General features: G+C 41.0%; 3 protein-coding genes across 3 annotated transcripts; 2 read left to right on the plus strand and 1 right to left on the minus strand.

Annotated features, from left to right (window-relative positions):
• Positions 1 to 35,964: 35,964 nt before the first annotated feature.
• LOC120295776 lies at positions 35,965 to 40,485 on the plus strand. Its single transcript, XM_039317341.1, has 4 exons — positions 35,965 to 35,995; positions 37,636 to 37,807; positions 39,083 to 39,130; positions 39,801 to 40,485. Exons 1-4 carry the CDS (start codon positions 35,965 to 35,967, stop codon positions 39,919 to 39,921), a joined length of 372 nt encoding a protein of 123 aa, XP_039173275.1. The 3' UTR covers positions 39,922 to 40,485.
• A 6,780-nt stretch (positions 40,486 to 47,265) lies between these two features.
• LOC104452533 (L-type lectin-domain containing receptor kinase IV.1) lies at positions 47,266 to 49,481 on the plus strand. Its single transcript, XM_018876912.2, has one exon. It carries the CDS (start codon positions 47,266 to 47,268, stop codon positions 49,267 to 49,269), a length of 2,004 nt encoding a protein of 667 aa, XP_018732457.2. The 3' UTR covers positions 49,270 to 49,481.
• A 386-nt stretch (positions 49,482 to 49,867) lies between these two features.
• On the minus strand, positions 49,868 to 53,795 carry LOC120296345 (tropinone reductase 1-like). The gene is made up of 5 exons (XM_039318212.1): positions 53,758 to 53,795; positions 51,289 to 51,413; positions 50,962 to 51,169; positions 50,095 to 50,311; positions 49,868 to 50,007 (listed from the first exon to the last, which is right to left on the minus strand). The coding sequence occupies exons 2-5, from the start codon at positions 51,375 to 51,377 to the stop codon at positions 49,889 to 49,891; spliced, it is 633 nt and encodes a 210-aa protein (XP_039174146.1). The 5' UTR covers positions 51,378 to 51,413; positions 53,758 to 53,795; the 3' UTR covers positions 49,868 to 49,888.
• Between the last annotated feature and the right edge of the window lie 18,294 nt (positions 53,796 to 72,089).

Raw genomic sequence — 72,089 nt, forward strand, 5'->3', positions numbered from 1 at the left:
TCAAGACTCAAAGTCTATCCTCATTGACATTCTCTAATCCGTTGAAGAAAGGTTATCCAGAACTGGATGTTTCATCAAGGATATGACCTTATCAACCGGAGAAGATCTCTTGGCTTGAAAAGACACAACGGAATCCTTTGCTTGATCGAGATTGACTCGAAGATTAAGGAACCGATGATTGCCTAAATATTCTTGGAAGGTTCTACTTATGGAAACCGAGATCCTGATTGTATGGGCGAACATGATTGATGGGCTATCGACACGTTCCTTTAATAGCTCGAATAATCTTCCTAATTGATTCCGTCCAACGGGTAGATTGGAGGAATTCCTTTGGTAAGTGCCAACGGGTATGATGGCATAAAGGAGTATATAAGGAAGACGTTCTAAGTTATTCGTGGAGTGGGCGATAGAAGAATTCCAAAGTCTGAAGCTTTATGTTGTTTAGACAATTCCTTTGAGCGAAACTTTGTATACAAAAGAGAGTCTATATTTGTGAGAAACCTTGAGGAGGTGTGGTAGATCATCTACACTGTGGAATCAAGGAAAAGCTGTGCTGTAAATTCTCTTTTGTTCATAGTGAAATCCAGCCGGTGGGCTGTCAGTGCGGAAGAGTGGACGTAGGCTTAGAATAAGCCGAACCACTATAAACCTTGTGTTTAATTTTCTCTTCCTTACTCTCTTTACTTTGATCGTACTTCATTTTGCTAATCAATAGAGAACCTCCTTTCTATCGGTTGCCTAGAATTGCTTCCGTATCTCGATAAATTGTTTGTACACCTATTCACCCCCCTCTAGGTGCTTATACTAGCTATCTCACCTTGCAGACTAGCATGGTCGATTAGTCAATTCCCGATCGAATTCTCAAGTCTATTGCATTAAAATCCCTTAACAGCTTCCTTTGATAAGGTAGTTATCTCGTGAGTGGCCAACTCAGAGAAAAGAACTATAGGCCCGTCGATGAAAAGCCCAACTTATCCAATCAAAAACAGAACTTGAAAATTATGATGTCACATATACATTCCATGCCACTACATTGCTCATGTTTGCCAGATAATTAAACAAAATGAATGCATCTCTTGGCCTCCCACCACTTGAGTATCTCTAATAACAATTCTAGTGACCTTAAAAACTCATTTCTGAATAGGATTCTTCTATTACTACAAACAAGTTTGCCTTTGTCTTGGATATCAGCATCCTGCATAGAGATGCTTTTGACTTCAGAGGAAGATTCTGAGGCTACGGCATTAATTGCTGCATGACAGATGTTCTCACTGTCAAGAGTCCTTATGTCATCCTCGGCTGTTGATTCTAGTTTCTCCAATAACAGAAGACTTGGGTTATTGGTTTTCTTGCTTTCCTCTCTTAAAAAAAGAAGAAGAAGCTAGTTTGTCATCCTCTTCGCCTAGAGAGAAAGCCGAAGTGGTGGAAGCTATTTGTTCATTTAGTGGGAGAGCTTCTGGCACCATTGTAACTCTCGTTGCCAATTACTCATAATTCATAGTAACATCTAATCCTCCAAAAGCAAGATCTCCAGGAGAAACTTCATTATGTGGAGGATTTCCATCTTTACCACTAACCTGACCTAGGACATTCGGAAAGACATTTTCCTTGCTCGTTGTTATATCAGCCCTTTGCCCTACGAAGCCACAATAATCCTCTGGCTCCCCATATCTTGAGCCTTCAATTTCAAGATTTATATGCAAGACATGCACATCAGCCTCAGCATTCACATCAACCATGGGATCAACATTTTCTGATGCATATTTCGACCCTACACCACATATAGGAGAGGGTTTCCTTTCTATGAAATTGTAGTCAGCACATTTAAGACTTAACCCTCTGTGTGGAGGTCAAACTAGCTCAGATAAGAGATTCGCAGCCACAAATGTCATGCACCAACTTGATCCTGCATTTGCACCTGCAGTTGGATCATTGTTTGATGTTCACTGATTGCACTGACCTGAATAATCCAAAGCAAGTCTTAACTCGATCATAGGTTCTATCTTTTGGTTTTCTAAATTCATCTTTTACTTGATAATCCCTTAATTTGACACTAAAACCATACAAGGAAGATCTTCCTCTTTCTTCATACTACATGTTTCTATTTCATATTACAAGCTCTTCAGTAAAAACTTCACCATTAGTAAGAGTCGCAAGATCCTGTAAACCTTTTTTCCTGCTCCCTCCAAAACCAAGGGCCTTAATAGTGCAAACCTTGATTCTAGTGCAAAGCTTATTTACTATATTGTTAGACATAATTTTCAACGTCCTTAGCAACAATGAGTGTGATATCCTAAAATTTCAGTTTTGCTTTCAATTGAATAAATCGGGCATTTCATTAACACGCCTATAGTGCTATTCTCAGAGCTGATCACTCGTGAGCTAACTAGACTATCTGGAGAAGTCATTAAGAGATTTTAAGGTAATAAACTTAAGGATTCAACCAGGAATCGGCTACTCGACCGTGCTCATATGCAGAGATCATTACGGCATAGTTAAAAATCGATTAAAGATCAGAGATAGGTCGGTTCGATCAAGATATGTGGTTAAACGTGGGTGATTCCACTAAATTACAAAATTCTCATTGATCGACACTAGATTGATTTTTCTATTTTTTTGGTACCTTGTGTCCATATTTGAAACCTTGAGATTTTCATGACCACCGAGAGTCGTCAATGTGTCAAAGAGGTTCATTGTAGCTCGTAGAAAATCAACCACGGGTCATTTGCACTAAATTTTTTTGAAAGCTACCCAATAGCCTATGTCACGCTAAAATCACACCGGATTGAAATTAACCGCGAATTTAAATCTGATTTCAAAAATTGAAAGTTTTGTCATGTCATAGGTCATTTTAGGAATGTCGACTCAGTCTCTAAAGATTTTTCTACAAACCGAGATTTTTTGGGAAAAAGTCGAGGTAGGGTCGCTTTTTGTTTAGAAAATGCTAGGAACCGTTTTGATCGTGAAATTGGGAAGCAAGTAGGTTCAATTGGTGAGGAAAAATACCAATTTGATCGAGGGTTCGACAATTGAATTTTTAGAACCCAAATTGGATGGATTCAAAGAGGAATTAAAGTCCAATTGAGGGGAAATCTTGTACAAATTCGTATGCCCCAACTACCTATGACTTATGGACCATTTATAAGACTTCTAGAAAGGCCTTGGTGGCTGAATTATGGCCATGGAACCCAGCTGGTGGAGGGCATTGGTCAAGGGGACCAAAAAAGGATAAGTGAAACCAAGTGGCCCCCTTTTTCCCTCCTTCCTCTCTCCCCCTCAGCCATCGACATCCCACTTTCCCCCTCCCTTTGTTCGCTACTTGACGCCCAGCAAGCCGGAGGAGTCGCCGGAGCAGCCAGCAGTCAGTCAAACCATCGCCACACACACCAGAGCCACCGTTCGCCCGTCGTGTCCCTCTGCCGCTGCTCACGCCTCGCCGCACGCCACCGTCGCTATCTTCTCTTCCAGCAGGTTGCTGAGGTCACCTAAGCTGTTGTGGCTCATTGCCAGAGCTGTTTGGAAGCCTGAGGTTGCCCGCCTAGGCCCAGTTCAACCTTCTCGATCCATCTTAACCCATTGTCGCCTCAACCCGCTCTTGTTTCAACCTTTCTCGGCCCTGGACAACAGCTGAAGAAGTGGGTCTCAAAGTGGCTGTTGGGCCCATTTTGAAGGTGTTCTCGACCCCGAAAGCCGGCCCCCTTTGGAGTTTCTTGTCCCCCGTCGCGCCCTTATCGTTTCGATCCAACCGGATCATTAAACAAGTGAGTTTAACTCACTAATTCTAACTTAGTAAGTTAATGATACTTAAGGGTTGATTAGTCTAGACTAAGTATGGATTAAGTAGATAGTTAGATTAGATTAGTAATTTAATTAATTGTCAATGTATGTTAGGTGGATAGTTTAGTGCGATTAGAGCCTAAACAAGCTCTAGTATTTATCTAGAGTAGTTTGGAAATTTTCCGAGCTCATCTCGGCTTCCAAATAGGCTTTTACAGGCCTAAGTTTGCTTAATTGTTATTTATTGGTATTTATTTATTAATTTCTGAATTTTTTAATTAATTAATTATTTTTCGAAAATTAGACCGGGATAGCCAGTGATCGGAATTTCATGCTGATTGCAGTGGTGCATTCTGTTTATTTAATTGAGTACTAAATTATATAATTTGAGTGTGATTAGTGACTTGGGTAATTATCCCAAAAATTGATAATGTTGGTAATTAATTGGAAAATTATTGGACATTAGTTTACAGCGCCAAAAATCTATTTTGGGACTAATGAAAATGGTGGGAAGTTCAAAAGTAAAATTATTGTATTTTGGCTATGGCTGACCGTGTATCTACACACGAGTATTTTTTCGGGTATGATAAAAATGATGAACTAATTGTATGGTTCGAATGGTATACTATATCAACCAGCGGGTGACATGTCAGCTTAGATTGAGAGTAGTATACTAGTATACTATATTAGCTTACGGGCGATATGTCAGCTTAGATTGCAAGCAGCATACCTTATCAGCTTAGCACGAGCTATATTATCTATCAACTTAGAGAGAGCATTATTAGTATACTATATCAACCTACGAGCTCTAATATATCAGCATAGATTGTGAGCAGTATACTATTTATCATTTTAACGTAAGCTATACTATCTATATATCAACTTAGAGCGAGTAGTCTTATGATGGTCGAACTTATTAGATAGTATTGAATGAGCTGACCAAGAGAAGGTCGTGATGACATGTAATCGACTGGGTCGATTGATCGATGATTTGATCTGAATGCTGGTTTTGATTTATGATTGTATGAATTGATTTGACTTGCAGGAAGGAACTGAGGCCAAAGTAAGTCCTCTGACACATGATTGTGCTTAGGTAGCTCTTAGGACGTATTTTCTTCCTAATCAGGTCATAGGGGATTAAACTTCCTGAGACGTCGTCTCACCCCATTGTGGGATAACAATTTCAGGCCCTTAGGTGGTAGCTCCTCCAAAGCATTTTGGACAACCAAGGAAGATCAAATAAAAGAAGAACTACATTAAGATCCATGGGCATCCCAAGGGACTACAGTACAAACTGGTGAGAACCATAGTCTAGGTTGATGCGGGTTTACCCAAAAAGGTGCTCCATCAATATAGGGCATGGTATCGCCTGTATCGTAATGGGCAGAGAGAGGGCCCCGTGCCGGAATGTGAAGTACTTCTGTATGTGATGGAGGTTGCATTTAAAAAGGGTACTGTTGATCCTCCAGGTGGTTCGATGACAGACCTAGTGGACCCTGCTCTTGAAGAACCAGACTCCTCGGTGTACTCAGCAGTAAGCTCTAGTTGGAGTGTGGAGAAAGGCGAAATAGAGACGAGGATCCGTAGATTTGTGAAGCCACCCCTCCCCCGGTTTGAGAACCTACCTATGTATACATATATATAAGGCTTGGTTTGTATTGTATATGCATGACTGCTTATGTTATATATATAAATGTGGTTGTTATGTTATGGTTTTAAAGTTGGCCCTGCTTTCCTATCACATTGTGTGATTGTCTGGGGATTATTATTCGCTTCTGCATGCGCATTAAAATGAAAGGGTTGGCAATGCGTCCCGGGACATCGCTAGTATATCGACCAAGCAGGGATAGGCACGGGCTCGGAGGATCGGAACGTGACATCCCCATTTAGTGGTATCAAAGCATGGTTGTTAGAGATTGGAGTGATAAGGTGCGATGGATATGGGATAGATAGTAGGATTGGCCTTTAAATTCATGACTGGTGCATGTTTGTGATAGTTAATTGGTAGAGTTGTTTGTTGCATGGATCACTCAACTTCTAATCCAGTGTGGATTTGGAAGACAACTTTCAGTATAAAGCTGAGCCATGAGCGATTAGGAGCAAAGGACTCATAGGAAGAGTATCGTTAGGCCTGCAACTCAGGGTAGAACATCGACGAGGATCGGTACCCAAGAAGGCCATGGTAGAGCGCCAGTGCAGGCTAGTGTGAGTGGAGTAGCACCACCTCCAGTTGGTGCTGCGGTAACAACCCCAGGTGATCCAAGAATGGAAGGGATCATGCAGGCACTAGAAGCTATGAGAGATTTGATAGGGCAGCAAGCCCAGAACTAAGCCACCATTGCTATAGCCACTGCTACTATTGCCGTTGCCACCGTCGCTGAGGCCGCACCGCTGCCATACCTGTTGCTGCACCTGCCAAAGCTCAACCTGAGAATGTGGTAGTGCAGAGGGAGAGACCAATCCACAAGTTGGTGGAGCAGTTCTTGAAGTTGAACCCGCTGAGGTTCATTTGTTAAGGAGATCCGAAAGCTGCGTTGCTCTGGATCCAAGACCTCGAGAAGGCGATTGCACTTCTGGTGTGTAATGAAGAGGAGAAAGTAGTTCTGGCAGTGTATCAACCTCAAGGTAATGCGAATATCTGGTGGAGAGCCGCTAAAGAGACAGTATTTCTGGAAGGCATGGTTCCGATGTGGGTCGCCTTCTTAGGAGCCTTTAATGATCAGTACTTTTTGGAAAGTGCCCGAGAACAAAAGATGGAGGAATTTCAGTGCCTCCGTCAAGGATCGATGTCCGTTGACCAGTATGGGGTCAAATTCACAAAGCTTTCTTAGTATGCTTCGAGGTTGATTAAGGATCCAAAAGAAAAAGCTCGAAGGTTTAGGAATGGCCTTCAGCACGAGTTGAAGCAAGCATTAATACCGTTGGATCTGACAGACTATCGAGAAGTTTACCGTTGAGCCTAGATGTTAGAGAGAAGTTTGAATGAGCAAGTCGCCTTATCTGGGTCGAGGTTTAGCTCACACCGAGAAGGGATCTGTCATGGAAAGAAGCCCATGACTAGAGGTAGATTTCAAGTTCCGCCCAACTGGAAGGGTGGAGTTGGCAAGTCTGGGCTAGGTCGGATCGATGTGTGTCACGCTTGTGGAAGGCAACATGGTGCGAACCATCACCCGCGAAGGACGGGCGCCTGTTTTGAATGTGGCCAGCAGGGTCACATGGCCAAAGATTGTCCTAGAAGGCCAATAGGACAACCACAGTTGTCGCTGCCGCCACCTTTGGCCACCTTTAGGTTAGATCAGAGGATTTGTGCCTCAGAATGCACCACAGGGTGGACAGCTTAGACCCCTGGCTCAAGGAACAGTGTATGCCATCACCAGAGGTCAAGTTGAGGATGTGCTTGACGTGATCATAGGTATGGTTTCACTGGACAACCATCCTGCTTATGCTTTATTCGACCCAGGAGCAACTCATTCCTTTATTGTCGAGCAATTTGTTAGGTTGATAAGATTAAGTCCTGAATTGCTGCAATCTATTGGTAGCATATCTACACCATTGAAGGATAAGGTGTTATCTACATTAGGTTGTTCTAGTTACAAATTAGCAATTGGTGAGTGAGAGGGGAAAATAGATCTGTTAGTCTGTGGCACCCCGAACCACCTTAGGTCACCACAGGCACCTAATGGAACACTAGTTACATCTCTTAGTAGAAGCGTCGTAGTTCATAGAGTTTTTTTTTTTTTTGAAAACGGTCCCAGCGCGACTCATTAGCGGAAGCAAAATTTAATATCGCCATCTCTCCCTCCAACAATCATGATACAATGCACACCACTAAGTACCATAGCAAAAGATAAAGCCATGCCACTTTTATTTACATATTTTCGTGATGGATTTTTCGCGGGTCGATACAACAAAAGAAAGCCAAGATTTTCAGCTACATTTGGCCACATCCCAAAAAGATACTACGACCCCTAAAGTAATCACATGACGTCCTCCATCTAATAGCGGCAGCTACTCCCAAAAAGTTTCGGCTCCTACTTCTCACGCACAGGCCCTCACACCCATCCCGGTGCATCAGGCGGTGGCGGCAGCAACATCCCACGCATCACTCCGTTCCGACGAACATGAACGGATATGAACTCCTGAATGACAGGGCCCTCAGCCAGGCCCACGTCATACATCACTAAGGCGCATACTCGAATGAATGTCAAACCAGGAATGGTGGGACAGTCGATCTCCGCACACTCGACCTCTACATCCGAAGGAAGGCTGTAAAAGACGCCCCGCGTGACAGCAGGGAGCGGCATCCTGCTAATTTGAAATGTTGGTCCCCGAAGGGGTGAGTACAACTACTCAGCAGGTAAAGGACCAATAAACCACTCAATGCAACATGCATCACACAGTCATCACAATCATAGCATCACATGTCATTAAAGCATCCATGCACAATTACATTGGTATCATGCACATGTCACCATACCTTATGTACATACATCATCATATAGTCATCACCATCATGTCATACACTTACCATCATCATGCATCCATGCACTCATCATCATCATATCACATGTACCATCATCATTACCATGCATTCATCATCATCATCTCACATGTACCATCATCATTACCATGCATCCATGCACTCATCATCATCATATCACATGTACCATCATGATTACCATGCATTCATCATCATCATCTCATATGTACCATCATCATTACCATGCATCCATGCACTCATCATCATCATATCACATGTACCATCATTATTACCATGCATTCATCATCATCATCTCACATGTACCATCATCATTACCATGCATCCATGCACATATCATCATCATGTCATGCATATACCATCATGCATAATTCAATTTCAATTTCATCCTTTCAATTTGGACTGCCACATTTCTCTTTCCCGGGACCAATGTTTGCATCCCATATTCATCACTTGCACCCAATCCTAGCATCGCGAGAACCCTTCGGCACAATACCCGCCGGGCATCCAGCACCCCCACGCTCTGGGCATCTCGTACCCCAACTGGCATCACAAGGACCCTCCGGCACAATACCTGCCGGGCAACCAGCAAACACCCTTCTAGCCAGGCATCTCGCACCCCAACTAGCATCGCGAGGCATCCCTCGGCTCAATACCAGCCGAGCTTCCGGCTCCCCCACTCTCCGGGCATCTCGAAACTCCCGAGGACCCTCTGGCATCAGGCCATTTCAGGCCACCGGGCAACCGGCAGTACCCTTCGAGCCAGGCATCCCGACACTCCCGGGGCATCGTCGGCTCACACCTCCGACGGCCTTCTCACTTATCTCAATTCACATCTTCAATTATAGTTCAATTTTAACATGGCATGTGATGTGATGGCAATCAAGATCATTTTCATCCTTTGAATTCATACATGCATCTCCAATCATCATCATACATGCAGCAAGACATAATCATTCATAAAAATACAATTCATGGAGTCCATACCAATTAGAATAGTCCATTTATAATGCCTTTTTGAAGTTTACAAAATTCCAGCTTGTACCATTTTAGAAAACATTTAAATTAAATATCCATATGATTCTCAAAAATCATGAAATCAGAACATGTGATAGACAAGATCATAAGATAACAATTTCATGAAGAACACATGCCCAAAATATTTTCACACAAGAAGATATAACTCGCACGAATACAGCATGCAATTTCGGATAGAAACAGATTGCGCAGTTTTTGAAATAATTCGATTAAAATACCCGAATAACCTCCGAAAATTATGAAATTTTACCAGGTTATATTCAAGACACTAAAGTAGATTTTTCATGCCGACATCTAGGCCAGATTCGTTCTAGATAATTTTCTACAGGCGTCCGAAGCTCCTGTTTCTAACACCGAAACGTCCAGTATAGCTATCTCCGAAATATCGATTTTTCGCCTACTTATTCTTCTTCGTTTCCTCTGAAATTTGGATATGTTGTGCCCCAAGAGGTTCCCTACAACTTTCATCAAGGGATCTAAGTGAAATTTCCAAATAATAGTCACCATCTGGGTCCAAGAAGTCTCGGGTGTCCAGTACCGTGTTTCCAGATTTACCATCTTCAAGAGTAAGTCGATTCACTAGGCTACACCTGCTCATTTTACCTCAAATTTGAGTATGTTAGTATTTAGGATGTTCTGTACAAGTTTCATGAAGAAGTCGAAGGAAGATTCTCGGTAAAAAGTGACATGCAGCACACAAAACCATCAAGAGGTCGACGAAACCGTTCCAGATCTAGCCTTTTCGTAGAGGATGGGTTTCACCCCTTAAAACTCAGAATTTTTGTCTCAAATTTTATTATGTTACACTTTGAGATGTTTTCTACAACTTTCATGAAGGAGTCGAAGTCAAAATCGAACTCGAAACATGCATGCAAGCCTCCACAAGTTTCTGGGTCAGGCGGTTTACACGAAATCAGCAAGCTTTTACAAGAACAAGTCACACTCTAGCGTCGGTTTTGCCTACCCTAAACATCCGAGATCTACCACCAACCAATCACACATGCAAGACACACATGCAAGAGTAGAAATCGATCCTAACTTGCCTCTAAGATCAAGCGGATGGCGGCACACGGACGGCACACGGACGGCGAACGGGCGGCGACGGGCGGATGGCTCCTTCTCCTCCTCGGTTCCTCTCCCTCTCTCGGCGATTCTCTCTCTCTCTCACTTGGCTTGGCCGAAAACCCCCAACCGGCCACTCTCTCTCCCCCTTTTATTTCCCTTAAGCCACAATCATTAGTAATGATTAGTAGCCACCCTTGATAGCCAATGCATGAAGCCCTCCTCTTGCCACTTGGCATGACACATGCAAGATGGGCTTGGGCTTGGGCTTGGAAGAAGTGGGCCGGCCACTCTTCCCCTCCTTGGTCGACGGTCACCTCTTCATGGGCCTCAATGGGCCGGCCATTTGGCCCACCAAGAGTCCAAGCTATTGGGCCTAAGGCCCAACCTAATTAAACCCACAATTTCACTTTCAATTATTCATCTTTAGTTCTTTCTTTTATAGATTCCAAACTTTAAATTTCACATGGCCAAAATCTTGTAACATTTTATCCATAGGAATTTAGTCTATGAGGTGCATGGCCAAGAATAAATCATTCTCATTAATTTATCCTCTACTACTAATTTAAAAACTCATGAACACAAGCCTATATCACTTAGTCTTAAGAGGAGACTAATGGCTAAAGCATAAACCATAGGTAATTCCATTACCTAATTATGGGCTTTAATACACCTTAGAGCTTGTCTTGAATTTTTGGGATGCCACATAGTCCTAGCAATGTATGACTTTGATTTGATAATTGTAATGGACTGGCTCGCCAAGCAACAAGCTAAAATGGACTGCTATCGCAAGGCGATATAGTTTAACACTTTAAAGGGTAAGAGCTTCAAGTGTCGCGCCCCGATCCTCGAGCACGCACTTATCCCTCATTTGGTCGATTAAATAGCGACGTCCTAAGATGTATCGCCGACCCTTTCATTTTAATAAGCATGCGGAAGCATATAAAGTAATCCTCAAACAATAAAACAATGGGATAGAAAAGTAGGACTAAAAACTCAAATCTAAAAACCAACATACTTATATATATAACAACTCAGTTATATATATAAACATATACAAGCCACACTAAAAAGTCGATTTCTACTCAAACAGGTTCAATAGCAACAAGTCAACAAATAGGAGTGGGGGTCTCAATCCTCATCAAGATCATACTCCGGATCCTCCTCGAGGTTGTCCTTCGGTTCCTCTTCAGGTTCTTCTTTAGGCTCTTCTTCCCATTCCTCATCCTGTTCGATGATCTCTCATTCTTCTTCACTCCAGTTAGCGCCCTCAGTTGAGTACACTGGAGAGTCAGAATCATCCTCGAGGTTAGGATCATTTGCATCCACCACCGATCCATCTTTAGGGTCTGCTGTACCCTTTCCAAAAGCAACTTCCAAAATGAACCGAGGTACATCAGATTTCGGCATAGGACCCTCTCTTCGCCCATCATGATAGTGGTGATACCATGACCAGTACCTATGAGGCACCTTATCGGGCTCATTCACGTCAACCCAAACGGTTGACTAGCACATATTCTAATCCTTCAAGGTGGGGGTGTATCGGAAAATGATAACCTATCTCTGTAATCTCATCCGGTATACCAAAATGCGCAGGAGGAGGTGGGGGTGTTGCCATATGTGGACCTGAAATGTTGTCCCACAATGGGGTGAGACTACGTCTCAGCAAGTTCTACCCCACTAAGACTCGATTAGGAAGCCAATACGCCCTAAGGGCTGCCTAAGCACAACACGGGTCAGAGGACTTACCTTGGCATCAATTCCACCCTGCAAATTAATATCATTTACAGATACCTAAAATCACAACAATTCATAACATCATATCAAATCATTGATCAATCAACCTAGTCGATTACATGTCACCACGACCTTCTTCTGGTCGGCCCATTCAATATTATCTATAAGTCCACTATAATAGGACTACTCGCTCTAAGTTGATATGTAGATAGTATAGCTCACGTTAAGTTGATAAATAGTGTATTACTCTCGCTAAGCTGACATATCAAACCCTTGAGTTGATATAACACACTAATAATGCTCTCTCTAAGCTGATCATATTGCTCCTACTAAGCTGATTAGGTATACTGCTCTTACTAAGCTGACATATTAGATCTCGTAGGTTGATATAGCATACCGGTATACTGCTCGCAATCTAAACTGACATATCGCCCGTAAGTTAATATAGTATACCATCCCAACTATTCAATCAATTCCTCATTTTTATCATTTCCGATAAAAATAGTCGTGTGTGGGGTACACGATCGGCCTTAGCTAAAATATAATATTTTCACTTTTTGCACATCTCACCATTTTCAACAGCCCATAACATATTTTTGGCGCTGTAAACCGATGCCCAACAATTTTCCCATTAATTACCAAAATTAATTAATTTAGGAATAAAATCCCAAAATCACAATTAATTCAATTCAGCACAATTTAACGCTCAAATAAATAAACAGTTCGCACCACAATAATTAACATAAAATTTCAGTCATCGACTATCCCAGCCTAATTTCCAAAAAAATTAATTAATTAAATAATTAAGAAAATATTAAATAAATAAAAATAAATCCAATTTAGCTCTGTAATGCCTAATTAGAAGCCGAAACGAACCCAAAAAATTTCAAGGTTCGTTCAATAAATAATAGAGTGTGTCTACTCGCTAATAGTACTAATTAACCACCTAACATGCATCGGCAAATAATTAAATTAACTAATCTAATCTAATCTATCCACCTAAATATATTTAAATTAATCTAATCAACCCCTAAGCATCATTAACCTACTAATTGAGGATTAGTGAGTTAAACTCACTTGTTTATCAAACCGTTCGGTTCAATCTGATGGGGACGCGACGGGGACCGACTTCCTCTAAAGCGGACCACACTTTTGAGGCCTGGAACCACCTCAAAACGGGCCTAGAAGCTGTTGAGATACCCACTTCTTTAGCTTCTGTTTTGAGCTGCAAAACAAAGGAAACAACGCTGGATTGGCAAAGCAAGACCGACGGGGATAGTAGTGGTCTTAGACAGGGGAGACGGCGGCAACAGGAGCTCCGGCAATGGCTTAGGCATCCACGGCAGTAAGGATGGACGGCAAAGTAGGCTGCTGCAATATTAGGGACGCACGCGATAGGGCGGGGACTCGTGCGGCAAGGCGTGACGGCATGCACACGAGGAGGGGCGATGAACAGCGGTCTGGCGTGGCGTCTTCAGCAGTGAGGGTTTCACGGTTCTTCTCTATAGGTTGTTGAAGCTTCCAAGGCGTAATAGAGAGAGAGGATGGGCTGGTCAACATTCACAAGGGAAGAAGAGAAGATGAGGGAGCAAGAGAGGCCACCTTGGCCAATTTTTCCATTCAATTGTCCCCCTTGACCAATCCCAACCACATGCTGTCTTCCTTAGCCCTCATTTAGCAAACAAGTTTCACTTTACAACCTTTGAAGTGGTCCAAAAATGGCTAGGCAATGGGGCATACGAATTTCACATGAGTTGGCTTCAATTGGACACTTATTGGTTCTCAAAATTGATTCAATTCAACTTCAATAAATCCCATTATCGAGTCCTCGATCAAATCGATATTTTTCCTCACTAATACAATCCACTTGCTTCCCAATTTTGTGATCAAAATGATCCTGTCTTTTTCTAAACAAAACGACTCTAGGACGACTTTCCCAAAATGTCTCGATTTGCAGAAAAAATCTTCTAAGACTGAGTCAACGTTCCTAAAATTAATTGTAACATGACAAAACCTTCAATTTCTGAAATTGGACTCAAATTCACAGTTAATTTAAATTTGATGCGTTTTTAGCGTGACCTAGACTACCAAGTAGGTTTCAGAAATTTTTAGTGCAAATAACCCGTGGTCGATTTTCTTCGAACTACAGTGAACCCACTTGGACACATTGGCAACTCTCGATTGTTGTGAAAATCTTGAGAATTCAAATATGGACACAGGGTACCAAAATGATAGAAAAATCAGTCTGGTGCCGGCTGACGAGAATTTTTCAATTTAGTGGTGTCACCCACAATTAGCCACACATCTCGATCGAATTGATCTATCTCTGATCTAAAATTGATTTTTAGCTGTACCATAATGGCCTCTAAAGATGAGCACGGTCGAATAGCCGGTTCCTGGTCGAATTCTCGAGTCTATTGCATTAAAATTCCTTAATGGCTTCCCTAGATAATGTAGCTATCTCGAGAGTGATCATCTCTGAGAACAGCCCTATAGACACATTGATGAAATGCTCGATTTATTCAATAGAAAACATGATTGAAAATCTATGATGTCACATCGAGTTTGTCGAGAACCGAGGAGGACCCTCGATTTTCTTAATCTTGTCGCAAGAGGCAACCTGTTTGTTAGACGGGGGTTGTCAAGGTTACCTGGCGATTGTCGTGGATACGACGGTTGAGAAGCTGAAGATTAAAGATATTTTAGTTGTACAAGAATTTCCAAATGTATATCCCAAAGAATTGCTAGGATTGCTGCCAGAGAGAGAAATTGAGTTTGTGATTGAGTTAGCACCTAGGACAGAGCCAATCTCTAAGGCTCCTTACCGGATGGCGCTATCAGAGTTGAAGGAACTAAAGGTGCAGATGAAAGAGATGTTGGATAAGGGATTCATACATCCCAGTGCATCACCTTCGGGAGCACTAGTTTTTTTTTTGTAAAGAATAAGGATGGTTCGTTGCTCTTGTGCATCGACTATCGCCAACTAAATCAAGTGACAATCAAGAACAAGTATCCACTCCTGAGGATCGATGACTTGTTTGATTAGTTACAAGAAGCGTCAATATTTTTGAAAATCGACTTGAGGACATGATATCATCAGCTGAGGATCAGGAAAGAGGACAGGTATGGTCATTACGAGTTTACTGTGATGCTGTTCGGGTTCTTGAATACTCCAGCTGCTTTTATGGATTTGATGAACCGAGTATTCAAGGAATATCTAGATCAGTTTGCGATCGTGTTCATCAATGATATCCTGCTGTATTCAAGGAGTGTTGAGGAGCACAAGAATCATTTGAGCTTAGTACTTTAGACCTTGAGAATTCAACAGCCGTATGCTAAGTTTAGCAAATGCGAGTTTTGGCTTACTCGTGTTGCGTTCCTAGGCCACGCGATTTCAAGCGAATGAATCTCCGTGGACCAGTCCAAGATCGAAGTAGTTGTTAACTGGCCAAGACCATACCGTGACAGAGATCCGAAGTTTTTCAGGTTTGGCATGCTACTACAGACGGTTCGTGGAAGGATTTTCAGCTTTAACGTCGCCTTTAACTAGACTCTTGAAGAAAGAAGAAAAATTTGTATGGATAGACAAATGCGAGTGTAGTTTTCAAGAGCTGAAGCAAAAGCTAACTACCGCACCTGTGCTGACGATTCCATTTGGTCATGGAGGGTACAAGATCTATAGTGATGCATCATTTAAAGGACTGAGTTGCGTGTTGATGAAATATGGTAAAGTTGTTGCATATGCCTCCCATCAGTTGAGACCTCATGAATTGAACTACTCGACGCATGACTTAGAACTCGCAGCAATCATTTTCGCGTTGAAGATTTGGAGACATTACTTGTGTGGGGAAAGATTCCAGATCTTCACGGACCGTTAGAGTCTCAAGTACTTAATCTCTCAAAAGGAGTTGAATATGAGACAACGCAAATGGATGGAACTTCTGAAAGACTAATATTGTGATATTTTTTATCACCTAGGAAAGGTGAATAAGGTTGCAGATGCTTTGAGCCAAAAGTCTTTAGTCACTCACTTGTTGGTTAAGGAGTGGAATCTACTCGAAAGAGCTCAAGATTCGGTTTTCAAATTTGAGGTAGTCCACCTTTCTCATCTTATGGCCACCTTCATTGAGCCGGATGTGCATATTAGCATTAAACTACTTCAGCCGACAGACCCAGATGTTCAGAAAATTTTGCAAGAGGATATCGAAGAGAGGAAAGTTGACTTTCAAGTTTATGATGATGGAACACTGAAGTTCCAAGGACGATTGGTTGTACCTAACGATGCGAAGCTTAGAGAGGATATTTTATTAGAAGCTCATCGTAGTAGTTACAGCATTCATCCTGGTAGTACCAAAATGTATCAAAATCTACGTCAATACTATTGGTGGTCTGGTATGAAGGCAGACATCGCCAAGCATGTCGCCAAGTGTTTGACGTGTCAGCGGATTAAAGCTCAACATTGCAAGCCGGGAGGACTTTTTCAACCTCTCGAGATCCCAGAGTGGAAGTGGGAGCACATCACGATTGATTTCGTGACCGAATTACCGAGGAGTCAGAGAGGTAATGATTCTATTTAGGTAGTAGTCGACAAGTTGACAAAGTCGACTCACTTTATCGCAGTGCGAAAGGATCTTGACTTAGATAGGCACGTTGAGTTGTAAGTGCACCAGATAGTTCGACTGTATGGAGTGTTGGTTATGATAACTTCAGATCGAGACCCGAGATTCACCACCGCTTTTTGGAAGAGCTTACAGAGCGCTTTAGGTACAAAGCTGCAGTACAATACGGCATATCATCCTCAAACGAATGGCCATTTTAAGAGGACAATTCAGACCCTCGAAGATATGTTGCGAGCTTGTGTACTGGACTTTGAGGAAAGTTAGGAAGAACAACTTCATCTTGTGGAATTTGCCTACAACAATAGTTATCAGCATAGCATCTAGATGGCTCCTTTTGAAACATTGTATGAAAGAGTGTGCAGAACACCGGTGTGTTGAGATGAAGTTGGGGAGAGAAAAATCACAGGCCCAGAGTTGGTTCAGCAGTCAGTGGATGCCATCGCAGTGATTAGAAGTAGATTAAAGATCGCTTAGAGCTGCCAGAAAAGCTACGCAGATAAGCGTCGAAGGTTTTTGGAATTCCAAGCTGGTGATCACGTTTTTCTAAATGTGTGACCAATGAAGGGAACTTCGTGCTTCGGTAAGAAAGGAAAAGTGAGTCGAAGGTATGTAAGTCCGTTTAAGATTCTGGAGAGAATCAAGACTCTGGCGTATCATCTTGCATTGCCACCGAAATTGGCGCAAGTGCACAAGGTCTTTCACGTGTCGATGTTGAAGAAGTATGAATCTGACCCGACCCACGTGCTTAATTTTAAGGAATTGGACGTGGACGACTGAGTGTCGTACATTGAAAGGGCGGTTTAGATCGTGGATCGAAAAGAGCAAATTCTGCGTACAAAGACCATCCCATTGGTCAAAGTGGTCTGGCAACACCACGGCACTGAAAGAGCAACCTGGGAGAGCAAAGACTCGATGAGACGTTTGTACCTCCACCTTTTTGTTTAAAGTATTGTAAAGGTTTAAATTTCGATGACGAAATTTTTATAAGAGGGGAAGAGTTGTGACATCCTAGAATTTCAGTTCTGCTTTCAATTGAATAAATCGGACATTTCATCGATGTGCCTATAGTGCTATTCTCAAAGATGATCACTTTTGAGCTAAGTAAACTATCTAAGGAAGTCATTAAGAGATTTTAATGCAGTAGAATTGAGGATTCAACCTGGAATCGGCTACTCGACTGTGCTCATTTGTAGAGATCATTACGACACAGTTAAAAATCGATTAGAGATCAGAGATAGGTCGGTTTGATCGAGATATGTGGTTAAACGTGGGTTATTCCACTAAATTACAAAATTCTTATCGTCGGCACTAGATTGATTTTTCTATCGTTTTGATACCCTGTGTTCGTATTTGAAACTTTGAGATTTTCACGACCAACGAGAGTCGTCAATGTGTTGAAGAGGTTCATTGCGGCTTGAAGAAAATTGATCACGGGTCATTTGCACTAAAAATTTATGAAAGCTACCCGGTAACTTAGGTCATGCTAAAATCGCATTGGATTGAAATTAACCGCGAATTTAGCTTTTTCATGTCACAGTCATTTTAGGAACGACAACTCATTCTCCAAAGATTTTTCTGCAAACCGAGACTTTTTGGGAAAAAGTCGAGGTAGGGTCGTTTTTGTCTAGAAAATGTTAGGAACTGTTTTCGATCGTGAAATTGGGAAGCAAGTAGATTCGATTGGTGAGGAAAAATATCAATTTGATCAAGGGTTCGACAATTTAATTTTTAAAGGCAAATTGGATGGATTCAAAAAGGAATTAAAGTCCAATTGAGGGGAAATCTTGTACAAATTCGTATGTCCCCACCACCCATAACTTATGGACCATTTCTAAGACTTCTAGAAGGGCCTTGGTGGCTGAACTATGGCCATGGAACCCAGCTGGTGGAGGGCATTGGTCAAGGGGACCAAAAAAAGGATAAGTGAGACAAAGTGGCCCTCATTTTGTTCCCTCCTTCTTCCTCTCTCCCCCTCGGTCGTCGACAACCCTCTTTCCCCCCCTTCATTCGTTGCTTGATGCCCGGCAAGCCGGAGGAGCCGCCGGAGCAGCTAGTAACCGGTCGGAATGTCGCCGCACATGCCGGAGCCATTGTTTGCCCTTCGTGTCCCTCCGCTACTGCTCGCACCTCACTGCATGCCACCATTGCCATCTTCTCTTCCAGCAGGCTACCGGGGTCACCTAAGCTATTGTGGCTCACCACCGGAGCCATTTGGAAGCCCGAGGCCACTTGCCTAGGCCCGGTTCAACCTCCTCAATCCATCTCAGGCTTTGTTGTCACCTTAACCCGCTCTTGTTTCAGCCTTTCTCGGCTTTGGACAGCAGCTGAAGAAGTGGGTCTCCAAATGGCTGTCGGGCCCGTTTTGAAGGTATTCCCGACCCCGAAAGCCAGTCCCCCTTTGGAATTTCTCATCCCTCGTCGCGCCCCCGTTGTTTCGATCCAATTGGATCGTTAAACAAGTGAGTTTAACTCACTAATCCTTACTTAATAAGTTAATAACGCTTAAAGGTTGACTAGTTTAGACTAAATATGAATTAGGTGGATAGTTATATTAGATTAGCAATTTAATTAATTGTCAATGTATGTTAGGTGGATAGTTTAGTACAATTAGAGCCTAGACAAGTTCTAATATTTATCTAGAGTAGTTTGAAAATTTTCCGGGCTCGTCTCGGCTTCTAATTAGGATTTTCTTGGCCTAAGTTTGCTTAATTGTTATTTATTGGTATTTATTTATTAATTTCCATATTTTCGAAAATTAGACCGGGATAGACGATGACCGGAATTTCGTGCTGATTATAGTGGTGCATTATGTTTATTTAATTGAGTACCAAATTGTACAACTTGAGTGTGATTGGTGACTATGGAATTATCCCAAAAATTGATGATGTGGGTAATTAATTGGAAAATTACCGAGCATCGGTCTACAGTGCCAAAAATCTATTTTGGGCCTACTGAAAATGGTGGGAGGTTCAAAAGTGAAATTATTGTATTTTGGTTATGGCCGACCATATACCCATACATGAGTATTTTTATCGGGTATGATAAAAATGATAAATTGATTGTATGGTTCAACTGGTATACTATATCAGCCTAAATGCGATATGTCAGCTTAGATTGAGAGCAATATACCGGTATACTATATCAACCTGCGGGTGATATGTCAGCTTAGATTGCGAGCAGTATATCTGATTAGCTTAGCGCGTGCTATATTATCTATCAGCTTAGAGAGAGCATTATTAGTATACTACATCAACCTACGAGCTCTGATATGTCAGCTTAGATTGTGAGCATTATACTATTTATCAACTTAGCACGAACTATACTATCTATATATCAGCTTAGAGCAAGCACTCCTGTTATGGCCCGACTTATTAGATAGTATTGAATGAGCCGATTAGGAGAAGGTCGTGATAATATGTAATCGACTAGGTCGATTGATTAATTATTTGATCTGAATGCTGAGTTTGATGTGATTCAATGATTGTATGAATTGATTTGATTTGCAAGAAGGAACTGAGGCCAAGGTAAGTCCTCTGACGCGTGATTGTGCTTAGGCAGCCCTTAGGGCGTATTTTCTTCCTTATCAGGTCTTAAGGGGTTGAACTTGCTGAGACGTCGTCTCACCCTGTTGTGGGATAACAAATTTTAGGCCCTTAGATGGCAGCTTCTCCAGAGCATTTTGGACAACCAAGGAAGATCACAGAATAGAAGAACTACATTCCGATCGATGGGCATCCCGAGAGACTACAATACGAACTGGTGAGAACCATAGTCTGGGTTGATGCGGGTTTACCCAAAAAGGTGCCCCATCAATACAGGGCATAGTATCGCATGTATCGTAATGGGCAAAGAGAGGGCCCTGTGCCGGAATGCGAAGTACCTCTGTATGTGATGGAAGTTTCTTTTGGAAAGGGTACTGCTGATCCTCTAGGTGGTTCGGTGACAGACTCGGTGGACCGTGCTCTCAAAGAACCAGACTCCCTAGTGTACTCAGCAGTAGGCTCTAGTTGGAGTATGGAGGAAGGCGAAATAGAGGACGAGGATTCGTATATTTGTGAAGAGCTCCCCCCCCCAGCGGTTTGAGAACCTACCTATGTATATAGATATATAAGGCTTGGTTTGTATTGTATATGTATGACTACTTATGTTATATATATAAATGTGGTTGTTATGTTATGGTTTTAAAAAATTGGCCCCACTTTCCTATCCCATTGTGTCATTGTCTGGGGATTATTATTCATTTCCGCATGCGCATTAAAACGAAATGGTCGGTGATGCATCCTGGGACATCGTTATTATATCAACCAAGCAAGGATGGGAACGGGCTCGGAGGATCAGAACGTGACAATGAGTAATGGTCCTTGTATCTTTAGTGCCAATTAAACTTTCACAGCTGAACCTCAAGAACCTTAAGATACATTTCCAATATCAAAAGTAAGAACTCATTTGCTTTTGTTATCTCTTAAAAACAAAGCATGCTTCTCTGAATCAAGTTCGATGATCACTTGGGGCCAAAATAAAACATGCATCCTAGTACCTAACAAAGGACTAAAGCGTCATAAACTAATACACAATCTCACAACATCCCGTAAAATCTAGCCCAAAATCATAACCTAAGCTTTGATACCACAAGATGTCACACCCCAAATCCTTCAAGGATGGGGGTAACACGGCTGTCCTTCCACCCGAAGGACACAGCCTCAAACCATACCCAAAGTCCACTTCCAAAGGTCCCCCTCGATAGCGCTCTTTGACCTACTAGTTGCTAACCAAAAGATCTGAAAAGGTTTAGAAATAAATGGGTGAACAACCACAAGTTCAGCAAGTAATACATATTTTCTAAGTAGATCGAGTAGCCACTATGCATATATATAAGTATAGAGCACTATCGAAAAATCATAATCCAACTCATTAAATATGCATATCAAATCAAGAATGAATCGTTCATTTCAACAAAACTTTATACAAGTCGGAAATACACAATTAAATCCAGCATCACGATTCAAATATCAATGGTCAAGTCCATCGATTAATCTCCATAAAAAAACTACATCAATGGTCTATCCATTGATTCATCTCATATCAAAACACACGTCGATGGTCTATCCATCGATCAATCTTTTGCTCAATACCTAACCATGGTCACGATACAATGCCTTGTGACAAGGCAACCAAGATTCCCCCCTTGGCAAGGTCTTCACCTACAAAACTGATGGCTCGACCACGAAGGATATCTTAAACCTGGTATGCATACTCCCAAAAACCCTTTATTGGGTTCACAGTCATATTGAGCATAAACAATCATCCTCCAATACTAGAAATCCAATCCATAATCAATATTGTAAATTGAGCAAATAACATTTTGCAGCATAACCCATCATCCATTTCTTATCCATTTCTCAAATCATCATAAACCTTTCCATAAATCAGTCGCAAAGCAATTTCATATATATTTCTCCACAAACTTTGTATAACACGCTTTTCAAACATTCATAATCAAACAATTAGTAGCAATTGCTCAATCCAGCTTTTATGCAAAAAAAATGCTCTTCTCGATTCAATATATACATATATACATCAAGACATGATTTTACAAAACCAAAAAATATATAGTACCACTCACCTCCTCGTCTATGACCAAACGACAAATGATACTCGTATCGTTGAACTCATGGCTGGCACCCCGAAACACCTTAGGTCGCCACAGGCACCTATTGCTACACCTAATGGACACTAATTACATCTCTTAGAAGAAGCGTCGCAGTTCATAGACATTTTTTTTTTTTGAAAATGGTCCCAGCGCGACTCATTAGCGGAAGCAAAATTTAATATCGCCATCTCTCCCTCCAACAATCATGATACAATGCACACCAATAAGTACCATAGGAAAAGATAAAGCAATGCCACTTTTATTTACATATTTTCATGATGGATTTTTGGGTCGATACAACAAAAAGAAAGCCAAGATTTTCAGCTACACTTGGCCATATCCCAAAAGATACACTCGACCCACTAAAGTAATCACATGCGATCCCCCATCTAACTAGTGTCGGCTACTCCCAAAAAGTTTCGGCTCCTACTTCTCACGCACGGGCCCTCACACCCATCCTGGTGCATCAAGTGGTGGCGGCGACAACATCCCACGCATCACTCCGTTTCGACAAACATGAACGGATATGAACTCCTAAATGATAGGGCCCTCAGCCAGGCCCACGTCATACATCACTAAGGCGCGTACTCGAATGAATGTCAAACTAGGAATGGTGGGACAGTCGATCTCCACACACTCGACCTCTACATCCGAAGGAAGGCCCTAAAAGACGCCCCGCATGACAGTAGGGAGCGGCATCCTACTAATCTGAAATGTTGGTCCCTGAAGGAATGAGTACAACCACTCAGCAGGTAAAGGACCAATAAACCACTCAATGCATCATGCATCACACGGTCATCACAATCATAGCATCACATGTCATTAAAGCATCCATGCACAATTACCTTGGTATCATGCACATGTCACCATACCTTATGTACATACATCATCATATAGTCAATACCATCATGTCATACACTTACCATCATCATGCATCCATGCACTCATCATCATCATATCACATGTACCATCATCATTACCATGCATTCATCATCATCATCTCACATGTACCATCATCATTACCATGCATTCATCATCATCATCTCACATGTACCATCATCATTACCATGCATCCATGCACTCATCATCATCATATCACATGTACCATCATCATTACCATGCATCCATGCACTCATCATCATCATATCACATGTACCATCATCATTACCATGCATCCATGCACTCATCATCATATCATACCATGCATATATCATCATGCATAATTCAATTTCAATTTCTCAATTTCATCCTTTCATTTTGGACCGCCACATTTCTCTTTCTCGGGACCAATGTTTGCATCCCATATTCATCACTTGTGTCCATCCAAGAACCCTACAATACCTAAGGGCATCCGGCACCCCCACGCTCCGGGCATCTCTTACCCCAACCGGCATCACGAGGACCCTCCGGCATTCAGCCATTTAAGGCCATCGGGCAACCAGTCGTACCCTTCTAACCAGGCATCTCGCACCCTAAATGGCATCGCGAGGCATCCCTCCGCTCAATACCAGCTGAGCTTCCAGCTCCCCAACTCTCCGGGCATCTCGAAACTCCCGAGGACCCTCCGGCATCCGGCCATTTAAGGTCACCGGGCAACCGGCCGTACCCTTCTAGCCAGGCATCCCGACACTCCCGGGGCATCGTCGGCTCACACCTCCGACAGCCTTCTCACTTATCTCAATTCACATCTTCAATTATAGTTCAATTTTAACATGGCATGTGATGTGATGGCAATCAAGATCATTTTCATCCTTTGAATTCATACATGCATCTCCAATCATCATCATACATGCAGCAAGACATAATCATTCATAACAATACAATTCATGGAGTCCATACCATTTAGAATAGTCCATTTATCATGCCTTTTTGAAGTTTACTAAATTCCAGCTTGTACAATTTTTGAAAATATTTAAATTAAATATCCATATGATTCTCAAAAATCATAAAATCAGGACATGTGATAGACAAGAAAATAATATAACAATTTCATGAAGAACACATGCCCAAAGAGTTTCACACAAGAAGATATAATTCACACAAATACAGCATGCAATTTCGGATAGAAACAGATTGCGCAGTTTTTGAAATAATTCGATTAAAATACCCGAATGACCTCCGAAAATTATGAAATTTTACCAGGTTATATTCAAGACACTAAAGTATATTTTTCAGGAAGACATCTAGGCCATATTCGTTCTAGATAATTTTCTACAGGCGTCCGAAGCTCCTGTTTCTAACACCGAAACGTCCAGTATAGCTATCTCCGAAATATCGATTTTTCACCCACTTATTCTTCTTGGTTTCCTCTGAAATTTGGATACGTTTTACTTCAAAAGGTCCCCTACAACTTTCATCAAGGGATCTAAGTGAAATTTCCAAAGAATAGTCACCATATGGGTCCAAGAAGTCTCGGGTGTCCAGTACCGTGTTTCCAGATTTACCGTCTTCAAGAGTAAGTCGATTCACTAGGCTACACTTGCTCATTTTACCTCAAATTTGAGTATGTTAGTCTTTAGGATGTTATCTACAAGTTTTCATGAAGAAGTCAAAGGAAGATTCTCGGTAAAAGTGACATGCAGCACACAAAACCATCAAGAGGTCGACGAAACCGTTCCAGATCTAGCCTTTTCGTAGAGGATGGATTTCACCCCTTAAAACTTAGCCTTTTTGTCTCAAAGTTTAGTATGTTATGATTTGAGATGTTTTCTACAACTTTCATGAAGGAGTCGAAGTCAAAATCCAACTCAAAACATCATGCAAGCCTCCACAAGTTTCTGGGTCAGGCGGTTTACACGAAATCAGCAAGCTTTTTCAAGAACAAGTCACACTCTAGCTTCGGTTTTGCCTACCCTAAACATCCGAGATCTACCATCAACCAATCACACATGCAAGACACACATGCAAGAGTGAAATCGATCCTAACTTGCCTCTAAGATCAAGCGGATAGCGGCACACGGACGGCACACGGACGGCGAACGGACGGCGACGGGCGGGCGGCTCCTTCTTCTCCTCGGTTCCTCTCCCTCTCTCGGCGATTCTCTCTCTCTCTCACTTGGCTTGGCCGAAAACCCCCAACCGGCCACTCTCTCTCCCCCTTTTATTTCCCCTAATTCCCATCATTAGCAATGATGGTTTGCCTCTCCACAAGCCAATGCATGAAGCCCTCCTCTTGCCACTTGGCAAGACACATGCAAGATGGGCTTGGGCTTGGGCTTGGAAGAAGTGGGCCGGCCACTCTTCCCTTCCTTGGTCGATGGTCACCTCTTCATGGGCCTCAATGGGCTGGCCATTTGGCCCACCAAAAGTCCAAGCTATTGGGCCTAAGGCCCAACCTAATTAAACCCACAATTTCACTTTCAATTATTCATCTTTAATTCTTTCTTTTAAAGATTTCAAATTTTATATTTCACATGGCCAAGAATAAATCATTCTTATTAATTTATCCTATAATACTAATTTAAAAACTCATGAACACAAGCCTATATCACTTAGTCTTAAGAGGAGACTAATGGCTAAAGCATAAACCATAGGTAATTTCATTACCTAATTATGGGCTTTAATACACCTTAGAGCTTGTCTTGAATTTTTGGGATGCCACAATTCTCCCCTCCTTAGAGAATTTCGTCCTCGAAATTAGACACCACTCATGCCTTCTTGAAACAAGTAGGGGTACTTTTCCTTCATCTGATCTTCACTTTCCCATGTGGCTTCCTCCATATCATGAAGTCGCCATGATACCTTAACCAGAGGGATCTTCTTAGTCCTAAGAATTTGCTCTTTCCGATCCAATATCTGTACAGGCTCTTCGATATACCTCACTTTCTCATCCACTTTGATGGCTTCATGATCGAGTATGTGACAAGGATCCGGCTGGTACTTTCTTAACATCAATACATGAAACACATCATGCAAATTTCCTAACTTAGGAGGCAACGCCAAACGATAAGCTACATCCCCTATTCTTTCAAGTATCTCAAAAGGTCCAACAAATCTAGGGCTTAACTTACCCTTCATCCCAAATCGAGATATCCCTTTCATTGGAGATACCTTAAGGAATACATGGTCTCCCACACTAAATTCCAAAGGCCTTCTACGCTTATCTGCGTAGTCTTTCTGTCTACTCTGAGCTGTTTTAAGCCTTTTTCTGATAATTTCAACAGCCTCAGTGGTAACTTGTACCAGTTCAGGTCCTGTCAATTTCCTTTCACCTACTTCATTCCAACAGATAGGAGTCCTACATGTCCTTCCATATAATGCTTCATAGGGAGCCATGCCTATACTTTTCCGGAAACTATTATTATAGGCAAACTCCACCAAATGCAATCTTTCATCCTAATTTCCTTTGAAATCAATCACACAAGCCCTTAACATATCCTCTAATGTCTGGATTACTCTTTCTGTTTGTCCATCTATCCGGAGATGAAAAGCGATACTAAATTGAAGTTTAGTTCCTAATGCAATTTGAAGACTTCGCCAAAAGTTCGAAGTAAATCTTGAATCCCGATCTGAGGTAATAGTTACTGGAACACCATGTAGGCGTACTACTTGACCTACATATAGATCCGCATATTTGTCCATTGGGTAGTCCATGCGAACAGCTAGGAAATGAGCCAATTTAGTCAAACGGTCCACTATAACCCAGATAGAGTCATGACTACTTGACGTCCTTAGTAATCCTTGTATGAAGTCCATCGTTATATTCTCCCACTTCCATTCAGGTATGTCTAATGGCCTCAAGAGTCCTACGGGTTTACGATGCTCCGCTTTTACTTGCTGGCATGTCAAACATTGAGAAACATGCTTAGCCGTATCTGCCTTCATACCATTCCACCAAAATTGCTGACGTAAGTTCCTGTACATCTTTGTACTACCCGGATGAATACTATAATTACTCTTATGCGCCTCCGACAGAATTTCCTTCTTTAATTCTTCGTTGTTGGGAACACAAAGTCGTCCTTGGCATGTTACTATTCCATCATCAGAGACTTGAAATTCTGGTCTTTTTCCTAAAGATGCTGCATCTTTCACTTTCAAAATTTCCGGGTCAGACTCTTGCAGGATTCTAACTTTCTGAATAATTTCAGGTTCAATCCTTAATGCATTAAGCATACCAGTAAGACAATCTACTTTTAATTTGAATTCTGAGTCTGTAACGGACTTTAACAAGCTCCATTCCGCCATTCTTAAACTGGCCATCTCCATAGCCGACTTACGACTAAGAGATGGTATCTTATCTCATAATCATAATCCTTTAACAATTTCATCCATCTCCTTTGTCTCATGTTCAACTCCTTTTGTGAGAACAAATATTTCAAACTCTTATGGTCCGTATAAATCTCAAACTTCTCCCCATACAAATAGTGTCTCCATATCTTCAAGGCAAACACTATAGCTGCTAGCTCTAAATCATGCGTCGAGTAATTCAGTTCATGGGGTTTCAATTGTCTAGATGCATAGGCTATGACCTTGCCATGCTGCATCAAAACACATCCCAGTCCTTTGTGAGATGCATCACTATACACTGTAAAACCATCAGGTCCAGTTGGTATAGTCAGGATTGGAGCTAAGGTCAATTTCCTTTTAAGCTCCTGAAAACTTCTTTCACATTCCCCATTCCATTCAAATTTCACATTCTTTCGGGTCAACTTAGTTAAAGGACCTGCCAGTCGTGAAAATCCTTCAATAAACCTCCTATAATAACCAGCCAGTCCTAAGAAACTTCGTATTTCAGTAGGTGTTGTCCGTCTCAACCAATTTATTACCATCTCGACCTTTGCCACGTCTACTGCAATTCCTTCTCCTGATACCACATGCCCTAAAAATATTATCTGGTCCAGCCAAAATTCACACTTACTAAATTTGGCATACAACTTATGCTCTCTCAGAGTTTGCAAAACTATCCTCAAGTGTCGCTCATGCTCCTTAGGTCCTCTCGAATATATCAGATTTTACAGGATGTCATCAATAAAAACAATCACAAACTGGTCTAAATAAGGTTTAAATACCCTATTCATTAAATCCATAAATGCAGCCGGCACGTTAGTCAATCCAAATGGCATAACAAGGAACTCGTAGTGTCCATAACGAGTTCTAAACGCAGTCTTAGAAATGTCCTCTTTCTTAATTCTCAGCTGGTAGTATCCCGACCTTAAGTCAATTTTAGAGAAGACCGAACTTCCCTGGAGTTGGTCAAACAAGTCATCAATTCTAGGCAAAGGATACTTATTTTTAATGGTCACCTGGTTCAGCTGCCTATAATCATTGCACAAGCGCATCGATCCATCTTTCTTTTTCACAAACAAGACCGGTGCACCCCAAGGTGAAGCACTTGGTCTAATGAATCATTTGTCAAGCAACTCCTGTAGTTGCACTTTCAATTCCTTCAATTCGACTAAGGCCATCCTATATGGGGCTTTAGATATAGGTCTTGTTCCAGGCATTAATTCAATTTCAAACTCAATTTCTCGCTCTGGCGGTAATCCAGGCAATTCCTCAGGGAATACATCTTGAAATTCGTTAACTACCCGAATTTCATCAATCTTAGGCTCTTCCTTAGTATAATCTCTAACCATGGCCAGGTACCCTTGACATCCTTTGTCAAGCAACGCACAAGCTTCTACTGCCGAAATAAGTGCTACAGGTAGATGGGTCTGACCTCCCAGAAATTCATAACTAGACCAATCAGGTAAGGTAAATTGGATTACTTTCCTATAACAATCCATTTGGGCCCAATACTTATGAAGCCAGTCCATTCCTATGATAACATCAAAATCATACATGGCCATTACAACTAAGTCTATTTCCATATCCTTTCCCCCATTGTTATCTTACAATTTCCACACACCAAATAGACAATAACATATCCTTTAGAGGCGTAGAAACACAAAGAGGCGTCTCAAGAGGCGTAGTTTCTATCTTATTCAACTCTCTATATCTTTCAGACACAAATGAATGCGTAGCACCCGTATCAAACAATGCATATGCCTTTTTATCATTTATAAGGATCGTACATGAGATAACATTTTTGGAAGCTTCCGCTTCCTCTTGGGTGATCGCATACACTCTTCCTTGTGCTGGTGGCCTCTAGGGATTCCTTGGTAAGTTTGGCCTAACAGCATTCCGCTGTGGCTGCTGCACGGAGCCCATACTCGTGTGCGACCTTTCCTGTGGGCAGTTTCTCTTAATATGACCTATTCGTCCACACCCATAACATTTCGGTTGCCCAATGCAAGGTCCTGGGCCATGTCGCCCATTACACATTCGACACTCTGCATTCTGATAAGGTGTCCTTCCCAAATTCAGGCTACCCCTACCTCTTCCAAAGTTCCCAAAATTGCCCTTCTTCTTAGATTCCCAAGTCTGACCTTGACTTGTATAGGGTCTCTTACCCCGTATCACATCACCAAAGGACAATGGTTTCTTATTCTTCGAATGTTCCCTTACCAACTCCTGCTCCACCAACTGTGCCCTTTCATAGATCTCATTATAATCTCTTATGTTCAAAGGCACTAGTTGTTTCCTGATATCAGTCCTCAACCCTTTCAGAAACCTCTTAGCTTTCTCTTCTTGATCCTCAACTAGCCTAGGAGCATATCTAGACAGTTGAGAAAATCTAGCCTCATACTAGTCTACTGTCAGCTCATTTTGTTCTAATTGAACAAATTCAGTAATTTTCCTATCCTTAGCACAGTCAGAAAAATGCTTTCTATTGAAAGCTCTCACAAACTCTTCCCAATTAACCTCAGTACCTGGTGGGAAGATTGTGTCCCTCGATGCTCTCCACCAAAAATTTGCATTTCCCTCCAGCTGGTACTCTGCCAAAGTTATTTTCTCAACAGCAGTGCAGTCCAACAACCTGAAAATTTGCTCCATTCCATCAATCCAATGTTCCGCCTCCTCAGGACTTCCCATTCCACCGAACTTAGGTGGCTTCAGCTTCAAAAACTGCTCCACCAATCCTTGAGTACGGCGTTCTGCTCCAGGTTGTTGCTGCGCCTGCCTTTCCATTAGATTTCCAATATTGGCCAATGTCTGCAGGATGTCTTCCCCATTCGGGGTTTAGCCCTAGCAGCAGAGGCTTCAGCCCTCGATGAATGAGCACTTCCAGCTCGCACCATGACTTTTCTGCAATTTCCAAGCATTGCCTCAAGAATAATCTGAGACTCACTGTCTCCATTCAAAGCAACTACTACTACTACATAAGTAACATATACATGTTATTGGTACCTAAAGACAACTCAAAATTAACTACTAGGGATCTACGAGTGAATACTCATCACCCGTTATTCAAAGTTAATCAATTATTCTGTTTTATATCCTATGTGCATTGTCATCATGTTCCTCAATTTCCAAATGAGGCTCTTTATCACTCCAACCTACAACCATTGCTCTGATACCAAAAAAGGAGGCTGTGGCACCCTGAAGCACCTTAGGTCGCCGCAGGCACTTATTGCTACACCTAATGGACACTAATTACATCTCTTAGAAGAAGCGTCGTAAATCATAGACATTTTTTTTTTTTGAAACGGTCCCAATGCGACTCATTAGCGGAAGCAAAATTTAATATCACCATCTCTCCCTCCAACAATCATGATACGATGCACACCACTAAGTACCATAGGAAAAGATAAAGCCATGCCACTTTTATTTACATATTTTCGTGATGGATTTTTCGCGGGTCGATACAACAAAAGAAAGCCAAGATTTTCAGCTACACTTGGCCACATCCCAAAAAGATACTACGACCCCTAAAGTAATCACATGACGTCCTCCATCTAACAGCGGCGGCTACTCCCAAAAAGTTTCGGCTCCTACTTCTCACACACGGGCCTTCACACCCATCCCGGTGCATCAGGCAGTGGCGGCGACAACATCCCATGCATCACTCCGTTCTGACGAACATGAACGGATATGAACTCTTGAATGACAAAGCCCTCAGCCAGGCCCATGTCATACATCACTAAGGCGCGTACTCGAATGAATGTCAAACCGGGAATGGTGGGACAGTCGATCTCCACACACTCGACCTCTACATCCGAAGGAAGGCCGTAAAAGACGCCCCGCATGACAGCAGGGAGCGGCATCTTGCTAATCTGAAATGTTTGTCCCCGAAGGGGTGAGTACAACCACTCAGCAGGTAAAGGACCAATAAACCACTCAATGCATCATGCATCACACGGTCATCACAATCATAGCATCACATGTCATTAAAGCCATGCACAATTACCTTGGTATCATGCACATGTCACCATACCTTATGTACATACATCATCATATAGTCATCACCATCATGTCATACACTTACCATCATCATGCATCCATGCACTCATCATCATCATCTCACATGTACCATCATCATTACCATGCATTCATCATCATCATCTCACATGTACCATCATCATTACCATGCATCCATGCACTCATCATCATCATATCACATGTACCATCATCATTACCATGCATCCCTGCACTCATCATCATCATATCACATGTACCATCATCATTACCATGCATCCCTGCACTCATCATCATCATATCACATGTACCATCATCATTACCATGCATCCATGCACCCATCATCATCATATCATGCATATACCATCATGCATAATTCAATTTCAATTTCTCAATTTCATTTTTTCAATTTGGACCGCCACATTTCTCTTTCCCGGGACAAATGTTTGCATCCCATATTCATCACTTGCGCCCAATCGGCATCCGAGAACCCTCCCACAATACCCGCCGGCATCCAAAGCACCCCCACGCTCCGGCATCTCGTACCCCAACTAGCATCACGCGGACCCTCCAGCCAATACCTACCGGGCAACCGACCGTACCCTTCTAGCTAGACATCTCGCACCCCAACTGGCATCGCGAGGCATCCCTCCGCTCAATACCAGCCGAGCTTCCGGCTCCCCCACTCTCCGGGTATCTCTAAACTCCCGAAGACCCTCCGGCATCCGGCCATTTAAGGCCACCGGCCAACCGGCCGTACCCTTCTAGCCAGGCATCCCGACACTCCTGGGGCATCGTCAACTCACACCTCCGATGGCCTTCTCACTTATCTCAATTCACATCTTCAATTATAGTTCAATTTTAACATGGCATGTGATGTGATGGCAATCAAGATCATTTTCATCCTTTGAATTCATACATGCATCTCAATCATCATCATACATGCAGCAAGACATAATCATTCATAACAATACAATTCATGGAGTCCATACCATTTAGAATAGTCCATTTATCATGCCTTTTTGAAGTTTACTAAATTCCAGCTTGTACAATTTTTGAAAGCATTTAAAGTAAATATCCATATGATTCTCAAAAATCATAAAATCAGGACATGTGATAGACAAGAAAATAAGATAACAATTTCATGAAGAACACATGCTCAAAAGAGTTTCACACAAGAAGATATAACTCGCACGAATACAGCATGCAATTTCGGATAGAAACAGATTGTGCAGTTTTTGAAATAATTCGATTCAAATACCCGAATGACCTCCGAAAATTATGAGATTTTACCAGGTTATAGTCAAGAAACTAAAGTAGATTTTTCATGAGACATCTAGGCCATATTCGTTCTAGATAATTTTCTACAGGCGTCCGAAGCTCCTGTTTCTAACACCGAAACGTCCAGTATAGCTATCTCCGAAATATCGATTTTTCACCCACTTATTCTTCTTAGTTTCCTCTGAAATTTGGATATGTTTTGCTTCAAGAGGTTCCCTACAACTTTCATCAAGGGATCTAAGTGAAATTTCCAAAGAATAGTCACCATATGGGTCCAAGAATTCTCGGGTGTCCAGTACCGTGTTTCCAGATTTACCGTCTTCAAGAGTAAGTCGATTCACTAGGCTACACTTGCTCATTTTTCCTCAAATTTGAGTATGTTAGTATTTAGGATGTTATCTACAAGTTTTATGAATAATTCAAAGGAAGATTCTCGGTAAAAGTGACATGCAGCACACAAAACCATCAAGAGGTCGACAAAACCGTTCCAGATCTAGCCTTTTCGTAGAGGATGGATTTCACCCTTAAAACTCAGCCTTTTTGTCTCAAATTTTAGTATGTTATTCTTTGAGATGTTTTCTACAACTTTCATGAAGGAGTCCAAGTCAAAATCGAACTCAAAACATGCATGCAAGCCTCCACAAGTTTCTGGGTCAGGCGGTTTACACGAAATCAGCAAGCTTTTTCAAGAACAAGTCACACTCTAGCTTCGGTTTTGCCTACCCTAAACATCCGAGATCTACCATCGAGCAATCACACATGCAAGACACACATGCAAGAGTAGAAAACGATCCTAACTTGCCTCTAAGATCAAGCGGACGGCAGCACACGGACGGCACACGGACGGCGAACGGGCGGCGACGGGCGGACGGCTCCTTCTCCTCCTCGGTTCCTCTCCCTCTCTCAGCAATTCTCTCTCTCTCTTGGCTTGGCCGAAAACCCCCAACCGGCCACTCTCTCTCCCCCTTTTATTTCCCCTAATTCCCATCATTAGCAATGATGGTTTGCCTCTCCACAAGCCAATGCTTGAAGCCCTCCTCTTGCCACTTGGCAAGACACATGCAAGATGGGCTTGGGCTTGGGCTTGGAAGAAGTGGGCCGGCCACTCTTCCCTTCCTTGGTCGATGGTCACCTCTTCATGGGCCTCAATGGGCCGGCCCTTTGGCCCACCAAAAGTCCAAGCTATTGGGCCTAAGGCCCAACCTAATTAAACCCACAATTTCACTTTCAATTATTCATCTTTAATTCTTTCTTTTATAGATTTCAAATTTTAAATTTCGCATGGCCAAGAATAAATCATTCTTATTAATTTATCCTATAATACTAATTGAAAAACTCATGAACACAAGCCTATATCACTTAGTCTTAAGAGGAGACTAATGGCTAAAGCATAAACCATAGGTAATTTCATTACCTAATTATGGGCTTTAATACACCTTAGAGCTTGTCTTGAATTTTTGGGATGTCACGAACGTACTTATAGTCAATAGAAAGCCTTTCAAACAAACTACAAGAATCCCAACTTGGCGTCCCAAAATCAAGCCGGAAAAATGACAAAATACGGGTCCAAAGTTGGTGGACGTGTACTGTTCACTTTGCGCGCGTGAAACTTCGAAATTTTGTTTCGGACAAACCATTGTTGGAGAAATCTTCTTGAAGTGTTTTGAAGTTGACAAATCGTTTCTATCAGTCTAGTCTAAAGGCTTGCAGACTCTGCTATTTAAAGTCTGAAGACCTTGGGACAGCTAGACTCAAGACTCAAAGTCTATCTTCATTAACAGCCTCTAATCCGTTGAAGAAAGGTTATCCGAACTGGATGTTTCGTTGAGGATTTAACCTTATCAACTGGAGAAGATCTCATGGCTGGAGAAGACATAAACGGAGTCCTTTGATTGATCGAAGATTGATTCGATAAATTGAAGATCCGGTGATTGCCTAAATATTATTGGAAGGTTCTGCTTATGGAAACCGAGATCCTGATTGTATGGGCGAACAGGATTGATGGGCTATCAACACGTTCCATTTATAGCTTGGACAATCTTCCTAATTGATTCCGTCCAATGGGTAGATTGGAGGAATTCCTTTGGTAAGTACCAACGGGTATGCTGGCATAAAGGAGTATATAAGGAAGACTATCTTAGTTGTTCAAGGTGTGCGCGATAGAAGAATTCCAAAGTCTGAAGCTCCTTTTGTTTAGACAAATCCTTTGAGTGAATACTTATATACGAAAGAGAGAGTCTATATTTGTGAGAGACCTTGAGGAGGTGTGGTAGAACATCTACACTGTGGAATCAAGGCAAAGCTGTGCTGTAATTTCTCTTTTGATCATAGTGAAATCCAGCCGGTGGGCTGTCAGTGCGGAAGAGTGGACGTAGGCTTAGAATAAGCCGAACCACTATAAATCCTGTGTTCAATTTTCTCTTCCTTACTCTCTCTACCTCAATCGTATTTCATTTTGTTAATTAAGAGAGAATTTACTTTCTATTATATGCTAAGAATCGCTTCCGTATATCGATAAATTGTTTAGGCACCTATTCACCCCCCTCTAGGTACTCATACTAGCAATATCAACCATAAGCTCAAATCACTACCCGTAAAGTCCTATGGCTCCACAACACTCTAAACTAAGATTTCTATAAAAGTACATGGCTCAACGACTCCAAAATTGGACTTCGCTGCTCGATTTTCCCAAAATTCCGAATTTCAAGCCCTAACTCCGAAACTACTATAATTGGAAGAACGAAGGGTGCAATCACTTATCGAGCGTTGTAGATAAGCTTGGTGAGGTGCCCGCAGCATGAACACACAAAGCCCTCTCTCTTCTTTCTTCTTCTTCTTCTTCTTCTTCTTCTTTCTTCTTCTCTCCTCTTTTCCTTTGCCTGCACTTATGCCCGAATGTGGGCTTTCTTTTCCTTTTTATCTGTTCCAATTTTTTTTCCTTTTCATTTTTTATTTAAAGTGGGTCCCACCACCTTTTCTTTGACCTAGTCCAAAAATCTCAAATATTACAAAAATAAAAGTCCTCAAATCCTCAGAGAGAGAGAGAGAGAGAGAAATAAGGGGAAATGGTAGCAGCTCCGCTTACCACCGTTGAAGGTTATTGAGTGCATGTAGGCATCTGGCTGCCTCCAATTGAAGCACGCGTGCAGGCAATGATAAAAGGAGAAATTGCAAAAGAGAGTTAAAGAGAGACAGTGGCCCATAGCCACCACCTAGGCGGGTTGAAGTGGGGTTTAGCAACCTCAAGCCAATTGTGGCCGGGGTGGTGCGACACTGGAGATATCTAGGTATTACTTGCCCAACCGTCACTGAGGTTGTCGTGGCCATAGCCACCATCAGACTCTGGAAGATCAACAATGATGTTACAAAAGAGAACATATATGAACAAAGAAAATCAACGGTGCTTGAGATTTTGGTTCCTAACGTCAGCTTTTAGTCATCTAAAATTAGCAGACCCAAGTAACGCATTTACCACAAAGTCAAACTAAAGAATATTGCTAAGCAACTTCCTGTTCACATTCTAGAGAGCCGAGACGCATGCTCCCATCTTGATGAAATTATGATTTAAGACTTGTCTAGTTAAACTAACCCAGATTTGTATCTATATCTCTCTAGGATTATTATCAACTATAAAATCTATGTAAATTTTTTTTCTACACGCCGCGTATCCATGACTGCTACTAAAACAACCCACATCAACATTGATTGACGTACGATGTGTAAACAGCATGTGGCATGCGCTAGAGTGTCAAAATGAACTGCCGGATCTATACTGACACCATGCTTGTTAGAAGAGATTCGGAGGGAAGAAAAAGGGTTCTAAAGAAATAATCGTGTTTGGATGGAGGAGAAAAGATGGAAGGTAATGATTAGAAGGGATCATGAGATATTATGAGGGATAGATCCGGTGATTTCATGTATATTCTAAAACCATGTGAAAGGATTCGTAGGTATTTGAACAGATTTGTGCATTACCCAATAAATTCATTCTTCTTTCTCACTTGTAAGACTATTCTATTTCTATTTATGAATACATAAAAGGTTGTTCACATTACAATGCTTCTTTTTTCCCTCTGTTTTCCTCGCTTGCATCTTAACAACCATATAACTCACTCCCTTCAAATATTTTCCTTTTTTTTTTTTCCTCTTATAATTATCTAAATCCCTTTTTTTCTTTCCAATAACCTCATCCCAGAAAATGTGAATTTAAAAAATAAATAGAACTTCTCTCTTTATACACGTGCACAAAAATTTCTTTTTGGGGGTTGGGATGTGGCAGGCTTGTTTGTTAAAAGTTGTTTCTGTTCTCTAGAATAAAAATTTCTGTTTTTTTGTTCCAGAAAACAAACAAAGAACAGAAATGTGTTTGGTAAAACTTTTATTTTCGGGAATAAAAAATAGATTTGTTCACATGAATAGATTTGGAACAGAAACAAGAAGTAAAAAAAAAAAGTAGCTTATTGTTTCCGGGAAAAATTTCTAAAAAACAAAAGAACAAAAACTCAAAACTTTCACCACCGCCCGTAGCGGCGCAGCTGACTTGGGGCTCTCTCCCCCTCACGAAGGGGAGGAGTTCGAATTCCAGAGGCGTCATTAAGGATTCTTACCTAGAGTACTGTGGTGGTGGGTCCTGCAGTCACTCCCCCAAGGTTTGCTCGCCGGCTGCCGGCTTACGGGTTCCTAGGTTACCAAAAAAACAAAAACTCAAAACTTTCTTTTGTTTATTTCTCCTTCAGGTCGTGCCCTCTGTCTCAGCCAATCCACCTGCACCCTCTCTGTCTCAAGTCCCTCCTTTCTCCGGCGTCTCTCAACTTCTCCACCATCATCCTCTTCGACGCCTCCTAACTCGTCATTCTCTCTGGCACTGACAACTGCTACTCCTTCACCAGCTGAAGCTTCTTATTCAAGGTAAGTTTCATCCATCTTGCTGACCTGCAACCATGGGATGGACGCCTTTGGCGAGGGCTTGGTTAAGTTGATTAACGAGGGCTTCGGCGAGAGCAACCCCTTGTAGATCTGGGCGACGGCTGCTCGAGGCTTAAGCGCGACGACTTGCTCGAGCTAGCGATCGCCCAAATCTGTGAGACGCTCGCTCGAGCGAGCCCTGGCGCTCGAGCCCCGAGCAAGCGTCTCGCAGATCTGGGCGAGCGCTGCTCGCTCGAGCGAAAACTTTTGCTCGCTCGAGCGAGCATCATTGCTCTGCTCGCTCAAGCAAGCGACTCGCAGGCGAGCGCTGTTCGCTCGAGCGAGCATCTCCCCTGTGAGCATCGCTGCTTGCTCGAGCCAGTGCTCACCCAGATCTACAAGACGCTCGCTCAAGCAAGCCTTCACGCTCGAGCCAGCGCAAAGAGGTGACGGCTCGCTCAAGCGAGCCCTTGTGCTCAAGGCCCGAGCCAACACTGCTTGCTGGAGCAAGCGCAGGGAGGGCTCAAGCCCTAAGCTAGCGCGGCTCCAGTGAGCAGTGCTGTAATTCAGACCTCCCATTGGGGATTAGAGATTGTCTTTGATGATTGCAACATGTTTGGCTTGCCTGAAATGAAGAATTCACCGTTCTCTTTCTTTGCTAGTTTGAATCGAAGGTAATAGGAAGGGAGGTCTGATCTTCACTTTGGGCTTTGAACTTTGAAGCATTTGGTTAGCATCCTAAACGAGCTGTGGCAACGGATTGGATTTTTAATCTTATGTGCTACGGGAGAAAACTGAAAAGACTGCTTGAAGAACTGCTTTAGGGGCTGTTCTTTTCGTCATCGATTTTGTTTGGTATAATGTTGACCTTTGGCTTCAACTAGGCTTTTTCTACGGTTTAGTTGGCTTGAAAACAGAATCATGTCTATTGTGGATCGTTTGATATCGAACCTTATCACGTTTACAACGCTGGAAGTTACTACTCTGGAAATTGTTGAAACACCAGAAAATTAGTTTCATCCTTGATACATCTCACCTGGTCTAGAACTCTTGTTTGCATTAACATTGAATCAGTCATCTTCTTCTTCGACATTTATTTCTTTCTTTGAAAGGTTTTTGTAATCTATGACGCGTGATATGGCTGTCATGGATTCAATTTTTTCCTATTTGTGTACTTGAGCTTGGTTTGGTTTTCAGTTATTTTTTGTCACGTTTTTCATTCTTACTTGACCGGTTTCTACTTGCTCGCTTGACATATTCTTTTTGCTACTTGCGCAGTTCCATTGACGTTGGTGTTTCCAAAATCTTGCGCATCTCCAAAATTTGGTAGGTTTCTCACAATGCTCTTTATTTCATTTTGATCATTCTATTTCATCGATCATTGATAGTCATAGTACTATGTAGTTCTTGTAGCTCAAGATGCAACTTATGTTCTATTCTATACAAGCTAGTTCAAGAATTGTCAATGTTGTCATTATAGTCTTCTCCACTTGCATCTCTTGAGAATGATTTTGTGTATGGCGTGTAGTTCCTATAGTATTATGTTATTGATTTAACTCAAAACTCATATGATGCTCAACCGGTCAAGGTTAAATGGCATATGAGAAACGGACATTCAGTGCAAGGTGGATCGAGTTTGTAACCAACCTATTTGTAAGTTTGTTAGCGGATGAGGTCAAAAAGGGAAATCGCACCTCTTCTACTTACAACAAAGCGAGGTAGAAGAATATATAGATTGAATTCATTACACAGATAGGATTCCAATATAGCATAGTACAGCTGAAGAACAAGGTAAACAAACTGAGAAAACAGTATGGCAGTTTTAAGAAACTCATTTCTCAGTCCGAATTTGGTTAAGATAACATGAATAAAACAATTGTTGTCGATGATCCAAGAATATGGAAATCTCACATCAAGGTATCTTTCTATCATTGTAGATGTAAATTTTAAAATGTATGATTATGTTGCTGAAATGTCATTATTGTGAAAATTGTAGGATAATGTCGATTGAGCAAAATTCAAGAAGGATGGATTTCCTCAGTATTCCGAGCTATGTATTGTATTTGGTAGTACATATGTTAATGGGGATCACACCACAGGAAATGCTGAAGATTTGATGGTGTCGGAGGAAGATGACAATGGTGATGGCAATGTAGGCGGTGACAATGGTGGTGGCAATGCAGATGACTTCAGTGAACACCACATTGATGAGAGTCTTTACATCTGACAATGCTGCAACTTTAGTTCATGAAAAGCACTAACCAATCCAGTATTGCTGACACTTGCAAAGCCATACAAGATCTTTTAAAAGCTAGGGCAAGTCAATCCGTTGGTGGCTCTACGACCTTAGGGGTTACACCACCACTTGTAGACCATTTTTCCATATCTACTGTGATCGATGTCCTAGTTAGTATGCATGAACTAGAGCAAGATATTTACAATAAAGCAGTGGAACGAGCATGCGTTAGTGCCCCATGGAGGGAGGCTTTCATCAAATCCTCACCTATAAGGAGAAATGGACTTCTTCAATGTCTTTAGGAGATGTTTAGAAATATATTATGGATTGCATGGGGACTCATTAGACTGTATAACTTATGTTATCGATTAATATTTAGTTTTTAAAGATATTAGTGTTGAGACTCTTGTATTTATATGTAATGGCATCTCCTATTGAGACTCTATGTGTGACATCCCAAAAATTCACCAACCCTATTAGTGTAATCGGATTGTTAAGGGCTTGGATTATTTTAAATCGTGCCAAAAAGCAAGCCCGATGGGCCGTGAGGATTGTGTGGGCTTAAGAAGTTAGCGGGCCGCACGAGTTCTTGAGGTGGGCTTGATCGGCCGAAGGATAGGTTATGGACTTGGGCTTAACTTGGAGCGGGCCAAGAATTGGATTTGTTAGAATGGTAAATTAAGTTTAGTGGGCCGTGATTGTTGTAGGATAAGCCTGGTGGGCCAGAGACGGGTATTTAGGCCTGAGTGTTTTCGTTTCCGCTTAAGTTTATAGATTATCGTTATGAGGATTTAGTTAAGGAATTTTAATGCTAATGTCGATTACTAACTTTAGCATTTCTTGCGATAAATTCTTCGTAGATTAACGCCAAGTTATTAATGTGTCATGTGATTTCATAAATTTGTATAATTACAAGGACATTGAAATTTAGTGGATTCGGAATGAAATTTAGTGAAAGGCATTAGAAACTAATAAATTGACTAATGACATGGATTAGAAACTAATCGGTATTGAACGCCAGACGTCGGGAAGGAATCATGCATGAAGGCCACGACCCCCCTCTCTTCTCTCTTCTCTCTCTCTCTTCCCGCCCTCGGTTTTTTTTTCTTCTTTCCCTCTGAACCGAAGTTGTGAGGGAACACAATCATTAAGTTTGTTAATGATTAAGCTACTCTAGGGATTAGACCTATAGCCTATTTCCCTCATAACTCACGTCATTTCCTCCTCTCTCTCTCTCTCTCCAAGACAAACCGGAACCTCTCTTCTTCTTTCTCTCTCTCTTGGTTCGAACAGAAGCAAACCAGCAGCAGCTCCGGTGACTTTGCTTGTTCTTGCATGAGTTTAGGTGCAAATTCTCGAAGGATCTTGAGTCACCAACGAAGCTAAGCAACGGTAAGGAAAATATAAGTCTCTAAACTAGAAGTTATCCGCTGTTTTGTCGAGGGAACTCACGGAACTAGCCAAATGGTGGAGGATTAGGTGTGATGATTCTGTTTTGTGTTGAAATAGGCTAGATGAACTATAGATTGAAGCTGTGAGTCCTTGCATGTCATGTTAAATCCTTGCATGTTTCAAAAATTGAGAGTGAGTACATTGAGTTGGTTGAGTAAGTTGGAAAGGTGGCTGTCGAGTGAGGAAAAGTGCTGCATGTTGCTGTAGATGAGTCAAGATGCGAGTATTTGCCTTGGATTGAGCTGTGGACGGTTGTAGGTAAGTGAAGACCTGCTGTGGCTACCCTTAGATGCTGTGGAGAAGTGTCAGAATACTAAAAGAGGAATTTGTAGAGAAATTAAATGGTTTAGTTGAGCTGAAAATGAAGAAAACGGTGCAAAGCTTTCTGTTCTAGAGAAACAGAGATAGAAAAACCTTTTGTTATGTGTCACCTTGAATTTTAATGATGTAATTAAGGAAAATAACAAGTTACTTAAGAGTATACTAATTAAGTTAGGTTTCTATCTCTAGTTATATTGAGATTCATGCGAAAATGTATTGGCGAGAGTAATTCTCCTTGAAACAGTAAGCTGTTCTGCTGAAGACAGCAAAACCTTCGATAGTTCTACGAATTTTCTGTACTTTTCTATAAATAATTGGACCTTAAACCCTTCATGAAAGTTGTAGAACACATCTTGAGGAATAACATGTCAAAATTTGAAAACAAACGGACGAGGTTCGGGTAGTGAAACAATCTTTCTTCTGTAAGTACTAAATCTGGAAGATGCTGCAGAATTTTAGAAAGAAGGCAGCAAATTACTGGTCTTAATACATTGAGATATAGACTTAGGTTTCTTCACAGAAAATGTTAATCTATGTCTTTTCTATAACATGCTAAAATTTTGTAACATTCCGATAATAATAGATGTACTTTCTGTGTCTACGTTTGAAACTGCCCACAATTGCTCATATACTGCCTTGATCCGAGAATGTGCATTGGTTGTTGTGTCTTTTGTACTTGACTTTCATGAAATATATGGAGTCTAATGATCTCATGATAGTGGTTAGTTCGAGCATGAGAATGTCTCTTCCATCATTTGAAGTGAAGTCATTGTATAGTTACCAAGAGTGACATGCGCATGCAATGAATGAGATGCGTTGTGCTTGATTATGGGGCAAAACTGTTAGGCATGAAATGGGAGGTGCCAAAATGGTTTTACTTTATAATTAGGACTTGTGTGGATGTTTGGCGCATGAGAGTGATGTGTTCTGATGATTGATTATGCTTGAGTGAATTGTGTGCTCTTAAGGTCTTGTGCGTGCTGTGATGACATTAATCAAAGGTGTGATGTGTGGAATGTGTGTTTGAAATGAGTAAGAGGTTTCCATCGGTACTGAGATGCCGGTGATGCCCCGGGGAGTGGGATGCCCATGCTGTGTGTTCTTGGATGCCTCGGTTGAGTGAGACTGGGATGCCTCAGAGTGAGATGCCCTTGTAGGTGATCAAGGATGCCTAGATTGTGGGATACCGGGATGCCTTGGAGTGAGATGCCCTATGCTGTGTGTTCTTGGGATGCCTCAGTTGTGTGATATTGAGATGCCTCGGAGTGAGATGCCCATGATAAAAATATTGTGGAAGTCCGGATGTGGGATTCCGGAAGTGACTCGATTGGGCTAGCGGCATTCCGGTGGGTAAACTGATCGAGGGTGGACTTGATATTCACACTATAATATAAATTCCACTTGGCATGTGAGTTCATCCATTGTTGTTGCATTACATCTTGGCACAGATTTAGAGCATGAGGTATACATATGCATTTGACATTTTAGTATGGTGCAATCATTCCTGTGATGTTCCAGTATTCAATTAACCATACATGTGACAATCCTATCTTAGTATCTTAAGCTATTTGGTTATGCTTCTCTTGTCTTCTTGGCAGCTGTGGATTGTCTAGGTTAGAGTGTTATCGCTTCTTTATTGGCATTGCTCATTCCTTTATTTTTCTTTTTCTTTTTCATATCGTTAGTATGGACGTGCTGCCGATAGCCTCGTTACAGGGTGATTGCGCATATAGATGCATCTTTCCATGATGTGTATGATCTTGATATTGAGCTAACCTATATGAAGTACGAGGCTACGCTGTGGATGGACGACGGCAGGGCAGATTTGATTCCGATGAGGTTTGTCGCGTGGTTCATAAACCACGAAGGAGAGTTGTTTGGCCTCCTTCATTTTGGTGCTGGAGGACCTAGAGCTGGGACAGATGGCGCTTAGGCGCCTAGATCGTGTAGAAGCTGGAGAAGACGTCTGTTTTTTTTTTTTGACGGACGTGGGCTAGAGTGGGATAGTGGAGTTAGGAACCCCCTCACCCTTTTCCCTGGCTGTTTACTTATGCCTTTGTTTTTGAACTTGTAAGTATGTTGTATATAGGTGAAAAACTTGTAAGTAATCCAAGTTGATTTTTGTAAGCCCGAATGATCTTAACAGGAAAGAAATGAAGCTTCTCATGATCTTTATATATGATCCTAGTTGGTTTGTCTAATGTTAGTTGACAGGACTATTGCATGATAGCCTTGTTATATAAAGTTTAGATCTTAAAATATCCATGTTATACATGCTAACCTTTAAAGGTGAACGCTGTAGTCCGGCAATTGAGATTAATAAGTCCTGCAAGATGACAATCCATGTAATTTTCGATTGCACTTAGTATGTGACGCTACTGAGACATCACACTATGACTTGTGTTATTGATTGTTATTGGATATATTTTCAAAATCTATATTGATATTTTTATATTTGTGAGATGATATAGGTACTATGGAAGGAGGATCAAATAGTGTGTCTAATGAGCAAATGGAACCGGTTGAACAATTCTTGGATGATGATGATCTTGACATATTAATAGCGTGGTTGTGCATAGTTGTGATGGACACATCCGTGCATACGAAAAAACCTATTAGGGACAGTAAATTATCAAGACCCGAATGGAAAGTGGAGATTGTTTATGGATATTCATATAGAATATATGAAGCCTTCAGGATAGAGAAACATGTTTTTCTAAATCTATGTGATTTAATGAGGGTAAGAGGTTGGTTGAAAGATAGTTGATATGTTCAAATAGATGAATAAGTTGGGACTTTTTTTTATCTTTGGTTAGTCACAATAGCTCAAATAGAGATTTATGTGAGAGATTCCAATATTCGGGAGAAACGATCAGCAAGTATTTCAACATAATGTTGAAAGCAATTCTCAAACTTTCAAAAGAGATAATTAGATTACCGTCCTTTGATGTCGTTCCATGAGAAATTCTTATGGATCCTAGTCATAAACGCTACTTCAAGATATGATTTTTATATCAATTCTATACCATCAAATACATATAGTTGATAATCTTATATAATATTAGATTGGTAATAAATTGACAGGGCTGCGTAGGTGCTATAGATGGCACCCATATAAATGCTATCGTCCCGATGTCTCAGCAGATTCCATTTAGAGGCAGAAAATGGATTACCACCTACAATGTGCTGTGTGTTTGCTCATTTGATATTAAATTTACTTTCGTGTATGCTAGATGGGAAGGATCTACCAACAATTATTGAGTGCTTTCGGCAGTACTCGAAACTCCTAAACTGCAATTTCCCCGACCACCACCTGGTATTTACTTTGTTTATAAAGACAAACTTTCTTTATGATTATATTATGGTTGAATATCACAACAAATATATATATATATATATATATATATATATATATATACACATACATATCATGTTATAGGAAAATACTACGTGATAGATTCTGGTTATGCTACACTTGTGGGATTTTTAACTTCATTTAAAGGTGAACGGTATCATCTTAACGTTTATAGAGGGAATGGGAGACGGCCAAGAACAACAAGAGAATTGTTCAACCACAAGCACTCTTCACTAAGAAATGTAATTGAGAGGTCATTTGGGGCATTAAAGAATCACTTCAACATTTTGAGACATATGTCTCCATTTATAATTCGGAAGCAATCACTTGTTGTAATTGCATGTTGTGCTCTCCATAATTATATTCGTGATCAAGATAGGATGGACATAGATTGTTTCCTATATGGAGATCCATAGTATCCATTCGGACCTAGAGAAGTGGAGGTTGCAGATGATACATTGCATGAGCAGGCACTTGGGATAAACGTGCTTAGGATAAGTATTACAAATAAAATGACAAGGGATCACAATATGCTTGAGATTTCATGACTTTGTGTTTCCGACTTTTGTAATATTGTTTTAAGTAATCACTTATCAAAGTCAATGTGATGAAGTTGAACAATGAACTATATTACTTCATAATTGTGATGTCATGTATGAAAGGGTCCATGTAGAGATCTATAAGATACTCTCTTTTTTGCTAGCTCTTATTGTATGAACTTTACTTACAAAATTTTCTTCCAAGTATGTACACATGACAATCTTAAGAATATTTTTCTCCACTCACCATGAACAAAATTAAATTGGTGAGTAGTCCGTGAGAATGAGAATTCAATACCAAGTTTACACTTCATTAAAAAAAAAAAAAAAAAAAAACACTTGAGAAAATTTTGGATTAGAATTTTATACAGTTATCAATCATATTTCTATTCTTTTTATATTTCAAGTATAGAAATTTTTTGTAGTAGTTTTGTGTAGTTACCAAACATTCATTTGCTCAGAAATTGTTCTCGGGAACATAAATTAAAAAAAAAACTATTTCTGATTAAAAAATTGTTCCCTAGAATAAAATGGTTACCAAACACGCTCTAAGGGTTTGTTCACGTTTGGTAACGCTTTTGTTCCGGGGAACAATTTCTTTTCAGAAATAGTTTTTTCTATTTTATTCCTAGGAAGAATTTCTAAGTAAAATAAGGCGTTTGATAATTATAGAAAATTTATTTTCTTGGAATAGAAAAAGAATAGAAATGCATTTGGTACGATCCATAAATTTTTGTATTTTTTTTGTTTTTTCCTCTCACTCATAGACGGTTGACCATTGACCACTGACCGCCGCCTACTGCCGCCCAATCGCCGCCCACTGCTTGTCGTTGCCGCCCGCCGCCGCCCAACCACCACCCACAGCCCACTGGCCGCCGGCCATTTGGACAAAACTTCGTGTTCCTCACGGACCATATGGTAGACCAGTCTAGAAATCAACAGTGTGGACTTTCGTCGTTCTTTCATCCTTACACCATGGGTTGATCCTCCCTCAAATATTCCGACGGACCCCTTGTCTTACAAGTAGTACTGTCACATGCTTGTTTTATTATGGGAAGAAAATTACCGGGCTTTCGATTCCATCACACCCACCTTCCAATTTCTCTCCCCGACAAAATGTCGTCATCCGTTTCGGAGGCCATGACTTCTTGCAACGTCCATAGCAGTCAGATTGCGAACTACTCAGTAGCATCCGTCCGATTTGTTTATTCAGAGTCATCGCGACCGCAAATGCAATATGAAATCGAAGTTCTATCTCTCACCTTGAAGTCCTCTTTGCCTCATGAACAGGGCTCTATTGAATTCGTCCTAGTCTTCTTTGCCTCGTGAACAGGGCTCTATTGGATTCGTCCTAGTCCTCTTTGCCTCATGAACAGGGCTCTATTGGATTCGTCTAAGTCCAAGTCATTCATCAATCGTAGGACTCATGTGGAGCAGAAATTTTTGAAATCTGCACCATTCGTTTGACGTTGTTAGATAAAGATTCTTCTGGATTTTTATAGCCCTTGTAGCTGCATCGTTCTTCAGCTAATTGCTAAGCAGACTTTGAGTTTGAGCCATGTTCTTCATGATTCTGGCCGTGCTCTCTCTGCTACCAGTTTTTGCTTACGCTCAAGAGACCAATTTTGTTTACAATGGTTTCCGATCGGCCAATCTGAGCCTTGATGGGATCGCCGCGGTCACCTCCAATGGCCTCCTGAAGCTGACCAATGCCACCAAACAGCAGAAGGGCCACACCTTCCATCCCGACCCTGTCAAGTTCAAGAACTCGCCAAACGACTCTGTCTACTCCTTCTCCACCGCTTTCGTCTTCGCAATTCAACCTCAGTATGCCACTCTGAGCGGCCATGGGATCGTCTTTGTGATTGCGCCCCAAAGAGGCCTCCCTGGGTCCCTAGGGGGCCAATACCTTGGCATGTTCAACGAAACTGACAACGGCAACTCCACCAATCATGTGTTTGGGGTGGAACTCGACACGATCCAGAACACAGAGTTTAAAGACATCAACGATAATCATGTCGGAATCGACTTGAATGGGTTGACATCAGCAAACTCAACTCAGGCGGGGTATTATGTAGATGGTGGTGAGTTCAAGAACTTGACTCTAATCAGTGGTAAAGAAATGCAAGTTTGGGTGGACTACGATGGAACTGTAAAGCGGATCAATGTCACATTGGCTCCAATCAACATGCAAAAACCGCAGACTCCCCTTTTGTCTCTTAGGCAGGATCTCTCGTCAATCATCAACCAGAGCATGTATGTCGGCTTCTCATCATCGATCGGTTCGGTCCTAACTTCTCACTATGTTCTGGGTTGGAGCTTCAGGGTAAATGGAGAGGCTCAGGCACTTGCCCTGTCCCAACTTCCTAAGCTTCCTCGGATCGGTAAGAAGGAGACGTCGAAAGTACTGACTATAGGGCTCCCGCTGATGGTTCTTTTCGTTGTATCAATGCCGATCTTCAGCGTGGTTTACGTGATAAGAAGGAAAAGGAGATTCGCTGAGGTCCTCGAAGAGTGGGAGAGGGACTACGGCCCGCACCGGTTCAAGTTCAAAGACCTTTATATTGCGACAAAAGGATTCCGGGAGCAAGAGCTATTAGGGACAGGAGGGTTTGGTCGGGTCTATAGAGGAATCTTACCCACATCGAAGATAGAGATTGCGGTGAAGAAGGTCTCACACGAGTCGAGACAAGGCATGAGAGAGTTCATAGCAGAGATTGTCAGCATTGGCCGGCTCCGTCACCGCAACATAGTTTCGCTCCTCGGTTACTGCCGTCGGAAAGGGGAGTTGTTCTTGGTTTACAACTACATGCCCAACGGGAGCCTCGACAAATACCTCCATAACCAACCAAAGGTGACCCTCAATTGGAGGCAAAGATTCAGAGTGATCAAAGGAGTGGCATCTGGGCTGCTTTATCTGCACGAAGGGTGGGAGCAAGTGGTGATCCACAGGGATATAAAGGCGAGTAATATCTTGCTAGATGCTGAATTAAATGGAAGACTTGGAGATTTCGGGCTTGCAAGACTATACAACCATGGAACCGACCCTCAAACGACTCACGTGGTAGGAACGTTCGGTTATCTTGCCCCTGAGCACACGCGAACAGGCAAGGCCACTAGGAACACCGACGTGTATGCGTTTGGAGCGTTTTTGCTCGAGGTAGCCTGCGGGAGAAGGCCGATAGAGCTTCGGGACCCGGAGAGCGTGAAATTAGTCAACTGGGTATTTTCTTGCTGGGACAGAGGTGCAATTCTCGAGGCTAGAGATCCGAGGTTGGGGGCAGAATTTGTGGAAGAAGAGATGGAGTTGGTGCTGAAACTCGGGTTGATCTGTTCCCACTCTGACCCGTTGATGAGGCCGAGCATGCGTCAACTTTTGCAGTACTTGGAGGGTGATCTTCCGATGCCGGATCTGTTGTCCATGGGCCTTTCCTCAGGCGGGTTAATGTTCGCTCATCGCGAAGGTTTTGACCATTTGGCCACGTCTTATCCGTCCTCCACCTCCAAGGCATTTACGGACTTGTCTTCTGTCGCAGAATCCCATCTCTCAGGTGGACGATGAGCCTCATGGTTTGGTTTCTAATTTAGTTCCATCCCCTGTATTTGGGAAAACATCCATATGTCCAGTAGCATCTTTCTTCTCTTGTAAAAATAGATTAGTTGTAAGATAAGATCATGTTCAAATCTAGAATTCGTAGGCTCCATGGGTCATTCTGACCCTAGTCCGTCTAAGTATCAATAAAATACACGCTCTTTATTTTTCTATGGCTCAAATTAGCTACCAGCCCAGCAGCCGTGGCTGCTGCTGACCTTGGTGGGGGGGGTGTTCATGTTCTCAAGTTGCAAATCAACAAAAGTGACCGAACATAGGTGTCACGACCTCTCTTTTTCCGTCCAGGGGAAAAGAAAAACGGTTTAGGTGTCGCGCCCCAGTCCTCGAGCGCATGCCCATTCTCGGAGGTCGATAAAATTTGTGACGTCCCAAGACGCATCGCCAACTTATTCATTTTATTGCACATGCAGAAGCAAATAATAAATCTTCTGATAGTAATCATCTCGAGATAGAAAAGCAGGACAATAGATTTACGAACAAAACATGCTTTTATAAATCAACTGAGTCAAGTACAAAAGTTTATAACCAAAAGACTTCAAAAGACGCGAAATCCGGATAGAGATATCGGTTAGACTAATACAGGTTTCGTGATGGTGGTTTTCACAGGCCCAGGAGCCACCGTGTTGATCCGAATGTTGTCTTTCGCCCATTCACATGCCAAGTTCTTGGTAAGCTGATTGATAGCTCCTGGAAGAGCGACATGAGTTCATGAGCCGTGTACAGTGTGCTGGAAATGACCCTTCAAGGAAGAGCCTGGACAAAACATCATCGTACCTTTGGAAGCAGAGTAAATCGAGAGTGCAGGTAGAGCTACAACACCCGCAATTGAGGAAAGAAAAACAATGTTGCCGTCTCCTGAAGCTTTCAGGAGTGGATGCGCAAGTTGGCACAAATGGTAAGGGGACTCGAGGTTGGCTTTCAACACGTAAGAGCAGTCCTCTGGTCTGTGATCTAGCACGCCCTTAAGAACAACTGTTGCCGCATTGTTTACCTGCGTTAGCCGTACTAGCATCAAAACCGAGCTTGGAAACAAGACTACAGGAGAATTGAATGAGGGCAGTAGTAGCGGAATAATGAATTAAATGCTATTGTGTCTGATCATAACAAGTGCAGCCAACTTGTCCATTGTCTATTGATTCAGCACACATAAAACAATGTCAATCTGAAGATTGGATTTTCGACAGCCAACACATCCATTATCTACACCCGGAACCCTTTTCTATTCGGTGGGTTCAGTGATTAAAATATTACAAATGAGACTGACCTTTCAAACTGAAACCGGGTTCTTAAATCAAATGTAAAATTAATTTAATAAGTAGCGTCTGATTAGTTATGTAATTTTTTATCTTTACGAATGATTTTCATGAGGTCACTGACGTTACTTGAACAGGAACTCAGTTGCCAAGTACAGTACACTACCAAAGCAGCAGCAATTAAACCAGAAGTTGCCAAGTACAGAACGCTATCAAAGCAGCAGATATTGAACAAGAATTTGCAGAATTGTCCTTCTATGTGTAACCAAAACCACAAACCAATTGAACTAAAGACTTCGACTTCTTGCTAGACTTAAACAAGAGATCGATAGAAACAAAAATTGCTTCCATAGCAACTGCTAGACGATGATTATTGAGTGTTACTAACCAGAATGTTCAGCTTGCCATCAAAAACAGAGGAGACGGTCTTAATCAGCTCTTCCTTTTGGGTATTGCAAGTGAGGTCACAGACCGAACCCCTCACTTGAAATCCTTTGCCCCGCCACTCTTCCACTCGCTCGTTGAGCTCTTTCTCGTTGCGAGAACAAGTGTGCACACTCGCGCCGAGCCCCGCTAGCTCTGCTACGATCGCGTACCTTATCCATAGACAGATTGATCAAGAATTGAATTGAAATTGCCACACAAGAGCAAGAGACTAAAAGAAAGTGCTGGAATCATGTGTAAATGGTCACCAAGAAAGTGAACTGAGACTGACCCAATCCCTCTGGTTCCACCAGTGACCAAAGCGGTCTTGCCTTTCAGCGACCACCTTCGGTCGTTGAAGCTCGTACCAGCACTTTCCATGACTTCTTCCTCCAAGTTTTCTTTTCCTTTCGCGATCTTATATAAAGGGCCAAATGATTCTCGGGTTAAGAAATGGGAAGGGACAGCAACTTATTGTCCATTGGCAAAGCTAGGCAGAAACCAATAAATGTGTCCGGACACGAAATGACGGAATTGTGGGTCAAGGCATCAGTTTAGGTGAGTGTAAAATAATGTTTCGCGGATAGCAGGTCATAATTGCTGAAGGACAACCGACTTCAAAAGACAAAGATGCAAATGCCAGTAACAAAGAAAGCACAAATTCAACCGCCTAAAATGAGACTTTGAGAGATTCCGACGAACAATAACGACAGGCGATGTTCCCTCTGTTTTTGGTGAAAATACCCAGGTGTGATTAGTGATTTGGGTTGGGATTAATTGGGATCGCCATCCGTCCCATATGAATCCGAATGGATGTATTATTGAAATATCCAATTTTTTTTAAAATAATAATAATAGAAGTTTTGCCTATCGTGACCTTCCCTCAAATGATTCACCTAAAGATTGGCCAATAGATTATATCAATTCGCAACTTTCGGATTAATTATGATACAATCAATTTATTCAAGAGCCTCCACTAATTGATAATATAAGTAAAGTGTGGGAGAATACTTCCATGAAGTAAAGATTATGGATTTGAGAATGTGATTATGTTAAATTACTCTAATGTCATTTCAATAATATTTTCTCTTTTATTCAAAAATATTGCGGGCAACTTAAATTGATTTTCTAGAATTTTAAATGATAACGTGTATGGAAAAGGAAAAGGGGCATGTTTTCATTGGTTTGTACTCAACAAATTATGGTTTCGAATCTGTAAAGTAGGTACGCAGCGGCTTTGGAAGCTTGCGCAATTATGATAAGTCTTGTCCCGTAAAATCATCGCTGTTTTTATAGCCACTCCTTGCGTTGACCAAACTTTTCCACAGTACATAATTCTTAATCTTATGGTACAAAGTCAAATGAAACTTAATTGGTTGAATGAGTTGTGCTGTGAAATAATGCTGAAAGAAACGGATTTTGCAACTCAAGTCTAATGCAAGATGAAAAAATTATCAAAGAAATCAACGCAAAATAATAAGTATATAAGAAATTTACATGATTTGATCCAAATGTTGAACCTAGCCAACCACCTAGTAATCAATCATGAATCAAAGAAATGCAAATTTAATAATCGCTCAAGGTGTTTTTCAACCTTAAATTACACCTCAAGCAAAACTCACAACTATTATCTCACAACCTCTCATAATCCATAACAAAGGAAAAACCTTCACGCTTCTTTTGTCAGCTCTAATGCACAATGACCGAGTGAAATTCCATTTTTATATGTTTTCGTGTGACTTGCTGACTCAACTCAGGAATCCAACTTCAATGTGAAAAGCATTTCAATAAAGAATTGCTTTTTCGGACATGAAGTTACAAGTCATATGTGGGTCTTGAATTGGATTTCCTTCACTAATTCAAACTCAAAACATATACTAAGCAAGTTGAAATTGAACGTTAGGTAACATAACTAATAAAACAAAAGGGATAATGGCACAAAAATCACAAACTTATACATTTAGAGCCGCAACCTTTTTTTTTCTGTCCAGAGAGAGGAATGGACTTATTGATTTAGAGGTAATGCCTAAGTAGGCTTACATTTTGGATTAGGCATGAGCTCTCCCCACTTTTTTTTTTTTTTTTTTTTTGGTAAATTGCTCTCCCCACTTATGACCTCGCCAACATTCATCAAATATTCGACCAAAAAAAAAAAAAAAAAAATTCATCAAATACTCACCACTGATGCATCGAACGAGATTGACAGGGGGGAAAGCATATAAAACCACGGTGAACAAAAAACCATACGTTCCTTGCCAAAAAAAAACAAAAAAACAAAAAACCATATGTTGGTTGAGGTCAGTGAAAGATCACCATTGAGCGAACCCTATCAAGACACATTCGAAGCAACCCAAAATAGGAAGAAGCTGTGTACGGCCTTGGTTAAATTGTTTTGTCGAACAAATGGTGCGCAGTGGATTGAAGAGAGAATATTGAGCAATTCAAAACCCGACCGCACATCCAGACTTAGAAGAAATCGCCAAGACATACTTGAAATCAACAGCAGCGACTCCATAAAACCCAACACGCGTACGGACTAACAAAAAGAAAGAACGGGCCTCCGTTTCCCCGGCTTGACCAAAGCAGGGCGAGCCGACAAAAGGTTTGCGGAGCGAGCGTTTGGCGGTGGGGGTCCCTACCCGGCTCGGAGACCGCGGCTAGAGGGCGAGCTCGAAACGAATCGAGCTATGGCCGACTGCCTTGCGATGTCTCCGAGCCGAGATCCTCGGGGAAAAAGGGTCGAACCGAAAAAGGAACTCACCGGCGATGTGGGAATCGGGAGAGAGGAGACCACGAGGGTGAGGACGCCGGCTGGATGTCGTTGGACGGCGACAGTGGAGGCGGCTGGTCGTGCGTGGCCAAGGAGGCGAAGTGCATCCGGCTGAGAGCAAAGGGAAACGAGCCGCCGATTCTTCCCTTTCTCTCCCCCAACTCCCGGATCCCCCTCCATTTCTCCTCTACCGTGTAAGTCTTCCCGGCAGGCGCGCATGCATCATGCAGCTACCCTGCCGGCCTAGGTGAACAAACTTTAAAAATGACACTCAATAATCAAAGCATGGAATAAATAAATTACAAGAAAGCAAAATTCAAACACTAAACTAAATCTAGCCCAGCCATGATTTTTTAAAAAATAAATATGCAATTCTAATTAACTTCTTTTGTGTTCTCTTTTTGTAATGAAGACTAAACTATATAATGCAAACTTAGATTTGAATGCAACTAATGAAAATTGCTATTATCATGATCAAATTCTAATGACATGAGAAGATAAAATAAAATTAGGGAAATTGACACAAATAGTCCATGAACTTTGGTTCAATGTATAATTTGGTCTTTAAACTTTTTATTTGTCCAATATGATCCCTAAACTTTAACTCTATGTATAATATGGTCCATGAATTTTTAATTTGTTCAATATAGTTTCTAAACTTTCGGTATATGTTCAATCCAGTCCTTAAATTGTATGGATATGTGTAATATAGTCCTTCCATAAGTATTCAAGATCAAGGACTACATTGAATATATTCATATAGTTTAAGGACTGGATTGAACATTTACAAAAAAATTAGGGAATATATTGAACAAATTAAAAGTTTAGAGACCACGTTACACATTTGGTTAAAGTTTAGGAACAACATTGAATAAATTAAAATTTTATGGACCAAATTGTACATTGGGCAAAAGTTTAGAGACTGTATGTGTCATTATCCCATAAAATTACTCTAATATGGCATGCAATTTTAATTAAATGAACTTCGACATGTAATCACTAAATGACATGGAATTGAGGACATGACATGGATGGTGACAAGGCAATGACGTGGCATATATAATGTGGCATGGTGACATGGCAAGTTACAATGATGTGGCAAGATGACATAGCATAACATGATGCAACCCAATCTATATGATGTTGTTGACACCTAAATTTTGACGATTTAGTTTATTCATTTATTACATAGGAAATTATTGGTTAATTTTTATTAATTACATAGCACATAGATTTATATTTGCATTTATTTTGCATTTTTTGCATTTTATTGGACGGAAGGCGGATGGTTTCAAATTAGTTGGATTAAGCCCATGAAACGAGCAAGTCGGCCCAGGCCCATATTTTTAATGATCGAACATTATCTCGTGGGAAAATTAATTTTCAAATTTCAATCGATATGAATTTTTTTTTTTTAGATAGGGCAGATGATTAAAAAAATATTGCGATTTGGCCTTGAAAGATTTGGATTTAGAAAATTTCATCTTGATCTCGAATCCTTATCAATATGGGATGAATTTTGTGAAAAGATTTACGAAGATTGATTCGAAGTATAATTTGAAAATCCAATTCCTTTTTCCTATAAAAGCCGTGCGTGTGAGAGGTTTAAAGGGGGAGCTTCGTTGAAAAAATTAAGAAAAAAGTCAAGAGAGGAGCAGAAAAAAGGAAAAAGCTTCTGCAGAAAGGGGGAGAAAAGAGAAGTACAGAGAGAAAGTGACGTGAGAGGAGACAAGAGGAGAGAGAAAGAAATAAAAAAGAAGAAGGAAGAAGCACTGTTCTTCTTCCCCGGTGGGTTCGACTGCCGCCCGCGCTGCTGCCCTCTGGACGCCGCCGATCTCACCCCCCGAAAGCCCGACGCCGCTGCGCCACCGCGAGCACCGTTGCCGCACCTTACCACCGCCGCGCCTCTGCACCCGCGAACCGCCTGTTGCCCGCTGGTCACGGTGTCGCTGTCTTGACGCTGACCCGTGCTGCGCCGACGCCACCGAACTGCACTGATCTGAGATCCCGTCGCGCCTACCGCCGCCTGCAGAGCCCTCGCCAACGCTCGCTGAAGCCGCGCCAGATCCGGACGCCCACCCAGCGTCGCACCACCTTGCAGCAGCCTCCGCCCGACGACCCGCGCCACCACAACGTCGAGCCTCGCCGTGCCTCCTTCGCGAGCAACCCGCGACGCCAGCCCAGCTGTCTGTGACTCCCCTTGCCGACGCCGCTCGGATCCAAACCCCTGCACAGCACCCGCTGTTCGCAATTGGCCGTGACCCGCGAGTCCCCTTTCCGAACTCCGCCACCTGCTGCCGCCGGAGTTTCTTCCTGCCAGACCTCTGATCTGCTGCCCCTCACCGGAGCCGGTGACCAGCCGCACGGACACGAAGCTTGAAAGGGATAAAGGAAAAAAATCATTTAGGTAGTTCCTTTTTATTTACTTTATTTATATATTTATTTTTAATGTTATTCTCACTTATTTACTTTTTTCCTTTAGTAGGATTATTCCTAAATATGTTCCAACATGAAAGTGCCCTCAAAAGGATTGATAGTCCGATTTTCGCGTCCGAAATCCGATTCGAATCCCTTATAAAAATCGACAATCCAATTTCAAGCCCGAGATTTGATTCGCGATTTAAAATTAAAATTTGGCCAACCCGATCTCACGCGCGAGATATGGTTTCGCCAATTTTTGGATATCAATATTATCTTCGCTGATTTGATACCGTGTGTTTGGATCAATTTTATTTTCATTAAATAAAAAAATCAAAAAGAAAAATCCGTAAGGACTAGGTTTGTTTTTGTTATCTTGCATACTAAGATTGCATATTATTGGTTTAGATAATTTCTCCTAAATAGATTGCATGCTTATTAGGAAAATAAAAATCATGTGCACGTCATATAGAATTAGTTTCATACAATGCACGTCATTTAGTGATTTTTGTTAGGTGCATTTAATTAGAAATTGCCCATCATTAGAATTAGGTCATTAGATTAATTTAGATTGCATATTTAAATGTTGCATTTCTTAAATTTCGAATCTCATAAAAAAAATTATTTAGAATAAATCATCTCATGCTTAGGATAGATTACATGCTTAGTTATGTCATATTGCTTAGGTCATATAGCTAAGTCATGTTGCCTTGTCATATCATTTCATGTTAACTTAGTGGCATGCATTGCATATTGCATGATTTTCATTAATTAAGTGAAAACAAGACAAAAAATTGCGTGTTAATTAGAAATCATATTTAGGACTGCTGATGTGAATTCTAAATTAACATTGCAGATGCTTTCGTTGCTTTGAGGTAAGTTCTCGCATCATTTATTCATTTGCTTTCTTGAGTGTTAAATTGGTGGTAGACGCATGTATGATCACCTCACATGTTAGGAAGTTTATTTAAAATCAATTCAATTGCCAAACATTTTTGAAAATAAAAAAGAATGGTACCGAAAGAGTATTAGAGAAATCTAATGTAACCAAGTCCCCGTACCCATAATCTCTGGTTCGTAGAAGTAAAATAATTCTCCCATTATTTTACTTAGGTGTCTAATCGACCTACCAAAAATAGATTAGTGGCGACTCCTAAATAAAATCAATTTGCATGTTAAGAATTCGAACCTAAGTCGCGAATTGGTATGGGCTTGGGAGAGCCCGAGTTAAGTTTAGGCTTAACAATCCATTAGCCAAACCCTAGGTGGTTCACAGTCCAAAACCGAAAAATTGGTCGCGACGGATGTTAACTTTGAGTTTTTTAATTAAATTCGAGTAAATAATTAATAGGGTTAATATCACGAAAACTCCAAACTAATATAGATGTGACAAATTTATCCTAAGATAGTTTTTTCATCACAAAAATCCCAAATTGGTATATATGTAACAAATTTATCTTTCGTTAGTTTTCGTTAAATTACATTAATACCATAAAAATCACAAAATTTGTACACCTATGATAAACATAGAGTAAAACTCTACACTAAAACATTCATCCATTGTCGCATGTCATAAGATTCAGCAATTTGAAGGTGAAATTTAATGAAAAATATAGAGGCTAAATTTGTCATCGGTGTATCAATTTGAGATTTTTAGAGGTAAAAAATTAATTTAGGACAAATTTATCGTATGTGTACTAGTTTGGGATTTTTTCGTGATATGAACCCTAATTAATAAAAAGAAATTACCTAATGTGAAGAGTTATCTGAATTAAATTAGAAAATAATTTAAATTAAATGTTATTTCAACTTGGAGACTTATCTTAAACTATTGAATATAATCTAACATGCAATCTTATCCAAAAATAAAAATAAAAATAAATCCTAATATATCACGAGATGCAAATTTTTATATTTTCAAAATAGCAAAGCAAAGCAAATAGATAAGCTCCTAATCAAGCAAAATTATCCGACCAATTCAAATTTGCAAGCCAAATAAATCAACACCCCAATCTTAATGCCTAAAGATCAAGTGAGCGATTTTTCGTGCAATTTATAACCCTATCTAGGAAAGTTTGCAAATTTGGATATACCCAAAATCTCGAAGTACTTAAAATTAGATCACGATATATTCAAATTAGGAAACCAAATATTGAATTCAAATTCAGTTTAGGAAAGTAACCTAATTAAAGGACTAGTTTCCCAATTGGAACTAGTGGCGGCCGGGTACAACAAGCTTCACGGCAAGCGATGCGGTAGCTTCGTTGGAGCGGGTTGGAATCGAAGCGGCGGCGTCACCAGGTGAGGGATCTGAGCAATGGCACCGTCATATGAGACAGGCAACAGTGGAGTAGGGACGGTGTCGGTGATGACCGATTAGAGGTGAGCAATGGTCTAGGGTCGACCCCGGACCGACCTGGACCGGCCCAACCCCGCGCCTCCCGGTCCGGTTCCCAAGGGGACTAGGTCGGTCTTTGGTCCTGAAATTCTAGGACTAACACTATGCGGGTTGGTCCTTGGTCCTAATAGTTTTAGGGTCGGTCCAACTGGACCAACCGTGTATATTATATTATTTGTAATTCTTGTATATATTCAAACCTAAGTAAAATGTCTGTTATATTATATTATATTGAGATATTCTATCAATAGCACTAATAGTAATTTCAATTTCAAACTTTTGTTGAGTATTAATTATGTGTCGTTTGTCCTTACCAAAAAAAAAAAAATTTATATGTCGTTTGTTTTGTTTTCGGGTGTTTAGAAGTTCAAGTGAATTAACAAAACGTGAAGTTATATATTAATGGTTTATATTAAGTATTTTGAACTTTTTATGGTTTAATTGTATTTTACTAATGAATTTCAATTGCACTTTGCTTTTCAATTTGTGTCAAATGGTAGAAGTTTTTGAAGAGTAGAGTAACTTCAGTAGTTGCTGTGGTGATTTGCTAGTCAAGTGGTGAAGCTCATTTTTGGTTGAGTGAACTCCACATGATCAAATGCTAGTCAAGTGGTGTGAAGCTCATTTTTTGGTTGAGTGGACTCTACATGATCAAATGTAGGAAAACGCTTTTGCATATGGTGTTATGAATATTAAAGATAGATGATTACAAGAACTTTCCATCTTGTCTCATATCTCGATGAGCGGTTAGCATGTACGAAATTTCTATTATTGTGTCATCTTAAATTTGCTAAATATGTATTGGTATTTAGTTGCACAATGCCGCATTGTCGATGGATGTGTAATTTGAATTTGTAGGTTTACTTTTTTTATGGAGTATAAAAAATAAGACGAAAAAAATTATTGATCGGTCCCGGGTTGACCCTGGAACCGGACCGAACCCATTGGGTCGGTTTGGTCCTCGGTCCTAAAAATTAAGGACCGACACCGTACGGCCGGCCCTGGTGGGTTTAGGGGGTGGCTGGACCAACCCGGACCATGCTCACCCCTATGACTGATGACTTGGCCGTACGAGTCTCTCGGTCGCGTCTCTCTCTCTCTCTCTCTCTCTCTCTCTCTCATGCCCGCTCTCTCTAATTGTGAGGATTAAGAGTCTTTATGGGTCAATAAGGTTTTCTTGTTTACTAATCCTACGGGTTAGAATATTTAATCCTTGTGGGCTTATTTTCAACCATATTGAAGTAATGGGCTTTATTAATATTAAGCTCAATGCCTTTTATCAGTTATTTTTGTCATGGGCTTAAACCAACTCAATTAAAGCTCAAAACCCCTCTTATTAGCCATGTGATTTTCAGCTAGTAAATCTCCATAGTCTTGGCCGAAACTTGCTTCTTTCGTCAATTTGATTGAATTAAGTCCATCCACCGTCGGTCAAATTAAATGCAATTTTATGAATTTATTGGTATGCTATAAATTGCAAAATACTCGTAAACTATATGCAGTTTAGCTAATATTTTTGTTCAAGGATCGAGGTCGATCTCTAATTTTCTTATACAATGAATGTTTAAATGAGTTGCCTAAATTTAGATGTCAATAATTTCGCTTATATAATAAAATTATCGAGATATAAAATATATTTTGTGACCATATTTTGAAAGTTTATGATTGTGGGGTAAATGATTACAAATATGCTTCAAGCTGGCATGGTCTTGAATACGAATAGAAAAACTTCATTTTCACTTGTTTATGGATTCCCCACTTTGGTCTCATTTGTTTCATGAAAAACATGGCATTTCTGAAAAATATTTCCTTGGAAGATGACCATATTTTTTTATACTTGGTTGAAATTTAAAAATTAATTGGAAAATATTTTTCACTATTTGGTACGAAAAATTTGATTTGATTTTCCTCTGGTGAGGATGAGCTTGCTTGGTGAGCTTGTCCTCTCCTATGGTCAACGACACAAAGAAGAAGGAAATACAATTTACAAATTTACAAATCATTTTTTTTTTTTAAAAGATAAAAATATAATTAAAAGGAGCACAAGACAAATAACGTGTTTGGTCCGAGTGAAAGAAAGACAAGGGAAAATCATTTTCCCTACTTTTCAATGTGTTTTTCATTAACAGAAAATGTTTTCCTTAACTAGTTTATTTTCTATGAATCAAACAATAGAAGATTCGAATACTTTTTGTAAAAATTATTTTTTGTGAAACAAATAAAGTCTTTATGTGCCTTGAATTTCAACAATACTTCATTGTCAAATTCGTCTTAGCATGGGAAAGAGAGCTAACATATTAGGAAAAGAAAGGCTGATTAACCCACTAATGGGTACGCTTCATTTACTCTCACATGAGTACTCTCCCCATAAAGAGGTTGACACTTAGGGTGCGTTTGGTAACGATTCCGTTCTCTTTAACATTCGACTATAAATTATTATTTTTGATTCTATTCCCAAGAACTTATTCTGAGTAAAAAACGCGTTTGGTAACTATCTAAATTTTTTTATTCTGGAATAGAATTGCGTTTGATACCGTGCTAATTGATTATGTTCAAAATTAATTTCTTTTGATTTTTAAATAATTTTTTTACTTTTTCTTTTCTTTTTCCTTTTTTTCTTTTTTTTTTTTTTTTTCCTATTCTTCTTCTTCTTCTTCTTCTTCATGTGGCCGGTTGCCGAACCAGCCGACACTCACCGGAGTGCCGCCGGCCCGCCGAGAGCCTCGGCGGCAGCCCCGGGCGAGGCTCGCCCAACCCCATTGAGGCTCGGCCTTGCCGGTGGCCGGTCGGCCTCGCCTAGCCTCGCGAGCCCTGGCCACCGGCGGGCCGAGAGCCTCACCGGTGGCCGGCGAGCCTCGCCTAGCTACCGGCGAGGCTCGCCCGCCCCGCCGTGGCCGGGCTGGCCTCGCCGGCCGGGCGAGGCTGGCCTAGCCACCGGCGAGGTTAGCGAGCCTCGCCGGTGGCTGGGCTTGCCTCCGGACCTCACCCTAGCCTGGTAAGCCTCCGGCAAGCTCGCCGGATTGGCGACCGACGGCGGACGGCGGTGGCGGGCGGTGGCGGGCGGCGGTGGGTGGCGGCGGACGGTGGTAGGCAAAGGGCGGACGGCAATCGTGGGATGATGGAAGGGAAGAATGAGAGTTTCATTGTTTTGATTCTCAAACGAAGAATCATATTTTTTTTTTATTCTCAATTCTCTTCCCAATCTGTTCCCGAGAACAACAATTTTACCAAATGTGATTCTCGCCCCAATTGATTCTAGGAACAAAAATCGAGAATTAGGCACTATTTGGCACGTTGCCAAACAGGCCCTTAGTCCACCCACCGGGTTTTATGTATTGAGATTACCACTTAGGCGGCTGATAATATTTTATGATCATAGGTGAAGCCGTGGAGAATAATTAGACATGGGTCTGGTTTAATGGTGGAGTAAGAATAGCAAAAACCGAAGAGAAAGAAAGGTCTGGCCAAGATAATTTTTGTAAAGCATCTAATAAAAGTCACGTCCCCTAGGGTTAGAGAGAAAACTAGCCGTTTTTAGATAATTTTTCAGAATTTCATACGAAAAGGTCTTTTAAGAAATTTTTTTCTCTTTCCTTTGCTGAGAAAATGAGTGTCAAATGCCATATTTTAATTTTTGCAAGAATTAAAACAAACGGGAGAGCTTGGGGAGAATGACTTTGCCTTTAGACAAAGGATTTTGAGTCAAAATGCAATGGGTGCAAGCAATTGAGTGTTTGGTATACTATAATTGAAAAGTGCAATTGATCTTTTTTACTTTTTGATTATTGAAAATTGAAAAAAAACAATGATCGCAATTTTTAGAATTTGAATGTTAAAAATAATGTGAAAAAATGAATTGATAAATTTATGATTGTAAAGAATCACATATCTTTTTTGGTTAAAGACAATCAAATTTGACAAATATAACAACTTATTAAAATGTATGAATGTAGATAAATGGCGGGAAAATTGTCAAAAAGTCTTAACCTATTGCACTCTTGTCAATTCAGTCATAAGCCTTTTAACTTTGTCAATTGAGTTCTAAACCTTTTCACTTTTTGCCGATTCAGTTCATCCGGCTAATTTTGGCTGGAAAATGCCGACGTGGACGCCGGTGGTGCTACGTAAGATTGCTAGCACTAACGTGGCCAATTTTTAATAACTTCTAAATTTTTTGAATTTTGAATTTTTATTTTTATATTTTCTGTTTTTTCTCCCTTTTCCCTTTTTTTCTTTTCTTTTTTTTTTTTTTTTTTTTTTGGCTTTTTACTTGGCCTTTTCGGTAGCCGGCCACCAGCCCACCGGCCACAAAGCTGGCTAGCCTTGCCCGCCACAGTGAGGCCCGACCGGGTGAGGAGGAGCACCGCGAGGGAAGCCTAGGCGAGGCCGACCCTCCCCCAAGCCGGGGTGGCTCGCCGACCCTCCCCCAAGCCGGGGTGGCTCGCCGGGCGTCGACCGAGCAACGGTGGTGCCGGGCGAGGCCGCCTTGGCCCCGGCGAGGGCTGGCCTTGCCGGCTCGCCCTTGCCCAGGCGAGTGTCGGCCTCGCCCAGGCGAGCGTCGGCCTCGCCTAGACGAGGGCTCCCCTCGCTAGATCTGGCGAGGCCGACCCTCGCCGGGGCCAGGGCGGCCTCGCCCGGCATCGCCGTCATCGTCGCTCAACCGACGGCCGGCGAGGCCACCCCGCTGAGGGAGGGTCGGCCTCGCCCAAGCTTCCTCGCTAGTGCTCCTCCTTGCCCGGCCGAGCCTTGCCCGTGGCGGGCAAGGCCAGCCGCCCGGTTATGGCCGGTGGCCAGCCGTCGCCTATGGCCAGTGGCCGACCATTGGAAAAGGCCGAGGAAAAAGCCAAAAATAAATAAATAAATAAATAAATAAATAAAAAGGGAAAAAACAAAAAATTTAAAAATAAAAATAAAAAATTCAAAAAAATTCAAATTTTTTAAAAATTATTAAAAATCATCCATGTCAATGCTGGCAATTCTACGTGGCACCGCCGGCATCCATGTCAGCATTTTCCAGCCAAAATTGGCCGGATGGACTAAATCGGCAAAAAGTGAAAATGTTTAGGGACTGAATTAGTAAAGTTAAAAAGTTTAGGACTGAATTGGCAAAAGTGCAATAAGTTTAGGACTTTTTGGACAATTTTCCCGATAAATGGCAATAAAGTGGACTCTTTCTCAATTAAGAAGAGAGTAATTTTATTATTATAAATATGGTCACAAATGCCATTATACTTCAAAACTACAAGCAACCTTAATTATTCACTAAAGTCATAGCTATTGGATCACATTAATTTGTCATGTCATTAAATGCATTATCATTTAAAGTATTGGACCCCTCATTTACATCATTAGGGCCAAATATATATCCATAAATGATATATTAATATGTTTTTGTCTAATGGGTATCATTCATGATGTTTATTTTGATATTGCTAGTATGAGTACCTAGAGGGGGGTGAATAGGTATATAAAGAATTTTCTCGATCAATTGCACAATACTAGACAGTTGGAGGAAACGATAATCAAAGTAAGACTAAGAGAAGAGAAAATTGAATACGCGGTTTATACTGGTTCAGCTTATATCAAGCCTACGTCCACTCTTCTTCACTGACAGCCTATTAGCTGGATTCCACTATGAACAAGAGAGAGGTTACAGCACAGCTTTGCCTTGATTCCACAGTGTAGATGTTCTACCACACCTCCTCAAGATTTCTCACAACTATAGACTCTCTCTTTCGTATACAAGTATTCGCTCAAAGGATTTGTCTAAACAAAAAGAGCTTTAGACTTTGGAATTCTTCTATCGTGCACTTCTTGAACAACTAAGACAGTCTTCCTTATATACTCCTTTATGCCATCATACCCGTTGGCACTTACCAAAGGAATTCCTCCAATCTACCCGTTGGACGGAATCAATTAGGAAGATTGTCCAAGCTATTAAAGGAACGTGTTGATAGCCCATCAATCCTGTTCGCCCATACAATCGGGATCTCGGTTTAAGCGAACCTTCCAATAATATTTAGGCAATCACCGGATCTTCAATTTATCGAGTCAATCTTCGATCAATCAAAGGACTCAGTTATGTCTTCTCCAGCCACGAGATCTTCTCCAGTTGATAAGGTTAAATCCTCAACGGAACATCCAGTTACGGATAACCTTTCTACAAACGGATTAGAGACTGTCAATGAGGATAGACTTTGAGTCTTGAGTCTGGCTGTCCGGAGGTCTTCGACTTTGAACAGCGAGTCCGCAAGCCTTCGCACTAGACGATAGAAACGTTTTGTCAACTTCAAAACACTTCAAGAAGATTTCTCCAACAATCTCCCCATTTTTGATGGTGACAAAACTTTCCTGCAGATTTGGATATCTTTGACCTGCAAAACATTTCTCAAACACATATGCATATCTTATAGAGGTAAATGGCTGACAGAATAACACTAGAATCTACAACCACAGAAAATAGGTTAGTCCAGTATATGATGAAGCCATCCATAAGATATCAATATTAGTTAATAGAAGCAGTCAAGTCCAAGTCTAGTTCAGTTCTCATCCAGACACAAAACAAAGTCAAACATATTTAAATATAATTGCACAAACTCATTGGCATTAGCACATCTTTCACTTGCTAGTGAATATCATTCACAATCATCCTAGTCTTGTTTCCTTGTGAAGCAATTGCTTCCATTTTTACCATTCTTCTTATAATTTTTCCACCAACTCTTCATTTAAGTTCTTAAAAAGATGAAATTGAAAATTTAACCTCGACTTGTCTTCACGGTGTGCAAGCATGGCATGCTCGCTTCACTTCTTATGCTATTATGCCTTTCATTTTCCAAGAAGGAAATCAGATGATCATTCATCGGAAGACTTCCCATTCCATTATGCAGATAGTTCTTCATAGTATTCACACCAGAGAATGATCTTCTCTAACTTGATGTTGCAGCAAGCAACATCCATGCTAAGTTTATGAGCAAATAAACTAGAAGATAAATGATATCCTCATTTTTCTGCGCACTAATTTTTGTACTCATGTCAAGTGGATTTTCTTTAAAATATACGAGAAGTACATCATTCAAAACTAAAATTTCAGAAGAGGTTAACGACCCCACGAGTCAACCAGAGGCTCCCTCCATCTCTAGGAAGATGGAGATCCTTCCTCTTCGTGATCCTACTAATGCTCATGTCCCCTTCAATGGAGGTGAAAGTGGGAGAAACGAAGAAACTGGATTTGATGATTTTGGTGGAGATGGGGAAAGCGGAAGCCCTGGCCTCACACCGGTTGAGTTCCCAGAAGCCTCCATTTTGTTTTCTCTCTCCTTTTCTTGAATTTGTGCAGAAAAATGCCCGGTATCAAAACCAACGTCCCCTCAACCACTGCCACATAAAATACAGGCCAAAAAATCCCAACGTGTGGCCCCTAGGAACTTAGCATGCTCGTCCACGGGATTTCTCCTCTCTCTCTCTCTCTCTCTCTCTCTCTCTCTCTCTCTCTCTCTCTCTCTCTCTCTCTCTATATATATAAAAAGCTCCTCTCGCGCTCTCTTTCTCCGTCGTCAAACGACAACACTCCAAAACAGTACGCTCAACTTCCACGTCCTTAAAAAAAAAAAACCACATCCTTTCGTCTTCTACCGCCTAAGCTTTGTGAACTTTTTTCCCTTTTGATTGGAGCCGTTGGGTTCGGCACGATCTATGGCTGCCTTGGTGGCTGCTGCCGCAGCTGTTTACACTGCATCGGTGCTCTGTTTTTCCCGCCAACCCCTGTTTTGGTGCGTAGTTTTAAGGCTCCGAGTTCATGAAAAGCATCAAACCCACTTCGTCCTTTCTTCTCTTTGTTGGAGAAATTTTCTTGAAGTGTTTTGAAGCTGACAAAACGTTTCCATCAGTCTAGTCTGAAGGGTTGCAGACTCTGCTATTTGAAGTCTAAAGACCTCCGGACAGCTAGACTCAAGACTCAAAGTCTATCCTCATTGACAGTCTCTAATCCGTTGAAGAAAGGTTATCCAGAACTGGATGTTTCATTAAGGATATGACCTTATCAACCGGAGAAGATCTCTTGGCTGGAAAAGACACAACGGAATCCTTTGATTAATCGAGATTGACTCAAGATTAAGGAACCGATGATTGCCTAAATATTCTTGGAAGGTTCTACTTTTATGGAAACCAAGATCCCGATTGTATGGGCGAACGGATTGATGGGCTATCGACACGTTCCTTTAATAGCTCGAATAATCTTCCTAATTGATTCCGTCCAACGGGTAGATTGGAGGAATTCCTTTGGTAAGTGCCAACGGGTATGATGGCATAAAGGAGTATATAAGGAAGACGTTCTAAGTTATTCGTGGTGTGCGCGATAGAAGAATTCCAAAGTCTGAAGCTTTCTGTTGTTTAGACAATTCCTTTGAGCGAAACTTTGTATACAAAAGAGAGTCTATATTTGTGAGAAACCTTGAGGAGATGTGGTAGATCATCTACATTGTGGAATCAAGGAAAAGCTGTGCTGTAAATTCTCTTTTGTTCATAGTGAAATCCAGCCGGTGGGCTGTCAGTGCGGAAGAGTGGACGTAGGCTTGGAATATGCCGAACCACTATAAACCTTATGTTTAATTTTCTCTTCCTTACTCTCTTTACTTTGATCGTACTTCATTTTGCTAATCAATAGAGAACCTCCTTTCTATCGGTTGCCTAGAATTGCTTCCGTATCTCGATAAATTGTTTGTGCACCTATTCACCCCCTCTAGGTGCTTATACTAGCTATCTCAATTGCTATCAAAGCTTGTGTACTCACTTTGTTTGAAGTGTTTTACTTCAGAGTTAAAGATCCATGACTAGTATGTTGGCTCCAGGGCTGGTAGAAGGGCAAAGCAATACCAGACCGCCTTACTTTGATGGAAATGACTACAACATATGGAAAAACAAGATGAAGGCGTTCTTAAGATCAAAGGATCCTCTGGAATGGGACGTTGTAGAAAAAGGAATCATTCCTAAAGCTGCACCTGTCTCAAAAAGAGGAAAAGACACTGTTGAGTCTAGCGAAATGACTCAGGAAGAGATAATCAAGAGACAGGCTCTTGATGCAAAAGCTATTTATTCCTTATATTGTGATTTATCACCTATTGAATATAACATAATATCTTCTTGTGATACAGCCAAAGAAGTCTGGGATAGATTACACATTAAACAAAGAATTAAACAAAGACCCACAAGAAATGCTTACAAAAATCATTTTGAAAGGACATTTGTAAAACCAGTAGGTCGCAATGCTCTTAGATGTTCAAAATGCAATAGTGCAGATCATTTTGAGAAAGAATGTCCTATGGTTTGGAGACTTGTCAATAAAGTCTGGGCAAAACCGTATATCGTAGACTAACTCAAAAGGACCCAAGAAAATATGGGTACCAAAGAAAGCTTGAGTTTCTTTTTAAATGCAGGTCACTATCAAGAAAAAAGTGAAATGGTATATGGACAGTGGATGCTCGAGACATATGACAGGAGATTCAAATTGTTTCATAAAGCTTGTTCAAGTGAATGGTGGAAAAGTCTCATTTGGAGGAAACAGCAAAGGAAAAATAGTGGGATTTGGAACTGTAAAGATTGGGAACCTCTCAATAAGCAATGTTTCTTTAGTTGAAGGACTCAATTACAATCTGCTCAGTATCAGTCAGCTTTGTGATGCCGGTTTTAAAATCAACTTTCAAGAGGGTATTTGTTCAGGAACCAGTAAAGACTCTACTCAGTCATTTATGGATCGAAGACATGGGAATATCTACCTCTTAGACGTGAAACCAGATGAATCGCAATGTCTAATCTCAATCCAAGACGAAGCGAACTTATGGCACAAAAAGCTTGGGCATATCAACATGAAGCAGATAGCCAAAATCTCAACAAAGAAGCTTGTTCGTGGTCTACCCAATTTATCATACCAAAAGTCTGATTTATGTACACCATGTATATTGGGAAAACAGGTAAGAAATTCCTTTAAGCCAATAAATCAAGTTTCCACTAACCGTGTACTGCAGCTCTTGCATATGGATATCTTCGGACCAACAAGAACGCAGAGCATTGGAGGTAAGAAATATTGCCTAGTAATTGTGGATGACTACTCACGATTTACTTGGGTATATTTCTTGGCAAGTAAGTCTGAAACTTTCTCTTACTTTAAAAAATTTGCTAAGAAGGTTCAAAATGAAAAGGGGTATGTTATTTCAAGTATAAAAACAGACCATGGATGTGAATTTGAAAATCAAGATTTTGCTAAATTTTGTGAAGAATCTAGTTTTCAGCATTTGTTCTCTTCTCCATATACTCTAGAGCAAAATGGAGTTGTGGAAAGGAAGAATAGATCTCTTCAAGAAATGGTTAGAACTCTCTTAATTGAAAGCAATATCTCTTTACGGTTTTGGGCTGAAGTAGTTTCAACATCATGCTATATTATCAATAGAGTTTTTCTAAGGCCTATTCTAGAAAAAACCCCCTATGAACTATTCAAAGAAAAGAAGCCCATTGTTTCATATTTTCATGTATTCGGATGCAAATGTTTCATATTGAAAAATCCAAATGATCGAGTTGGTAAGTTTGAAGAAAAGTCAGATGAAGGCATCTTCCTTGGATATTCAACCACAAGCAAAGCGTATAGAGTCTACAACAAGAAGACTCAAACTGTGGAAGAATCAATAAATGTCAAATTCCAAGATTCTATACAAAATGAATCTATTCAGACTCATCTTGAAGAGATCGATCGCTCCGAACTCTACAAAGTCTAAATCTCAAGAAGCAGCTCGGACTTTGAAGGACCAGCAGCAAGTATCTGTTAAAGATTCAAGTGAAGGAAGTGACCATCAATCTGATAAATTAACCAGCAACTGGAAACATAAGTCCAGTCATCCCAAAGATCTTATTATTAGCGACATCAATGAAGGAATTCGCACAAGATCCAAAAGGCGAGAAGAGTCTAGTGTTGTGGCTCTTATTTCTGAAATAGAACCCAAGAGCATAGAAGAAGCTTTATCCGATGAGAGCTGGATTGAAGCTATGCAAGAAGAACTCAGACAATTCAGAATTAATGATGTCTAGGAGCTGACTCCTAAACCAAAAGGTAAATCAATTGTTGGAGCTAAATGGGTTTTCAGGAACAAGATGGATGAGAAAGGAAAAGTCATAAGAAACAAGGCTAGACTTGTGGCCAAGGGATACACACAAGAAGAAGGGATCGACTATGATGAGACTTATGCACCGGTAGCCAGGTTAGAAGCAATTCGTCTATTACTTGCATTTGCTTGTTATAAGAATTTCAGGTTATTCCAAATGGATGTCAAAAGTGCCTTCCTAAATGGATTCATCCATGAGGAAGTCTATGTGGAACAACTACCCGGGTTTGAAGACCCAAGGAAACCAGACTCAAAAAGGCCTTATATGGCTTAAAACAAGCACCTCGAGCTTGGTACGATAGGCTGAGTAAGTTTTTAATCCAAAACGGTTTTGTGAAAAGTAAAGTAGACACTACTTTATTTATTAAAAAAGAAAGCAGTTCAAATATATGTCGATGATATTATATTCGGATCTCCTAATGAAAGTCTGTGCAAGAAATTCTCTAAGACTATGCAGGATGAATTTGAAATGAGAATGATGGGTGAGTTAACCTTCTTTCTCGGGCTTCAAGTGAAACAACTGAAGGAAGGAACTTTTATTCATCAAGAAAAATATGCAAATGATCTTGTCAAAAAGTTTGGTCTGAACAATTGCAAGAAGGCTGAAATACCAATGTCAAGCTCCTTGAAGATAGACAAAGATGAAGAAGGAAAGAAAGTCGACCATAAGCTATACGGGAGTATCATTGGCTCACTTCTTTTATCTTAATGCTTCTAGACACGACATTCGTTTAGTGTTTGCATTTGTGCCGATTTCAATCGGACCCAAAAGAATCTCATTTGAATATGCGTATTATCAAATATATTTCATCAACTTCAAGCTTTGGTCTCTGGTATCCAAAAATGGGAGACTTTACTATTCTTGGATATTCAAACGCAAACCTTGCTGGATGCAGAGTAGATAGAAAGAGCACCTCGGGTACTTGTCAACTACTTGGAGGTAGGACAATGTCTTGGTTTTCAAGAAAGCAAAGTACAGTAGCTCTCTCTCACAAGACGAGTATATAGCTCTCGGAAGTTGTTGTTCACAAATTAATGAATAAAACAACAGCTAAGAGACTTTGGAATTGAAGACTCATGCATAGAGATTAATTGCGACAACACCAGCGCTATAAACCTCACCAAAATCCAATTCTCCACTCAAGAGCAAAGCATATAGAGATCCGACATCACTTCATTAGAGACCATGTTCAAAATGGAGATGTTTCAATTCAGTTTGTTGATTCAAAGAACCAACTGGCGGATATATTTACAAAGCATTTGGAGAAAAATCAATTTGAAACTATCCGTTCCAGACTCAACATTTTAAGATATGAGGAAATCAAAGTCTAAAGACTCTCAGACTCAGACATACAAGACTTTAACTGTAAGTTAGTCTCTCTCTCTCTCTCTCTCTCTCGAATCTTATCTTGAAGAGGTACGACCGTCAGACTGTGTTTAAATTGCTATATTTAATCGGCGTAATTATTGTATCGTCTCCTTTTCAAAAAGGAAGTTATTTTTTAAATGACTATTTTCGCGGAAAAAGGACAGTTATTTTGAAAAGGCATCTTTTATTTTCCTTTGTGACGGTTCGTTTATCTCCTTTTTAACCGATCGTGCACTTTGTTGATTTCCCTTCACTTTACTCTCAAAAACCCTAGAAAACATCGATCTTCCATTCTCGTTTTCTTCCCTTGTTTAATCTTCGAAAAAGTTGTCATCTTTCTTGGGAAAGTCAAGCAAGGAATCTTCCAAAAACTGAGAAAGATGTCATCTTCAAGAAAGTCTTCGAGAATCGCAAAGGGACCACGGCGAATGAGTGAGGGGCCTACGCACTTCGATCTTACTTAGAAGAAGAAGTGTCTCGGATCAGCAGCAAAGCCCACAACATTCTCGGCGCGTCACTCTCCTCCATCTAGTCCTCAAGGCGTTGATCATCGACAAGAGGAAGAAATCATTGAGGATGCAAATCCTGTAAGAGTTCAAAAACCCGCTTTTATGTATAAGCTGTATCGTGCTTTAAAAGGATTCATACTCCTTTAAAGTATGTCAATGATTTTCTTAAAGACAAAGGATATGGAAATGAATATATCTTTTTGAGAAAAATGGAAAGTTTGGGAATTGCTCGTAAAGGGGTGGCCGAAGAAACCCTTGCGAATATCCCAAGTGATCCTCGTGATTGGGGATCGAATCCTGTAGATGAGAATGATGATAACAAACTGTACAGCCAATTTCAACCGAGAATGGGTGTTGCGGTTGAAAATCGAGGAAAAATGGGAGACTTGTACGGATCGAAGGAACAAAAGGATTTGTACTCAAAATTGTTGAAGCGTGAGGTAATAAATCCTAGAAGTGTGGATTTTGATTTTCTGGATGCT

Source organism: Eucalyptus grandis, chromosome 7 (genome assembly GCF_016545825.1).
Source record: "Eucalyptus grandis isolate ANBG69807.140 chromosome 7, ASM1654582v1, whole genome shotgun sequence".
Classification (NCBI taxonomy): Eukaryota; Viridiplantae; Streptophyta; class Magnoliopsida; order Myrtales; family Myrtaceae; genus Eucalyptus; species Eucalyptus grandis.

Bases quoted from the DNA above. Each gene is read 5' to 3' on its own strand.
- LOC120295776 (XM_039317341.1), top strand. From the start codon at position 35,965: ATGGTAGCAGCTCCGCTTACCACCGTTGAAG. The intron at 35,996-37,635 runs GTTATTGAGTGC...TTTCTCCTTCAG, and splicing joins TCCGCTTACCACCGTTGAAG to GTCGTGCCCTCTGTCTCAGC. The intron at 37,808-39,082 runs GTAAGTTTCATC...CTACTTGCGCAG, and splicing joins GCTGAAGCTTCTTATTCAAG to TTCCATTGACGTTGGTGTTT.
- LOC104452533 (XM_018876912.2), top strand. From the start codon at position 47,266: ATGTTCTTCATGATTCTGGCCGTGCTCTCTCTGCTACCAGTTTTTGCT.
- LOC120296345 (XM_039318212.1), bottom strand. From the start codon at position 51,377: ATGGAAAGTGCTGGTACGAGCTTCAACGACCGAAGGTGGTCGCTGAAA. The intron at 51,170-51,288 runs GTCAGTCTCAGT...TCTATGGATAAG, and splicing joins GGTGGAACCAGAGGGATTGG to GTACGCGATCGTAGCAGAGC. The intron at 50,008-50,094 runs GTACGATGATGT...TCGCTCTTCCAG, and splicing joins GATTTACTCTGCTTCCAAAG to GAGCTATCAATCAGCTTACC.